We start from the raw sequence: 72,089 nt of genomic DNA on the forward strand, positions 1-72,089 counted from the left end.
AAGGAAGTGGACTAACGCACATACACCTGACTTAATTATTGGAAATCCTGATGCAGGTGTCAGAACTAGAATAGCTACATCAAATGAATGTCTCTATCATTCTTTTCTTTCTCAGACTGAACCAAAGAAAGTGGAAGAAGCTCTTCAAGATGCTGATTGGGTGCAAGCAATGCAAGAAGAGTTAAATGAATTTGAAAGAAATAAAGTCTGGACCCTAGTGCCAAGACCAAAGAACAGATCTGTTGTTGGTACAAAGTGGGTGTTCAGAAATAAAACTGATAGTGACGACATTGACAAAACTTTATTCTACCTCAACCATGGAAAGGACTTACTTTTGGTGCAGATATATATTGATGATATCATTTTTGGTTCTACAAATGACAGACTTTGTAAGAAGTTTGCCAAGCTGATGCAGTCAAGATATCAAATGAGTATGATGGGAGAACTTAACTATTTTCTGGGCCTTCAAGTTAAGGAGAATGAAGAAGGAACTTTTATTTGTCAATCTAAGTACACCAAAAATTTGTTGAAAAAGTTTGGAATGCAAGATTGTTCAAGTGCATCCACTCCTATGGCCACTGCAACAAAGTTAGATAAGGATACTGGTAAATCAGTAGATATTATTGATTACAGAGGTATGATTGGCTCATTACTTTATCTAACTGCAAGTAGACCTGATATCATGTATGCTACCTGTCTTTGTGCAAGATTTCAAGCAGATCCAAGAGAACCTCACTTAACAGCTATTAAAAGAATTTTCAAGTACCTTAAGGATACAACTGATCTGGGATTGTGGTATCTTAGAGAATCAGACTTTAAGCTAATAGGTTACTCAGATGCAGATTTTTTAGGATGCAAAATTGACAGGAAAAGCACAAGTGGAAGCTGCCAATTTCTTGGAGGCAGATTGGTTTCTTGGTTTAGCAAGAAACATAAGTCAATTTCCACATCAACTACAGAAGCATAATACATTGCTGTAGGAAGCTGTTGTGCACAGATTCTTTGGATGAAGAATCAGTTACTGGATTATGGGTTAGAATTTTCTAAAATCCCTATTTACTGTGATAATCAAAGTGCTATTGCTATGACAGGTAATCCAGTTCAACACTCAATGACAAAGCACATCAGCATTAGGTACCACTTCATAAGGGAACATGTGGATGAAGGTACAGTGGAATTTCATTTTGTTCCAACAGATCAACAACTAGCAGATATCTTCACAAAACCACTATGTGACGCTACTTTTACAAGATTGGTAAATGAAGTTGGAATTATTTCAGGTTCTTTCTCTAAATCTGCCTAGTTTATGTTCTGATACATCAGACTTTATGATCAGTATTTACAGATATTACTATCTTTGTGTATTCTGTGCTTAAATTGAAATTTGCTTAAGTGCTGATTGTTGTCTGATGTGAATTCTAAACTCCGATAGTGATATGAATATTTCTGTGACTATTCAATCCAATGAGGATAACTATGCTAGATGCTGACCCGGTAGTCTTTAATATACTAAAGATCCCGTGTATGAAGTAATTGTTTATGTGGAAATCTTTAACACAAGCAAATTATGATATTGAGCTTAGTTAAGTTTACTTTGTGTATCTTATTACCAAGTCAATAACTAGAATAGTGTTTCTTATCTATTAAGTTCTGATGTTAGTAAATCTGATGGATGTACGAAGTGTTGATAAGCCTCACTTATCAAAAGAAAAAGAAAAAGAAAAGAAATAAATTTCAGGTACTCCTTTGAGATTTAGAGTAAAAATGTGGAAGGGAAGACCCAAGTGCATTGCTGGTATTAAGTAATATGCATTAGAAAAGCAAAAACAAATTCTTGGTGACTTTTCACACTCTATGATTACTGGAAAAATACTCTGATAACAGCATAAATTCTGATAAGCAGTCGTGACTCACTTACACTGAGAAGCCACTGTAAAATGGAATTTCAAAAGATGCATAAAATGAGCACAAAACAGTTGAGGTGGACTCATGCATGAACTCATTCTACAGTAGACTTCAGAATAATGACAGATTTTAAGCAAAGTTCTTAGTTATGCCTTATTTCTAAGATGTACTGAAGTGAATCAGACTTTACTCTTTGTCTAATATTTAGCTTAATGCACACACATACACTCCATATGAATGATGAAAATTACTATGGTGATAAATGTTATTTTAGATGAACAGTATAAGTGTCAGTTGCATAAATTCTGAGGACAAGTTCTGATGGAAGTTCTGATAATTAAGTTATGATGTACTCATTTCAGTATTTGTGTGAAGAATTATAGGAATAACCATTCATTTTTTGAGTTAAGGAGCCATATTCTGATGACTTTTAAATTCTGATAATAATCAAGTTCTGATGCTGACATGGCAGTATTTATTTACTTGGTTTATTTTTGGTCATTACTTGAACGATTATATTTTTACAGAATATTGGTTTATGTGAGATAAAACAGTCATAATCATTATGGGTTAGTGGTTAGCGTGTATGTCTTGAAAAACTGCATGCGCACAGTAATAGGACTATCTTGTAATTTTTGCATGTAATTGATAAATTTCATGAAATGTACTCATCTGATATATCAATGAAATTTTCTTTAATTGCAAAATTTTTTCTTTGTTTCTCAAATTATATGGTTGTGCATGTTTAATTGTAATTTATTAATCTTTACTTCATCGATTTTTAATTTTATTTTAGGATGAATGTTTTGATTAAATTCTGTTGATTTGAGGAAACAACTGAGGAACAGGTTCCCATATCAGAACACGTTGTTGTAGAAGCTGGGAAGATCTCTTCTCAGAAAGATACTGTAACTGGGAGTTCTAGGCCCCTCAAAAGGATTAGAAAGTTAAATTCTGATGATAAAGCTCCTACAGTGTCTCCACCTTTGAAGAAATTGAAGAAACAGAGAGCTCACAGGGACATAGTTGAGTCGGATTCAAAGGATGTAATGTAAGCAGCTAAGGAAGGGGGTCAGGAATCTCTGATCTCAACAAAACCAATTGTTATTGATTCACTTCCTTCTGCACAACCAGAAACTGCTCAAGACAGAATACCTACACCTCCTATGTCACCTATAGTTGATCCAGTCCATACTGAAGAACCTGGTACAAGTGCTGAAATTGTTATTCATAACTTGATTGTGCCTGAGGTTTTGTACTTGGAAGCTCCACCAATTCAACTCACTCCACCAACAACACCAATTTTGGATGTTTATCGGAACCTGGCTGCAGATCAGAATTTAGAGGATGATGTTGAAGTCTCTATAGCCTCACATACTGCTATTTTATCAGAGGATGCTGATACTGCAGGATCTACAAGTTCTGATGCTGTCAATGAGAAAACTACTGGTGAAGCTACTACCAATCTAAATGCTGATGCAGCTGGTCCATCAGGACATGCACCTCAACAAACAGTTAATAAAACTGATCTAATCAAGAAGTTTGTTAAGGAAACACCAGTACCTTGGAGTGAAACTCCTGGAGGAAAGGAGTGGACTAAGGAATGGAACACAGTTAGTTTTGTTCCTTCTGAAAAGATTCTTGCTGAGCATCTGGCAAAAGCTAATGAAATGCTAATAAATGATGATTTTAAGGCACAGCTGAGAGTTACTGCATTGAGTACTAGGCACCTTCAAGGTCTACACTCAACAACTCATGCCAAGGTGAACAAAATTCAAGAAACCTTGATCCAGCAAGATATAAATGTGAAACTTGAAAAGAATAGATTTTTCAAGCCAGCCTTTGACAGAATTGCAAACATTGAGAAAACTCAGGAGAAGCAACAAGCTCGGATTGATGAAATTCTAAAGAATCAAGATTCTCAGCAAACTCAACTCAATAAGATCCAATCCACAGTGGAATTGCTTGTCTCTCTTCTTTTACCTGCTGATGCCAAAAAGGGGGAGAAAGTGATTAAGTCTAAATGCAAATCTATTCAGACACTGAAGGGAAAGGATGATGGAAATGATGACCAGGGAAACTCTGATAAGGGTAGATGTAATAACCCCAAAATTTTTCAACTTTTTGTAACCCTTGTGAATAGTGTTTTAGCTGAATGAGAAAACTTTTCACGCCACGCTATGTAGGGGTTCTGTTATGGATATTCTGGGATTTTATTAGTACTCTATGAAGTATATAAGTGTATGTAAATATCGTCAGAACCCAATTCCGAACACTTTGGTTTTTCCCGGAAATCCATAAGATACGGAGAGAATTGAGTATAAGGCAACAGGATAAAAAGGATTTAAATTAAAGGATTATAATAGAGGATCATAAAAAGGAATATAATGTATTGAGAAAGGTTAAGGGAACCTAAGTAATAAGATCCCGGGTATGATCCTTCAAACGATAAACGAGAACGAAAGTTAAGCGAACCGTACAACAGATCAGCGGTCATTAGGCAAACGATTAGGAAGTTAATCAAAGGGATTAATGGGAGTGATGTCATCCAACCAATAGAAAGGAGACAAGGAAGGGAGGATGACATCATAAGGGTGACATAAGCATGACATGGAAGGAAGGAGGTGTGGTTGATTTAGGACCACACAAATTCAAGGGCAAGGTGGTAATTTGCTAAATCAAAAACAAAACCAAGCCAACCAACTAGCAAATCATTTCATCAAAAATCAAAAATCAGCCAAGGCATTATTCTTCATATTAGCTCTCGGCTTTCTTCATTTTTCAAGGCCAAAATTTTCAAAAATCAAGATCAAAGCATCCTTAATTGGTAAGAAAATTCCCTAACCATCTTTATGCTTAGTTATGGCTATATCATGAGTTTAAGCCATTAATTCTTTCTCTAGCTTCTTCATTTAATCAATGAAGAAGACAATGAATAGTGTTTTCAAGTTTTTAACTTGAACTTTTTCTTGTTTTTCTTGAAGATCCAAGCTTTCCTAAGGCTTCTCCAAGCTTCTTAAGGCTTCCTAGCTCAACCCACCACTTCAAGGAAGGTATACCATTTTCAAACCCTAGGTTCATATATATTATAAGGTGATTTTGATGAGTAGGATGTTATGGTATCTTGTTGTTATGATTAGAGGTTGAGATTTGGTATGGTAGTGAAATGAGATGGTAATTTTGTGGTTTTGATTTAAAGAAACTTAAGCATGATTAAAGTTAGGTTAAGCATATGTATGAATGAGTAAAATTGAATTGGTTGGGATTGTTATGATGTGATAAGGATGGGTGTTTGTTGTGTGTTGGATTTGAGGATGGTTTGTGTTGATTGTGGGTAGTTTAAAAAATGGGAAATCGCGTAAACATAGCCGTCGTAATGTCCGATTTTCTTTGGACTGTTTTTGTGCATAGCATTAGGACCCGAGAACCCCCTGCTAGATTGTGACCACTGCCATGTTTAGATAGCTCATGTTACGAGCTTCGTTTTGATATGTAGTTCGTTCGATTCCGATTTACGGTTTAGGAGAAACGACCGTTTCAAGTAACGGCGTTTCGCGAACGAAACTTTTTCCCTCGCCTTACTTTGGAATGTAGGTTAAAGACCAAAAAGGGTTAATTAATGTATGAAACATTTATGGTAAGTGTGTTAGGCAGTTGGTAAGTCATTCGCGAAGGAATCGCATTAAAACTCGTAAAGGTCAAGTTATTAAAAATGGTGGAGCCGAGGGTACCCGAGTGACTTAAGCGAATCGGTGAGCGTAAAACTAGCATTAGAGTCTAAGTTAGTTAAAGCATAGATTTACAAGTGATTTTGGTTTAATTCCAACTTACTTGTTGTTTATAGGTTGCCAGACTCGTCCCGAGCCTTTCTCACCCCCAAGTCGCTCAGGCAAGTATTCTATCTGATACACTGTTGTTGTGATGTAAATGTATGCATATGCATTATCTTGTGATATTGCATGATTGTTATTAGCAAATTTTTGCGATATATTGTAGCATGTGATATGGTATATATGCATGCCTGTTTTATATTCTTGAAATATATATCTGTTGGTTATTTGATAATACCTATGCTAGAGGATAGTTGTATCTTGCATATACCCTTAGTATAGAGACCCAAAGGTGAAAATATTTTCTAAAACCGGGAGTCGAGGATCCCGAGAAATTTTGTGTATATATGGATATGGATATATATATATATATATATATATATATATATATATGGTTATAGTTTCCAAGCTATTAATCGAATAAGGTTTATTCGATAACTTTATTTTATTAATGAATATTATCTTGAATATTCATTCGAGGACTTATGACTCCTTTATATTATTTATTGAATATTACTTGGATATTCATTTGAGGATGTATGACTCCTTTATTTTATTTAATGAATATTATTTCGAATATTCATTTGAGGGCTTATTACTCAGCTTATTTTATTTATTGAATATTATTTTAATATTCATTTGAGGATCTATGACTCCGATTAATTGCTGAGGTATATTCCTTATTTTATTAAAGAATAAGGTGTCAATAATCCAACTTATTTTCGATTATTCAAATAAAGATAATACTTTCATATAAGTATATCTTCGGTTATTTAATGTTTATTTCAAGTATAAGTTTTAATACTTCTACTTTAATTATTTTTATAAAGATAATTCTTTATGGGAATATTATTTAAATAATAATATTCAGTCATTTTCTAAATATTCCGGGGACTGATTTACTTCATTAAATCAGTTTTACTCCAAACACTCTTTAAAGTGTTTTCGAGTCTTTAAAATGATTTTCAAAAGTTAGAGCGGATCCCAAAACTATTTTTATATTTAAAATCTTCCTTTTAAAAAGGAGATTTAAATACTCGCTCAAAACATGGGGGATCCGGCTCGGTGGTGTGTTTTATATTCGCAACAAGGTTGCTGTCTTGGTAAAAGAGTTTTTGATTACTTACCCAATATTCGGGAAGTAAAATTCTTGGAACAAGTTAATCCATTAACAGGCATCGCCTGGGAAATATCGGTGAGTTTTCCTTTCCAACTAGATACGACTTCTTGGTGGAGCCGTATCAACAAGTTTCTACTTGGGGAAAGGGGGAAACGAGCTTTACGTTTCAGAGTCATGGATTTCATCTGAACTAGGAGTGGCGTAAGTGGTCGAGTAGCGCCGGCCCAGCCTTATTATATTGGCCCAAATGGCCTGGAAGTTCCGCTAAGGCGGTCCATTCCTTAGGAGTTCAGTGTTCGGTTGACAAGTAAATCCGACAGGTTCTCCTCTACATGTAGAAAATGGTGGGGTTGTACTACTACGACTGATCATCGTAAGTGGTCTTCCTGGCGCGGTAAACTCCCGTAATGAGTTCATCATCCATTTGGATAATTCTGCAACACTACCCGTAGCATTTCGATCGAAAGGCTACTAATGGGTGGTTGCCGAAGCATTGACAGGGTCAAACATTTTTATTGGTGTATCCATTGAATGAAGTATCTCGTAACTTCATTTCTTTTCAAAATATTTCAAAGATCAAATATTTTTAAGTTTATTTGTGGTCTCATCTATGGGATGACCTCGTGAATTTTATTATACTTTGAACGGTGATAGTTCAAGTAGATTTATAAATGATATAAGTGTGGGGAAGTATTGGTAACTTCATTCCTTGTTTTTACTTATATCTAGTAAGTAATTATCTTACACACGATAAAGATTTTAGTAAGTATCCATTTAGATACTTGTATTATTGTTATCACTACATATTATCTTGCGAGCTGTAAGGCTCACTCTTGCTTTATTTCTTCATCACACAACAACAGTTAGGAGAGATGGCCAGACTCCAGCAGACCCAGCGCAAGCGCGTGGGAAGCGTCCCGCGTCTTCCCGCTGATATTGTAGCTGCTATAGCTGCAGAGGTAGATCCATTGTAGTTTAGACCATCTACTTTTGAGAATCCAATTATGTATAATTATAACTTGTGGCAGATAATGGCAATTAACTGTAAATTATCAAGTAATCATTTTGGGTTGTAATAATTTTAAATTGTGGATTCAAAGACTTGTACTTATTTCAATTTCATCTCTGAGACTATAACGAGTTGTGGTGTGTGTTAGTGTGGGGTCACAGCATGAGGGTATTTATTATTAATTAAGTAAAGTGATATTGTGGAAAGAAAGACCGTGACAACCCGGATTCCCGACCCCGGATCTGGGGGTGTTACAGAAATGGTATCAGAGCTAAGCGTTATAAACCTCAGAGATGATGCGACGATAAAATAATAAACTCACAAAGATAATAAGAACTCTTGCCAAGTTCATGGTCGGACTACTTAAAGTAGTACTGACAGCTAAAACCCTTACGGGAACCCTTATAAATATCATGATAGTAATTTAGCTCGTTTAATGTGTAGGCGCCTGAGATGGAGGACCCTGAGATGTACGAGCGTGAGCATGACGAGGCATTGCTGGATGTTGAGGATCAGGAGGAGCCTGAGATGGAGGAGGATGAGGAGGACCCCCCAGAGGAGCCTGAGACGGAGGTCATTGCTGTTTCAGATGAGGAGGACCCCTCAGAGGAGTCAGAGATAGAGGTTATTGCTATTCCAGATGAGGAGGACCCGGATGAGGTCCCAGTAGCTGAGGAGCGTGTTGGATCTATGGTAGTGTATGCTGGTATCCCTTTACCCACACTTCCGGTGGTCAGAGCCCCTACCCCTCCACCACTATCTTGGATTCCTGATGATGACAGCTCAGAGACCCATACTTCCGAGCCTAGGCAGACCGAGGAGGCACCCTCAGCGGCTCCAGATTCACCACCTCTTGACCCTGCCCAGAGGCAGTCTTCGTTAGCTCATGGATATGTTCAGGATGTTTTGAGGACCCGAGTGGCTGTTGCCGAGGCCCGACTGGATGAGGCCAGGAGGGAGTTGGATGCAGAGAGGGCGGGTAGGCGTACCCGAGCTTATGAGACCAGGGCTTCTATACCCCGATCCTTGAGGAGGGAGCTCACGGGGATAGAGCTCACGTCCCGAGCGAGACTCAGATCTCTCCAGGGGGACAGGCATGGTAGGATCTCTAGGCGGCAGGCCGACTATATCTTCCGTCGTGCGATGGAAAGGGTTTGGGAGCTGACCCGTTCCGGTGTGTGATTCAGGATTGATGATGGAATAGTCTAGTTGTCTAGTTAGCCGAGGCCTTAGTAAGAGCCAATTTTCCGGGATAGTTGACTTGTATATAGCATCCCTTTTTCTGACTAGACAGATAGACTCTTGTGTATCACTTTTGGGACAGATGACTGTAGCACTGTTGTACTTTTGACCAGATCAAACTATGTATTCTCGCATTATGTATATATTTGTTTCCTTTCGGTTCAGTTCCATAGTGACGGGATCACTGTTTTATTTTATTATTACTGCACTTCGTATTAGAACTTTCTTAAAATAATAGAATTGCGATATACGTTCTCCCCATTTTAAGAGCTGTGCAAGGCACAATATTGTATATGATTGCGACCTAACGTTAAATTTTTCCCAATAATTGTTTTTATTATTATCAGAATCATGCCGCCAAGAAAGATTGGAACTAGGGCGAACCCTGGGTCTGAGGACCAGGGAAGCCATAATCAGGACAATAGAAACCAAGACCACAGTGAAGAGGAAGATGAGGATTATGTGGAACAGGATGACTCCCTGTATGAAGAGGAAGAGGAAACATATGATGTTGAGGGATTTGAGATAGAGGCTGAAGAAGGAGAAACCGAGGTTGAGCAACCAGTACCAAACCCAGGCATGGATCCCATGGGCCAGTTTATGCAACTCCTAAGACAGAATTTGGAACGTCAACCCAACCCACCCCCTCAAGGAAGTAACAATGCTGTGGCAAACTCTTTCAGGGCTTTTAAGTCCCTTAAGCCCCCTGAGTTCCACGGATCAGCCGACCCAGTTGAGGCAAGGGCATGGTTAAAGGAGATGGAGAAATCTTTTGAGATTTTGAGTATCGATGAGGCACAGAAAACTGTATTTGCTACCTACCTTCTGAAAGGAGAAGCTAACTACTGGTGGGAGGCCAAGAAAAACATGGAGACAGATGCTATTATAACCTGGGAGAGATTTAGTCAGTTGTTTCTGGGAAAGTATTTCCCGAGGTTTATGGAAAACCAGATGGAGCTCAAGTTCTTGGAGCTAAAGCAGAATAACTTGTCTGTAGCAGAGTACGAAGCGAAATTTACTGAGTTATCAAGGTTTGTGCCGGAGTTTGTGAGCACCGAGGAAAAGAAAGCTAGGAGGTTTCAGCAGGGACTGAAACCATGGATTCAGAATAGGGTGGCAATCCTTGAGCTTACGGACTATGCCACTCTGGTGCAAAAAGCAACGATTGTAGAAGTCGGAAGTGAACAGATGCAGAAGGAAAGAGAGAAGAAAGGAATAAAGAGGAAAAGTATGAGCATGGGTGGAGGTTCCGCAGGAAGGAGCTTCCCAACTAGGTTTAATCGAGGAGCAGTGTCCCTGCCAGGAAGGAACACTGGGTTTAAGCGACCAATGAGTGTGAGTGTGAGCCAGGGCGGCCAGAAGTCAAGAATGTCCTATTCCAACCAGTCTCGACCCCCATTGCCAACCTGTAACACTTGTGGAAGGAATCACACTGGGGAGTGTAAAGGAAAGCCAGTAACCTGCTTTAAGTGTGGGCAAGTGGGCCACTATTCTCACAAATGCCCTTCGTCAGCCCCTGCCGTCATTCCAACCACCACTTGTCATCAGTGCGGACGCCCAGGTCATTGGAAGAGAGAATGCCCAATGAACAAACCAGCAGCTTCGGGAGCAAGCAGGGCTGCTTCTAATAAGCCACCTACTGCGAGGACTTTCAACATGACAGTCCAGGATGCTATGAAAGATTCAGATGTGATAGCAGGTACCCTTTCTCTAAATTCAGTCAGTGCAAATGTTTTATTTGATTCGGGAGCAACTAAATCTTTTATATCAAAGGACTTTGCGCGTAAGTTAAGACTTAAGGCTAAACCTTTGATAGAACCCTTGCAAGTAGAAATAGCCAATCATGAGATTATTCCTGTTAACCAGATTCACCCCGCCTGTGAGATAGGCATAGGGGAGCAATCTTTCAGTGTTGATCTGATTCCTTTTAAATTAGGGGAGTTTGATGTGATTTTGGGAATGGACTGGCTATCTAGCAACGATGCTCAGATAGACTGTAAAGGGAAGAAAGTTAAGTTAAATATCCCCGGGAAGAAAGAAATTATATTTAGAGGAAAGAGGCAGACGCAGAAATTTTTGACCATGGCTCAGGCCAGAAGGATGCTACGAAAAGGGAGTGAGGCTTACCTAGCCTATGTGGTGGACACGCAGAAGGAGGTGCCCAATTTACAAGATATTCCAGTAGTCAACGAATTTGAAGATGTATTCCCCCAAGACCTTCCGGGATTACCACCCGATAGAGTGATTGAATTTGCTATTGAGTTGGCCCCAGGGACGGCGCCAGTTTCAAAAGCACCTTACCGGTTAGCCCCGTTAGAAATGAAGGAATTAGCTATCCAATTGCAGGAACTCTTGGATAAGGGTATGATAAGACCCAGTGTGTCTCCGTGGGGAGCACCAGTTTTATTTGTTAAGAAGAAAGATGGGAGCATGAGGTTGTGCATAGACTATCGAGAGTTGAACAAGCTAACCATAAAGAACAGGTACCCATTACCTAGAATAGACGATCTGTTCGACCAGCTAAAGGATGCTGTTTATTTTTCCAAGATTGACCTGAGAACTGGATATCACCAACTAAAGATTAAGCCCGAAGATATTTCCAAGACAGCGTTCCGTACCAGGTATGGGCATTATGAGTTCTTGGTAATGTCCTTTGGATTAACCAACGCCCCAGCGGCCTTCATGGATTTAATGAATAGAGTATTTAAGAAGTACTTGGACAAGTGTGTGATAGTTTTTATCGATGATATTTTGATCTACTCAAGGACTGAGGCAGAACATGCAGAGCATTTGAGGATAGCTCTAGGAATACTCAGAGAGGAGCAGTTATATGCCAAATTCTCGAAGTGTGAATTCTGGCGGAATGAAGTACAGTTTTTAGGACATGTGATCAATAAAGAAGGAGTATTGGTCGACCCCTCCAAGATAGAGGCAGTCTCAAATTGGGAAAGGCCAACCACACCCACAGAGGTGAGGAGTTTCATAGGATTGGCCGGCTACTATCGTAGATTTGTGCAGGACTTTGCGAAGATCGCAGCCCCTTTGACACGACTTACTCGTAAGACAGAGAAGTTTGAATGGACGGAGAAATGCGAGAACAGTTTTCAGGAATTAAAGAAAAGGTTGATAACGGCTCCGGTATTGGCATTGCCGGATGGAAAAGGAGATTTTGTGATATATAGTGACGCGTCGCACAAAGGATTAGGATGTGTGCTTATGCAGCACGGTAAAGTTATCGCGTATGCATCGAGACAACTGAAGGAATACGAGGTTAGATATCCTACTCATGACCTTGAGCTCGCGGCAATAGTATTTGCTTTAAAAATTTGGAGGCACTACTTGTATGGAGAGAAGTGCGAGATTTTCACAGACCATAAGAGCCTCAAGTACATATTTACGCAGAAAGAGCTCAACATGCGCCAGAGGAGATGGTTAGAACTAATCAAGGACTACGATTGTGAGATTCTCTATCATCCAGGGAAAGCCAATGTGGTGGCTGATGCCCTTAGTAGAAAGGAAAGACTCAGAATGATAACGACTTCGGAAGAATTGATAAAGGATTTTGAGAAAATGGAAATAGAGGTAAAGGTAACCGGAACCGGAACTGAAAAGCTTTTTGAGATCTCAATGCAGCCAGAATTATTGGAAAAGATCAGATTGTGCCAGGAGAAAACAATGAATGAAGACAGAGAGTCAATGACTGGAGAAGAGATCCATACTGAGAAAGATGATAAAGGGATAATGAGGTACTCCTACCGAATTTGGGTTCCGAATGTTCAAGAACTTAAAGATGAGATTTTGGATGGAAGCCATAGTTCAAGGTATTCCATTCACCCAGGAAGTACCAAGATGTATAGAGATTTGAAGGAATATTACTGGTGGCCCAACATGAAGAGGGACGTAGCAGAATGGGTGAACAAGTGTTTGACTTGCCAAAGAGTAAAGGCAGAGCACCAGAGACCCAGTGGACTTTTGCGACCCCTGGAGATTCCCGAATGGAAATGGGAACAGATAGCGATGGATTTTGTTGTAGGCTTACCAAGGACGAAAGCCAATCACGACGCCATTTGGGTAATTATAGACCGACTGACAAAGTCAGCTCATTTCATTCCTATCAACGAGAGATACACAGTCAATAGACTGGTGGACATTTACCTTAAGGAAATAGTGACGCGACATGGAGTCCCAGCGTCCATTGTCTCAGACCGAGACCCAAGGTTCAACTCCAGATTTTGGAGGAGCTTTCAGGAATGTGCGGGGACCAAGTTAAATATGAGTACCGCGTACCATCCCCAGACGGATGGACAGAGTGAAAGGACCATCCAGACACTAGAGGATATGTTGAGAGTCTGTGCAATAGAACTTAAAGGAAGTTGGGATGATCACCTGCCGTTGATCGAGTTTTCTTATAACAATAGCTTTCATGCTAGCATCGGGATGCCGCCTTATGAGGCCTTGTACGGAAGAAGGTGTCGATCTCCCTTATACTGGGATGAAGTAGGAGAGCGGAAGATGCTCGGACCCGAAGTGGTCCAAAGGACCAAAGATATAGTGGATCTTATCAGAGGGCGACTTGTAGCAGCCCAAGACAGACAGAAGAAATATGCAGACCTAGCCCGAAAGGACAAGGAATATGAAGTAGGGGACTTAGTACTGTTGAAAGTATCCCCTTGGAAGGGATTAATGAGGTTCGGAAAGAAAGGAAAACTAAGCCCAAGATACATTGGACCTTTTGAGATATTAAGACGGATTGGAAAGTTAGCTTACGAGCTAGCCCTACCCCCTAATTTGCAACAAGTTCATAATGTGTTCCATGTGTCAATGCTAAGGAGGTATCATCGGGATGCCAGGCACATAGTGGAGTACGAGCAGGTGGATATGCAGCCAGATCTAACTTACGTGGAGAAGCCAGTAAGGATCATAGATAAGAAGGAGCAGGTGCTTCGGGACAAGGTGATCAAGCTAGTCAGAGTACTATGGCAGAATCATAATGTGGAAGAATCGACTTGGGAACTAGAGAGCGCAATGCTAGAAAAGTACCCCCAATTGTTTTCTGTTTGATTCCGGGACGGAATCCTTTTAAGGAGGGGAGACTGTAATAACCCCAAAATTTTTCAACTTTTTGTAACCCTTGTGAATAGTGTTTTAGCTGAATGAGAAAACTTTTCACGCCACGCTATGTAGGGGTTCTGTTATGGATATTCTGGGATTTTATTAGTACTCTATGAAGTATATAAGTGTATGTAAATATCGTCAGAACCCAATTCCGAACACTTTGGTTTTTCCCGGAAATCCATAAGATACGGAGAGAATTGAGTATAAGGCAACAGGATAAAAAGGATTTAAATTAAAGGATTATAATAGAGGATCATAAAAAGGAATATAATGTATTGAGAAAGGTTAAGGGAACCTAAGTAATAAGATCCCGGGTATGATCCTTCAAACGATAAACGAGAACGAAAGTTAAGCGAACCGTACAACAGATCAGCGGTCATTAGGCAAACGATTAGGAAGTTAATCAAAGGGATTAATGGGAGTGATGTCATCCAACCGATAGAAAGGAGACAAGGAAGGGAGGATGACATCGTAAGGGTGACATAAGCATGACATGGAAGGAAGGAGGTGTGGTTGATTTAGGACCACACAAATTCAAGGGCAAGGTGGTAATTTGCTAAATCAAAAACAAAACCAAGCCAACCAACTAGCAAATCATTTCATCAAAAATCAAAAATCAGCCAAGGCATTATTCTTCATATTAGCTCTCGGCTTTCTTCATTTTTCAAGGCCAAAATTTTCAAAAATCAAGATCAAAGCATCCTTAATTGGTAAGAAAATTCCCTAACCATCTTTATGCTTAGTTATGGCTATATCATGAGTTTAAGCCATTAATTCTTTCTCTAGCTTCTTCATTTAATCAATGAAGAAGACAATGAATAGTGTTTTCAAGTTTTTAACTTGAACTTTTTCTTGTTTTTCTTGAAGATCCAAGCTTTCCTAAGGCTTCTCCAAGCTTCTTAAGGCTTCCTAGCTCAACCCACCACTTCAAGGAAGGTATACCATTTTCAAACCCTAGGTTCATATATATTATAAGGTGATTTTGATGAGTAGGATGTTATGGTATCTTGTTGTTATGATTAGAGGTTGAGATTTGGTATGGTAGTGAAATGAGATGGTAATTTTGTGGTTTTGATTTAAAGAAACTTAAGCATGATTAAAGTTAGGTTAAGCATATGTATGAATGAGTAAAATTGAATTGGTTGGGATTGTTATGATGTGATAAGGATGGGTGTTTGTTGTGTGTTGGATTTGAGGATGGTTTGTGTTGATTGTGGGTAGTTTAAAAAATGGGAAATCGCGTAAACATAGCCGTCGTAATGTCCGATTTTCTTTGGACTGTTTTTGTGCATAGCATTAGGACCCGAGAACCCCCTGCTAGATTGTGACCACTGCCATGTTTAGATAGCTCATGTTACGAGCTTCGTTTTGATATGTAGTTCGTTCGATTCCGATTTACGGTTTAGGAGAAACGACCGTTTCAAGTAACGGCGTTTCGCGAACGAAACTTTTTCCCTCGCCTTACTTTGGAATGTAGGTTAAAGACCAAAAAGGGTTAATTAATGTATGAAACATTTATGGTAAGTGTGTTAGGCAGTTGGTAAGTCATTCGCGAAGGAATCGCGTTAAAACTCGTAAAGGTCAAGTTATTAAAAATGGTGGAGCCGAGGGTACCCGAGTGACTTAAGCGAATCGGTGAGCGTAAAACTAGCATTAGAGTCTAAGTTAGTTAAAGCATAGATTTACAAGTGATTTTGGTTTAATTCCAACTTACTTGTTGTTTATAGGTTGCCAGACTCGTCCCGAGCCTTTCTCACCCCCAAGTCGCTCAGGCAAGTATTCTATCCGATACACTGTTGTTGTGATGTAAATGTATGCATATGCATTATCTTGTGATATTGCATGATTGTTATTAGCAAATTTTTGCGATATATTGTAGCATGTGATATGGTATATATGCATGCCTGTTTTATATTCTTGAAATATATATCTGTTGGTTATTTGATAATACCTATGCTAGAGGATAGTTGTATCTTGCATATACCCTTAGTATAGAGACCCAAAGGTGAAAATATTTTCTAAAACCGGGAGTCGAGGATCCCGAGAAATTTTGTGTATATATGGATATGGACATATATATATATATATATATATATATATATATATGGTTATAGTTTCCAAGCTATTAATCGAATAAGGTTTATTCGATAACTTTATTTTATTAATAAATATTATCTTGAATATTCATTCGAGGACTTATGACTCCTTTATATTATTTATTGAATATTACTTGGATATTCATTTGAGGATGTATGACTCCTTTATTTTATTTAATGAATATTATTTCGAATATTCATTTGAGGGCTTATTACTCAGCTTATTTTATTTATTGAATATTATTTGAATATTCATTTGAGGATCTATGACTCCGATTAATTGCTGAGGTATATTCCTTATTTTATTAAAGAATAAGGTGTCAATAATCCAACTTATTTTCGATTATTCAAATAAAGATAATACTTTCATATAAGTATATCTTCGGTTATTTAATGTTTATTTCAAGTATAAGTTTTAATACTTCTACTTTAATTATTTTTATAAAGATAATTCTTTATGGGAATATTATTTAAATAATAATATTCAGTCATTTTCTAAATATTCCGGGGACTGATTTACTTCATTAAATCAGTTTTACTCCAAACACTCTTTAAAGTGTTTTCGAGTCTTTAAAATGATTTTCAAAAGTTAGAGCGGATCCCAAAACTATTTTTATATTTAAAATCTTCCTTTTAAAAAGGAGATTTAAATACTCGCTCAAAACATGGGGGATCCGGCTCGGTGGTGTGTTTTATATTCGCAACAAGGTTGCTGTCTTGGTAAAAGAGTTTTTGATTACTTACCCAATATTCGGGAAGTAAAATTCTTGGAACAAGTTAATCCATTAACAGGCATCGCCTGGGAAATATCGGTGAGTTTTCCTTTCCAACTAGATACGACTTCTTGGTGGAGCCGTATCAACAAGTTTCTACTTGGGGAAAGGGGGAAACGAGCTTTACGTTTCAGAGTCATGGATTTCATCTGAACTAGGAGTGGCGTAAGTGGTCGAGTAGCGCCGGCCCAGCCTTATTATATTGGCCCAAATGGCCTGGAAGTTCCGCTAAGGCGGTCCATTCCTTAGGAGTTCAGTGTTCGGTTGACAAGTAAATCCGACAGGTTCTCCTCTACATGTAGAAAATGGTGGGGTTGTACTACTACGACTGATCATCGTAAGTGGTCTTCCTGGCGCGGTAAACTCCCGTAATGAGTTCATCATCCATTTGGATAATTCTGCAACACTACCCGTAGCATTTCGATCGAAAGGCTACTAATGGGTGGTTGCCGAAGCATTGACAGGGTCAAACATTTTTATTGGTGTATCCATTGAATGAAGTATCTCGTAACTTCATTTCTTTTCAAAATATTTCAAAGATCAAATATTTTTAAGTTTATTTGTGGTCTCATCTATGGGATGACCTCGTGAATTTTATTATACTTTGAACGGTGATAGTTCAAGTAGATTTATAAATGATATAAGTGTGGGGAAGTATTGGTAACTTCATTCCTTGTTTTTACTTATATCTAGTAAGTAATTATCTTACACACGATAAAGATTTTAGTAAGTATCCATTTAGATACTTGTATTATTGTTATCACTACATATTATCTTGCGAGCTGTAAGGCTCACTCTTGCTTTATTTCTTCATCACACAACAACAGTTAGGAGAGATGGCCAGACTCCAGCAGACCCAGCGCAAGCGCGTGGGAAGCGTCCCGCGTCTTCCCGCTGATATTGTAGCTGCTATAGCTGCAGAGGTAGATCCATTGTAGTTTAGACCATCTACTTTTGAGAATCCAATTATGTATAATTATAACTTGTGGCAGATAATGGCAATTAACTGTAAATTATCAAGTAATCATTTTGGGTTGTAATAATTTTAAATTGTGGATTCAAAGACTTGTACTTATTTCAATTTCATCTCTGAGACTATAACGAGTTGTGGTGTGTGTTAGTGTGGGGTCACAGCATGAGGGTATTTATTATTAATTAAGTAAAGTGATATTGTGGAAAGAAAGACCGTGACAACCCGGATTCCCGACCCCGGATCTGGGGGTGTTACAGTAGAGGTCAAGGTCAAAGCAAAGGATTTTCATCAAGTAAAGCTAGAATTACAAGTCAATGAACAAGTTCTGATACTGGGAGAAGAATAAGTTCTGATACTGGTAAAAGGATAAGTTATGGTGAACATCTGGAACTTGATGAAGAAATTTCAAAGGAGTTATTTCTTAAAGAAAATCCAGGAATGGACTTTGAGAGTCTAAAGAAAGAAGAAGCTAGACTCAAAGCAGAAGGTGTCAAGATAAAATATAAAGCTTCTGTTGTTGAAAAGAAATTTCCAAAGCCTAAGGATATTATGATAAAGGAAAGAACAAATTCTGAGGCAACCAAAGCCAAATCACAAGTGGAAATTGATCCAAGGTCCAAGGGCAAAGAAAAAGTTGATGAACCTGTAAAGGTTTATATGCCAGTCATGGATGAAGAAATAACTGATGATGAAGAAGATGCTAGTCTTACTCTGATGCAAAAGAAGATTTTTCAAACAACCTCTGACATGGCTCATGTTGTTCAGAGTCAAGATGTAGTAAGTTCTGATATGACAGTGAAGCAAGCAACCTCTGACATAGCTCAAGTTGACTTGATATCAGAAGATAAGGAAAAGGAAACCTCTGACATTGCTCATGTTAAACCTTCAAAGATACTCCTACCAGGATTCACCAAAGCTAAACAGACTCAACCTTTGAAGATTGCAACAAGTGTTTTTGAAGCAAGAGTTGTTACAGGAAAGGAAGCAAGAGATAAATCTGGATTGGGTAGTTCTGATGAAAGAAGAGTACACAATGAAGGGTTTTTAGCACATAAATGCAGAGAAAATGTAAATTTAATCTTAAAAAAACTGAAACCCTCCGCAGGATCCATGCGAAAAATAATATTTAATTCGTAGTTCAGTATGTTTACCTTAAGAAACTTTACATTAATGGAAAGATGGAGGTCTTTAATAGCGATCCAAGAACGATGAATGAAGATCCTTAGCAGCTGCTCCTCAAGTGTGAAGCACTCCACCGGTATCCACCAAGAAAACGATGTAATGAAGGAGGAGATGGAGAGAATTAGGGTTTTGTAAATCTTTTTGGTTGAGACAAAAAGAGGGTTTATAATAGTATATTTATAGGCAAAATTTTCAGCTGAAAATTTTTCCATAAAATATTATTATTATTAACCCTTTATTATTCTCACTAATAATTAAAACACCTTTTAATTATTAATCCTTTTTCTAAACTCTTTAGAAATAATTCTCTCACTTGATTTAATTTCCAAAAATTAAATTCTTAATTAATAATATTAAGAACCTTTTCTTAATTAATTTATAATCAATTAAATCTCATTTAATCAATTATTAAATTTGCCAATTAATTATTTATTTCATAAATAAATAATTTTCAGCCATTATTAATTAATTCCTCCACCATTAAATCATTCTCTTTTATGGTGTGACCCTGTAGGTTCAATATTAAGCCGGTAGTAGAAATAAATAATAATAAAACTATTTTATCATTATTTATATAAATTCTCTAATTCATTAAATATGATTAATTAATTAATCATATTTATTCTACATCGTGAGGGATACTTCTCAGCATTTCGCGACTATCCGGATAATATGAATTCACTGCTTAGAATACCAAGAACCTATTCAGTGAGTAGTTACCGTACAATTAATTCCTTCTACCCTGCAATGTCACGATTAAATACAAGGCATGGAACTTGTGTCAAGCCTATCTTATTTAATCACTTGCTTTCCCATTCACTATGCTTAGTTCTATTTAATGTAAATTAGAAACTCCTTTCTAATTTCATTCACTCTGGCCAGAGATTCCTGAACTAACATAAGTGGATCAGCATTGAACATTCTCTTCCTACACTGGAAGGGGTAGATCCTTTATTGATCATACACTATCTTCGTGTACAAATTCCTATACCCAGTAGAGCCCTTATAATTGTCCCTTGAGACTAAGAACTAAACCAAAGCATAGTTCAGTGTACACAAGATGACTATGATGACCTCAAGTCTAAGGATACTTGTACAACTATCACTATATGAACAACTGCTGACACGTGAGTGAACTCCATCAGTTGTTCAGCTGTGTGAGTTATGTTCAGTGAACTTATTCTATAATAAGCACCTACATACTAGCTATAGTGTCACCACACAAATGTCTATGAGAACAGACATCCTTCATAATGAAGCACGCATAGTATGTACCGATCTTTGCGGATTATTAATTATCAGTTAGTAATCCTATGACCAGGATCTATTTAAGTTTAGAGTTATCATCTTTTAGGTCTCATTATTATGATCTCATCACAATCCATAAAAATCTTTACTCTAAACTGTGGTATATCTTATTTAAGCATTTAAATAGATAGAGCCCGCAATAAAAACAAAACAAGCCTTTTATTAATATCAATGAAATCAAAACAGATTACATAAAAGTTATTCCTAAATCCTCATACATGATTGGACTTAGGACATATCTCTTTCACACAACACTACCAATGATCCAACTTCCTTAAGTGAACCAGGTGTTGGAGCAACTCCTGAAAGATTGAATCGACCTGAATCTGTATAAATGGTTTACCATTCTGTTTTGAAAGAACATATCTTGCTATATTTTATGACAGATGGAAGGGTATTCCATATCAGGCAAAATGCTATTTTACTGAAGTATTTTGAAGAACGGGAACATGCTCTATTCCTACTTCAAGTGAGAAATAGATTAACAGATAGTGCTGCAGGTTATTTAAATTCACAAATTCAAAGACAGAAGAAGCTTTACTCTGTAAAGTCTGACATCACATATTGTCCTAAGTACAGAGATCACAAAGGTGATATTATTGAAATGAAGCCTAACAATGCTAAGATTATAACTACTTTTCTGGGTTATAAGGCTGTGGAATTCAATCTAGAGTCTGACAAGGCATATCTGATCAGACTAGATCAGGAGATAAGAAAAGCTAAGATAAATGATCTCAGAGCAGCTATTTTTCAAACTGGTGAAGATACAGCTGAATTGAAAGATGAAAAAAGGAGGATGGTTAATGAACTTGAATATGCTGAGAGAAGTCTTTTAAGTAATTATCTCATAACAAGTCCTGATATCAAAGAGATCAGAAATTGAAGCCAAGTCAAAGATCTACAACTGCTTAAATTCTGAAGTATATACAGATTGAAGCTAATATAAGATCTTAAGGATGGTAAAGCTGAAAGGACTATAAGTTGTAGTTATCTAGTCAAATTCTCATGCATTTGTACTTAATGTTTTTGACATCATCAAATATCTGTTGAACTTGTATATTATGCTAATTTACAAGTTGGGGGAGATTTTTAGATATATTTGATAATGTCATGTCTAAAGATGATTTGTGTTTAGTTTTCAGATCTTACTTAACAGGACAAATCAGTACTTAACTGGAAATCAGTACTTATACTGAAGTCAGGACTTAAGATATCAGAAGATATTTATCAGGATATAATATCAGGACTTAAGGAGACTTTCAGATAAGGCAGACGGCTGATTGAAAGGAAAAAAGATCAAGTCAAACACAAGAAGAAATATGCATGAAGAAGGAATTCTATGAAGAATAGAATACTTGGAAGAAAAGATAACTAGTTGATATATTTTAGGAAGCAGAATTATATTTCATATCAATTAGAACATTATCTTGTAACTGTGTAGTATATAAACACAGACATAGGGTTTACACTATATGTGTTATCTTAATCGAAGTTATTATTCTTTGTAACCCTGGCAGCTCTCGTGATAATTTGTTCATCACTTAGAGAGAACAGTTCTTTGTAATAAAGTTTATTGTGTTGAATAAAATCTGTGTTCTGTTACTTGAGTTCTTATATTCGATTTGATTGTAGTAAACACTGTATTCAACCCCCTTCTACAGTATGTGTGACCTGACAGAGCATTATATAATTTCTTCAATCAAGATGTCTTTTTACCAATCTCAGAAGAAATCCCAAAAGATAATTACAATAAGCATCAAGAAGAATTCATAAACAAAGTCTCTCTGGATAATTTGGGAGAAGTAAGAATCTCCTTCAAAGATGGCTTATTCAACCTGCTCAATAAAGAATTGATTGAAAATTACTCAGTGGTGGAACTTGAAAGGGTGATCAGTCTGATGAATAAGAATAATTCACACACAAAGTTGAGAAAGGTAGAACTGGATACAAGGATGAGATATAGAGATCAAAGATGGAAAAGGGGGAAGGCTGAGAGGAAAGAGAGTGTTATAAGAAAGGCTAAGGGAATGGAGTTATTTGAGAAAAGATCAAATGAGCTAAAAGTTATATGATTGAGCAGATTTTCTGAAGATGGTGTGTTTCTCAATATCAAGACTCACAGATTCTCAAGGTTCAGAGTTAAATATCTTGATAGATGCTCTTTGAATGAATGGATAAAACTTGTGGAAGCTCTTAGAGGGACTGAGATCATTGAAGAACTAGAATGCCTTGCAAGGCTTAAGGACTTGATTAGGTCTCAGTCAGGATTTGAAAATTTTAGCTAATTCTGTAAACTCAAATCTCATTGTAACTATTAAGTGACGTCTATGTATAAAAGTCTATACCTTTGTATTTCTGTTTATTTTTCAAATTTTAACTTGGGATTATTCTTGTTATCAGACATGAATTTGTGACAAGTTAACTTCTCACAAATTACAGAAGATTGTTATGCAAGACATGCCTTTACATAACAAGACTAAGTCACATTGATAATCCTAAGATTTAGTTGACTTATAATTTTATGTAATCTGGAATGATATATCTTGAGTCTATAAAATTGTTTGAATAGACTAGACTGGAGCATTTTTCAGTAAACAGCTAACAAGCTAGGAATAAATCTCTGGAAGAAGATCAAGTCTAAACATGCCTTAGAATGAAGATGAACTGCTTTGTGAAAAAAAAGCTGTAGATTGAAAAAATGTTCTAATTTAAGTGTCAAGAAGTCATAGATCAACTTTACCCAGTGCAGGCTATTGTGTGAACCCGTAGGGTTTACCCAGTGCGTACTCAAAGGGTAGCGGCTGCGGGTTAAAAAAAGTCACAGATTAAGTTATATCGAGAAGTCTATCGAGAAGTCAAATTGGCCTATAGAAAAGTCACATCACTTGTAGAAAAGTCACTTTACTCGTAGAGAAGTCAATTTGGCTTATAGAGAAGTGGAGATATTGACAAGTCAAAATACATGTAGAGAAGTGGAGATATTGACAAGTCATAATACATGTAGAAAAGTGGAGATATCTACAAGTCAAAACACATATAGAGAATTGGAGATATCGACAAGTCAAAACATATGTAGAGAAAGGGAGATATCGATAAGCCATTTTACATCTCGATATGGATATCTATGTACAATATAAAGATCTCGATAACAGCTTCAAGAATTACAAAAATCATCAACCTTGAAGATTCAAGATTATCTTTCAACAAACCATTTTGTCATTCAAATGGAAAGTCTACAAATGCAGATTGAAGAGTGAAAGATCAAGGGTTAAGATGCACTGGAAAAAGTAGGGTCACAGACCTAGAAGATTATATGCAGATTTGCTGCACTTAAAATAGAAATAGGAAAAGGGACTTTAGAAAATGTGTTAGTCTATTTTAGTGCAATCTCTCTAAACTATGCATGTTGATCTATAAAATATGTCACGGGTCTTTAGTTCAGATGTAACAAAAAATAGATTAGAAATTCGTGTATTCTTTCAAGAAGTATATGTGTTCTAAAGTATTCAATAACACATATTTATAGCACAACTAATTTGATTCTTAATAAAGATCAAGTGAGTTTTGATAATTATTTTTCTGTGTTTCCTACATTCAATTAATTATCACTACAAATTTTATATAGCCTGTTCAATTCCAAACCTTTAAAAAAATATAAAACTTGATTTTCTTAAAAGTTACTTATAAAATACAAAAAAAATCAAGAAACACACATTCACCCCCCCCCCCCACTGTGTGCATTTCATACTTAACATGTTCCATTGTGTTTTGTTGAATTTTCTAGATCAATAAACACTGGTGTGACTTCTCTTGTTGGCCAAGTCAATTATTTTATTCTAGAACTTCAGTGCAGTGTTACCTTAGAACGTCCTGTAAAATTGAGATTAAATTCACTAAATCTTATCACAATATTATCATATTTTAAAAGCGGAGCAATTAGAACTCATGCTAAGATAACTACTATAAAAGTCAATAAACAAATCGCGAGCTAACCTCATCAAACATGACATAACGAACTTAAATTAATCCAATATAATGGCTAATGAAAACATCTAAACAAATCGATTATTGTCCCCTAATAATTGTCATAACATTAAAACCTAGAAGAACAATCAATAATTTATTATTAAAATCCATTTTTGTTTTTATAAATAAGAATCTCAAATACTAAGTGACTAATAAATAAAAACATATTTTCTCAATCCAAAAATAACATAAAATTCAACACATCTCAGAACATAATAAACGTAACATAGTGAATCGAAACTGACTAAAATCCTAATCGAAGTGAATGATTGTTATCTGTAATATTTTATTTAATCCATAAATCTAACTTTAAAAAAAATCTATAATACACTTTATATATGTCAGGTCCACAAAAAAAGCTCTATTCACTAAATACACTTAAATAATCACTAAACTGTTCATCATATTAAGGAAAAATATTTGAAGAGTCACTGAATACACTTAAATAGTCAGTAAATATTTTAATAAAATTAATCAATTACATCAACATTTTATGGATATTAAAAGCAATTTATGAAATAAAATACTGTAAAACATTTTGCAACCTAATTCAACATACCTCCTCTAGTCCTAGCCATTTTTGCTTCAGTACTCAAATAAAAACACTTAATATTATATGTTCGATGGAAATTTGAAGATTCGCATGTTAGATTACAGAATAATAAGTAAAAAATCCTATAAATAACGAAAATACGAACATGCATTCATCAAATTAAGTTCATATTCACATTTATGCATATTACTGTGATGAATGTTGAGAAATATACTCGTTCGAGTTGATTTTACTCAAAAACTTTGATTGAAGTTGTTTGTTGCACCAAATCTTTCGTTTTAGTTGCAAAGTAGATCTGTTGCTATGTATACAAAGAAATTATATTGAAATTGAGTGAATAGATGTGTGAAATCATGTTTTTTGAAGGTTGAATTTATTGATTATTTCCGTTGATTTTGGTGGAGATGATAATGGAGGGGTTTGTATATATTTATGTGCGTGTGTCGTGTAAATATTTTTAATTTTAATTTTTTAGACGACCAAATATATGGGGCGTGCATATTTGAGTATGGGTTGGGCTTTTTTCTTTTTGGTTGGGCTGTTTTCTTTTAGGTTGGGCTACGCTTTTTAGTTTTTATTTTAAGGTTATTTTTATTTGAGAAGCATCTCTCTATATATATATATATATATGGGCTACTGTTGTGCAAGACATGCCTATATGTTAGATATATTTGATAATGTCATGGCTAATGTGATTTATGTTTAGTTTTCAGATCTTACTTAAACAGGATAAATCAGTACTTACTGGAAGTCAGGACTTAAGGATATAAGTACTTATATTATCAGTAGATAATCATCAGAAGATGGATATCAGAACTTAAGTACTGAAGGACGTTCAGATAAGGAAGGCAGCTGGTTAAAGGAAAGAAGATCGAGACAAACATAAGAAGAGATATGCATTAAGAAGGAATTCTATGAAGAATAGAATACTTGGAAGAAAAGATATCTGATTGATATATTTTAGGAAGCAGAATTATATTCCATATCAATTAGCGATTATCTTGTAACTGTGTAGTATATAAACACAGACATAGGGTTTACACTGTAAGTGTTATCACAATCGAGAAGATTATTTATTGTAACCCTAGCAGCTCTCGTGATATTTTGTTCATCAGTGAGAGAGAACAGTTCCATACTGTAACAGAGTTTATTGTTTCAATAAAGTTTGTTTTCTGTTACTTGAGTTATTAAAGTTCGATTTGATTGTACTATACACTGTATTCACCCCCTCTACAGTGTGTGTGTGACCTAACAAGTGGTATCAGAGCCTATCTGTTAATGCACAAAGAGTTTAAGATCCAAACACAATCATATCTGAAACAGAAACTCCAAGTAAGCCCACCAAAACTGAAGAACCTCCAAAGACACAAATTCAAAGCCGATATGAGACTATCAGAGTTCCCATATTGAGACCATCTGAATATGCCATATGGAAGGTGAGGATGACCATGTTTCTGGAAGCTACAGATCCAGAATATCTTGATAGAATCAAGGAAGGGCCTCAAAAACCAACCAAGCTCACTATCGCAGTTGCAGGTGAAGCAGCAAAGACTGTACCAAAGGAGAAGAGTGATTACACTGCTGAAGATATCGCATCAATTGCTAAGGATGCTAAGGTACAACACTTACTGCATAGTGCCATTGATAATGTAATGTCAAACAGGGTAATAAACTGCAAGACTGCAAAGGAGATATGGGATGCCCTGGAAACAAGATGTCAGGGAACTGAAATGATTAAGAAGAACAGGAAGACAATACTCACTCAAGAGTATGAACACTTTGACTCAAAGGCTAATGAGTCATTGACTGATTTATATGATAGATTTGTCAAACTCTTGAATGATTTGTCACTGGTTAATAAGGAGTATGATCTTGAAGATTCAAACCTTAAATTCCTGTTAGCTCTTCCTGAATGCTGGGATTTGAAGGCAACAACAATAAGAGACAACTATAATCTTGATGAAACAACTCTTGATGAAATTTATGGAATGCTAAAGACTCATGAACTTGAGATGGAACAAAGAAGCAAGAGGAAAGGAGGAAAGTCAAGGACAGTTGCTCTTAAGGCTGAAGAAGAATCCCCCAAAGCAGCTACCTCAAGGAAAGACAAGGGTAAAGCTCTTTTCACAAAGTCTGATATTGAGTCATCAAGTTCTAAAAGTGATGATGACTCAGAATCTGAAAGCTTGCCTGAGATAGATGCTGATGAAGAGATGATGAAGCTCTGTGCTCTTATGGTGAAAGGGATCACAAAGATTGCATACAGGAAGTTCAGGAAGGGAAAGAAGTTTTCCAGGAAAGGCGCAAGTTCTGATAAGAAGAATTTCAGAAAATCTAAGGGAAGAGGAGGAAAGTCTGACAGAGGAGATTATACAAATGTTAAATGCTACAACTGTGGTGAGAAAGGCCACATATCTCCTGATTGCAAGAAAGTGAAGAGTGACAAAGGCAAGGCTCTGGTCATAAAGAAGAAAAGCTGGACAGACACCTCAGATTCTGAAAGTGAGGAGAATTATGTCTTGATGGCAAATGCTGATAAGGCAAGTGCTGAAAGCAGTTCTGAAGCTGCTGAATCAAAGGTACCTCAAACTACTTATGCTTTTCATACTGATGATATTAATGAGTTGAGAAAATATCTTAAAACCATGTTTATTAGTTATAGAGATCAAACTTTAACATGTGAAAGATTAACTTCTGAAAACCTGGCTTTTAAGAAAAGAAATGATTTCTTAGAAAAGGAGTTAGTTATGTTCCATCAAACTCAGAAAGATAGAGATGATGCTTTTTATGTTAGGGATAAAGTGCTAAAAATGAATGAATCTCTAAAAACTGAGTTAGAAAGAGATTATCAGGACTTGGACTAACTCTGGCAGAACAACTCAGAATTTGTTAAGTAGTGAAAACTGGAAAGAGGCCTTTGGTTATGGAGAGGATAAGAATGATAAAGGAACTGTAGATATTAAGCCTGTAGTTGTTAAACAAAATCCAAAGTTAAAACCTGTTAAGTTTGTAGCTGTAAAGTCTGATAATGAGAAATCAGAAGTTAAAAAGGAATTAACTTCTGACAAACTAAAACAGGAAAAGACAACTGAAGTAAACGTAGGCTTAATGACTAAGAAGCAGCTTAAGCATAAGCTGAAAGATGTTAAGAATGCAAACAAGGTAAAATCACCTAGGAAAAATAGGAATGGAAAGGAAGGTGTGAATAAAAGCAATAATTATAAGCCTGTTCCTGAAGCTCCTAGGAAAATGTGTCATAACTGTGGAAGTTCTAACCATCTAGCTTCTTTTTGCGGGAAGAATAAGAACATAAACTCCTTACCTTCAAAGTCAGGAGTTAAGAGTCAGTCTGTTAGATATAAGCCATAAAATCCTTGTTTTCATTGTGGTAGTTTATGGCATTCCATTTATACTTGTAAGGAATATCATAGTTTGTACTATGATTATTATCAAATAAAACCTTCTTTAAAGAAAGTTACCATTGTTCCTTCTAGTGTAAGTTCTGATTCAAAGTCTGATAGTGTAAATTCTGATAAGAAAAATGTTAACATAAACTCTGATGCTAAATCCGCTGCAAATGTTAACACACTTAATAAGGCCAAAGGATCCAAGCAAGTCTGGGTCCTTAAAACTAATCATTAGTGGTCTTTGTGATTGCAGGGCAATAGGAAAAACATCCTAGTTCTGGACAGTGGATAAAGCCCTGCTATTAGACTTTGTGGAGAAGGCTGGCCCAAGTGTTTCCTATGGAGATGGCAACATTGGAAAAACATTGGGATATGGCAATATCAATCTTGGGAATGTCATCATTACGGAAGTAGCTCTGGTCTCAGGACTTAAACACAATCTGTTGAGTGTTAGTCAAATCTGTGACAGAGGTTATCATGAGGATTTCTTTGAAGAACACTGTGAAGTTGTAAGTAAATCTACATGCAAAGTTGTTCTGAAAGGATACAGGCGTGGTAACATCTATGAAGCCAAGCTTTCAACAAGTACTGATGGTTCTGCAATCTGTCTCATGAGTAGAGCATCAATTGAAGAAAGTTAGAATTGGCACAAGAAACTCTTTCATTTAAATTTCAACAATATAAATGAGTTGGTCAAGAAAGATCTTGTAAGAGGACTGCCAAAGTCAGTATTTGCTCCTGATGGTCTTTGTGATTCTTGTCAGAAGGCCAAACAAAGGAAATCTTCATTCAAGAGCAAGACTGAATCATCAATTCTTGAGCCTTATCACCTACTACATGTTGATCTATTTGGTCCAGTAAATGTCATGTCTATTGCAAAGAAGAAATATGCTATGGTCATAGTGGATGAGTTCACCAGATACACATGGGTGTATTTCTTGCACACAAAAAGTGAAACTGCATCTATCTTGATTGATCATGTTAGGCAACTGGATAAATTGGTCAAAGATTCTGTGAAAATAATAAGGAGTGATAATGGTACTGAGTTCAAGAATTTGATAATGGAAGAGTTCTGCAAAAACCATGGAATCAAGCAGGAATTTTCTGCTCCTGGAACTCCACAGCAAAATGGAGTTGTTGAAAGGAAGAATAGAACTCTCATTGAAGTTGCACGTACAATGCTTGATGAAGCAAAGCTTTCAACCTATTTTTGGGCTGAAGTTGTGCAGACTGCTTATTTTACTCAGAATGCAACACTCATCAACAAGCACGGAAAGATACCATATGATATTGTGAAGAAAAAGAAGCCAAATCTGAAGTATTTTCATGTATTTAGATGCAAGTGTTTTGTTCTTAAGACTCATCCTGAACAGCTATCCAAGTTTAATCTAAAAGCGGATGAAGGGATCTTTGTTGGATATCCACTTTCCACAAAAGCCTTCAGAGTCTATGTAATAACCCCCAAAATTTTGAACTTTTTGTAACCCTTATGAATAGTGTTTTTGCTGAATGAGAAAACTTTTCATGCCACACTAGGTAGGGGTTCTGTTATGGATATTCTGAGATTTTATTAGTACTCTATATAGTATTTAAGTGTATGTAAAGATTGTCAGAATCCAATTCCGAACACTTTGATTTTTCCCGGAAATCCACTAGATACGGAAAGAATTGAGTATAAGGTAACAGGATAAAAAGGATTTAAATAAAAGGATTATAAGAGAGGATCATAAAAGGATTAGAATGTATTGAGAAAGGTTAAGGAAACCCAAGTAATAAGATCCCGGGTATGATCCCTCAATCGATAAACGAAAATGAAAGTTAAGCGAACCGTATAACAGATCAGCGGTCATTAGGCAAACAATTAGGAAGTTAATTAAGGAGGTTAGGGATGATGAGGTCATCCAACCAATAAGGAGAGGACAAGTAAGAGTTGATGACACAATAAGGTGATGTAAGCATGACATAGGGAGGGAGGAGGTGTGGTTGGTTTATAACCACACAAAGACAAGGTTAATAAGGTAATTAACCAAAAATCCAAACAAAACTACATCCACCAAGCCAAAACAAATCATTTCATCAAAACAAAAATTTTATTTCTCTTCAGCAAGAACATTGCTCTCGGCTTTTTCCCATTTCAAAGAGAAGAATTTTCAAAATTCAAGTTCCAAGCTTCCTAAATTGGTAAGTTAATTATCTAGTACTCCTTATGCATAGATATGGCTATCCTATGAGTTTAAGCCTCCAATTCATTCTCAATCTTCTCCAAGAAATCAATGAAGAAGACAATGAATAGTGATTTCAAGGTTTTTAACTTGATTTTTCTTGTTTTTCCTTTAAGATCCAAGCATCTCTAAGACATCTCAAGGCTTCTTAAGGCTTCCGAGCTACTCACATCACTTCAAGGAAGGTATAACATCTCCAAACCCTAGCTTTACTTTGTATATTAGGATGATTTTGATAGTTATGGTAATAGAGTAGCTTAATGCTTGTTGGTTTAGAGTTTGGGTTGGAATGGTGGTGAATTGAATGTTGAAATCTTATGGTTTGGTTAAAGGACATAAGTATAGTTTAAATTCAAGTTTAAGAATAAGTATAAATTGTAATGTTGAGTTGATTGGGGCTGTTATGATGTAGTGAGGATGGATTTTGGTTGTATGAATGGATTGGGATTGATTGGTGGTTGAATTGGAATGGTATAAAATTGGGAAATCGCGTAAACATAGCCGTCGTAATGTCCGATTTACTTTAGACTGCTTTTGTTCATAACATTAGGACCCGAGAACTCCCTGCTAGGTTTAGACCATTGCCGTGTTTAGATAGTTCATGTTACGAGCTTCGTTTTGATATGTGGTTCGTTTGATTCCGATGTACGGTTTAGGAGAAACGGCCGTTTTAAGTAACGACGTTTCGCGAATAAATCGTTACCCCTCGCCTTACTTTGAAACCTATGTTAAAGACCAAAAAGGGTTAATTAGGGTATGAAACAATTATGTTAAGTGTGTTAGGCAGTTGGTAAGACACTCACGAAAGAATCGCCTTAAAACCCTTAATGGTTAATTTATTAAAAATGGTGAAGCCGAGGATACTCGAGCGACTTAAGTAAATCGTTAAGCGCGAAAGCGAACGTTAGGACTCTAAATGGTTAAAGTCTAGTTTCTTAAGCGACCGGGGTTTAATTCTGACTTATGTTGTTGTTCATAGATTATCGGACCCACTCTAAGCTTAATCCTATCCGGGAGCACTCAGGCAAGTTTTCTACCCGTATAACTGTTGTTGTGATGTATATGTGTATATGCATGATCTTGCGATAAATGCATATTTGTTATTAGCAAATTCTTGCGATATATTGTAGCATGTGATATGGTATATATGCATGCCTGTTTCATATTCTTGATTTATATATCCGTTGGTTCAAATGCTTATGGTTGCATTGTCACGCCCCCAACTTAAACACCAAATTAAATATAGCTATTACAAAATTTTAAAAGAGATAACACAACCAAATCCAAGATCTTACAGTTTAGGGTTTGGAACAGCCCAACACTACCAACTATTACATCTGATTTTGAATACCGAGTCCTCACACAAACTACTATCACTTATTCTACCTAAGCTCGAACATAAGCATCAGCATCACAGGTCTTACGGGCAGTCTGCTTGAATCTAACCATAGCTGCTAGTTGTAATATCAGGGTAAAGCAAGGAGTGAGCCAAATGCTCAACAAGTGCTAACAGTACGACACAAAACATAAATCGAGATATACATTAAAGAATGACAATGGAAAGACATAACCAATGGTAACGAGAGATAAAACTGTGTGAGATGGCATCATTTTGCTTGTATCAAAACAATTTTAAAATCATGTCTTAATCAAAATCATTTTATGACGCTACGGATTACAGCCGGTGATCAGCCGCGAAGTAATCCCGAACCTCGCTGGGTTCTAATACATTAACGGGAATCCCTAGGCAACTTTTAATCCTAATATAAGTGTGGAAAGGACTCACGTCTCAGTCCAGATCCACTATTCAAGGAAAACATTTATCCCCCTTTGGGACTGAAAACCCACATTTTATTTATTTCAAAAACTGATGCCGAAATATAACAAAATCTCTTTAACAGTAAACATTTTTATTAAGGGAATATAGATCAACTCGAAACACGGGAAATATGGTACTAATTCTCAGGGCCATGATTCACAAAACTATACACTATTAAAGTAACTGAATGGTTTTCATATCTCAAAGATTTAGACAAGGGAATTCAGTGAGGCTATTGGATATTATAAAAGGGTAATGCCAAATTGGGCTTTAAGCAATGGTTTCTCATCAAGGTTCAAGTGCTGGATCATCAAGAAGGTAGGCTTCATGAATACTAAGGGTGTTAGGGTATGCAGAAATGATCTTTAACTCGGGATATATCAGAATTGTCAAGCTTTAGGATAAGAAAGAGGGTATCAATCAATGAGGAATCACGTTGGTAAGTATCTGACTATCAGAGTTCAAGGTAAGGTTCTATAGGGGTTCAAGTTTCAAGGTGAGATATTAATACTTAGGAATCATTAGCATGTTAATCAAGAGGATCAATCAAGTATTATAACAACTCTTTATTTTATCATGGCATTCAACTATCATGAAAAGACTTTTGAACTACTTGCAATACGTACTCGAGGGTTCATGGCATCTCTATATAATTCAAAGATAAACATAAGATACGATTGATTTAATATATTAAATGACACAGGATAGTTATAGCAATGTATGAACTATTAGCAGTAAATACGAAGGTCAAGTTGAATCACTTGCCTTGAGAAAGGCTGGTCTGGTCTGACTGGTAGGAGCAACTGGAGCTTCACTCGACCTTTATGGCAAGTTTTCCCACGTCTCGAGATCCTACATAATAATAATAATTCTCATTATAATATATTCTTACCATCTTAACCTTTTTACAACTTGAAATTAAACACGGATGACACTTAGGCCTATACGCACTTAATTTTATATTCACTTTTAAATTACAAAAGTACACACATAGTCACATATTCACATATCATATATTAACACCAAATAACACCATATATACTGTGACGCCCTCCAAACCCGGGGTCTAGATTTGGGGGTCACTCGCCAATAAACTAAAATAAAATAATCACAGCGGAATAATAAAATAAATACGACCCCTTTACCTGCACTGGATCGATCACAGGTTATAGTATGGAACAGGCACTACTACAAATCAAGTGTTATTACAAACCATAGTCTAATTAGTTTTACAGATTATTCAAATTTTATTACAAACCTCTAGACTATCCAAGCGTCCCAAAACAGTCTACCTGGAATACACATCACTATTTACAAGCACTCGACCTCTGGTCAAACTTGGAACTTAAGCTTGCTCTGGCCTAACTGAAAGAATCAAGATAAGAAACAAGTATGAGCGAAAGAAATGCTCAGCAAGTAGTAAATAACTTATGATTTGGAATAACAACAGTATATCTGATGAACAAAACCAACTACAATAATTGAGCAGTATCAAAACTGATATAAATTTGATAATAAACAACATTTGCAATATATTATGTTTTGGGATTGGAATCCTCGAACGACGGTGTGTTGCCGCCGGTGATCAGCCGCGGAGCAACACCGGTATGCCGAAGCATATCCAACTAAACAAAAGGTACCCAAGGCACATATTGGCCTAGCAAGGTGTTATATCCTGTATAACACATAGCTCACACTGGACCGCCGCCACGGCCTCTTACGCAACCATCCAACCCATAAAACCATTTTCCGTCAAAGGAGTCGAATCAAATGACATCCTTAACCACATAACTCCCCATTTCTCATGGTCCGGAGTTTTCTCAATAACCAATGGCGAAATAACCAGAACAATTAGTTATTCGCTAGTCTCAATTCAAAGCTTCACTGTATAGAGTAAGTTATAGCGAGATGTAAAAATATTTAACTATTCTGAACTTAGAATAGTAGAGAAATTGAAAGAATAAAGTTCAGAGTCAATATCGATTGAATGATAAATGAAGATATAGGTACTTGCATAATATAATTCAAAATAAACGTCACTTGAACAATAAGTGAAGGGATACTTGCCTGGTATGCTCAATAATCTCTTACTTTAACTCTGTTTCTATCTGCTGGCTACTATCTCCATCTAACACTTGACTGCGCTCCTTGCTACTTGATTCTATAAACAAAAGGACTATCTTAATTGACAGATCTAAACTCAATCGACGTAACTATACGTCTTGACATCTACCCGATCGTTTATAACTAGCATGGCATTTTAAAACTGTAACAGACAGCATGTATATCACGTAACACGTAATCATGGCATTTATATAACACGTACTCACATATTTTATGTAACACATAAGTCAAATCATTAAGGGGTACGTCTCAGTGCGTTCAGAATGAAAATTAGGTCAATATTAGCATTTACCGATCAAATACCGACTTAAACTGATACACAAATCAAATGACATTGCAATACAAAAGAAATTAGGTCTCAAAAGTATTTTTATTAAAAGCGCAATATTTTTCTGAATCTGTACGCGTTCGTTTCGTATTAAACGGACAAACGGTTGATTTATTATGAATTTTTGAACATTTTTCGGAATAAAACGGGTTTCCGAATCATTTAATAATTAAATAATAAGGCTCGAACACTCAAAAATAATTTTATAAAAATTATCGAGCTTAGAAAATAATTTAAAATAATATTTTAAAGCTCGAGACTATTTTTCAGAATTTTTAAATCAATTTTAAATAATTAAATCCAATTAAATAATCAATTAAAATTAATTAATAACTAATTAAATTAATTAACCAACTAATATTTAAATTAATTGACTAATTAAATAATTAATTATCAACTAAAATTAATTAACTAAATAATTTTGATTTATTTTTGAATTAAAATAAATTTTCAGAATTAAATTAATGAATTTCAAAATAAAAATAAATTTTCAGAAATTAAAATAGGATTTTTGAATTATTTTAAAACAGAAAATTACAGAAACAGACTTATGGAAATTGGTTTGGGGAAAAATGGATTGAAATCGGGTCGGAAATTGGGTTAAAAACGGGTCGAACCGGGTCGTCAAGAAACCCAAGAACAAGCCGGAAATCCGCAGATTCCGGCGAGTCTTCCGGGTTCCGGCGAACGCCGTTCACCCTTCTGTGTCCCGATTTTGCAATTCTTTTTAATACAGAAATGATTCACAGTCGTATCAGCAACACAAACACAAGAATCATCTTCACAAACGATCCAAAGATCGACAACTCCGGCAGAAACCACCATTAACGCCGGTGGTTTCTTCGAGTTTTCCGGCAAAACTCGACTGAATCATTCCCGAATTCAAACACTACAATTTTGTACGTAATTCGACTAGAAATCATCATATAAAACTACTTATAACATCAAAACAATCAAACAATCATCAGAATTCAAAACCCCAATTTCGAATCATGAACCCTAAAACCGATTTTCAAATTTAACAACTGTTAGAACGATTTGATGATATAAAATGATAGAGAATCATCTGTGATTCATTTTGGTTATTCATACTTGTGATTTGGTGTTCAATAACACCTTCAAAATTGACTTTGATTCTTGAAATTCTCCAAGAACACCAAGAACACATATTCAAGAAATTTTCAGAAATTAAAACCTTAATTTCTATATGATATTGAACTCTATTTTTGACGTATAATATACCAAATTGACCAGAAAAACATGCTCTACAACATGGAAGCATCAAATCACATCAACAACATCAAGAACAAAATTTCATCATTTAATTATCAAATAATTCGAATATAAATAAATAAATAAGAAAATTACTGTGATTTCTGGGCAGAAACTGATGATTGATTCAGAAAGAAGATTTCGAGAGCTTCGTTTTGATATGCTGCACGCCCGAATCGGAGTTCGATAACGCCTTCGTTCGTGTGTTTGATTCTCGGGAACGTTTTGGTTTTCTCGGGTTTTTCTCTGTATTTACGGTGTTTTAACTGGTTGCAAATGAATAAACGGAATTAACGAAATAAGAAATAGGCTATTTATATTTATGGAATATTGGATCGTTCTGGATCGTTTTGGATCATTTTGGATCATTAAATTAGTTGCTTAGCCGCTAAGTAACTGCAATAACGATCCGATTCAATACCAAAATTGGATAATTATCAAAACCGGGCTTTTTATAAAACACCATATACGAACATAACGTAAAAATATCCCGTCTTCCGAAAATACGGGTTTTATTGATTACCGAAATAACTATCGTATCGAAAATATTGCGCCGGGCCGCGCACGGGTCAAATCGTAATCCGGATCGAAAAAGTCAAAACACGGAAAATGTCCGGAATTACCAGATTAGGTTAGGAAGGAGTTTTCGGAAGAGTTTCGGGTTGTAAAAACGCAAAACGGTTGAAGTTTGGAAGATTCCCGGCTTTATAAAATAATTTTATAATTATTCTGAAAATAATTAATAATTCATAAATCATTATAAAATCATATAACATTCCAAAAATTACCAGAAAAATACCACAATTATCTATATTTTATTCTGGACATATAAAAATTCAAATATTCAAATAATGTCACATATAACATTCAGATATCTATTCTACTTTTCAGATAATTCACCAAAAATTCACATAAAATCACATAAACAATTCCAAATAATAATAATAATATTTGAAAATATATGGGATATTACAATCTACCCCCCTTAACAGGATTCTGTCCTCAGAATCAGCCTAGGAAAATAAATAAGGATACTTGGATTGCATTTCGCTTTCCAACTCCCAAGTCGACTCTTCAACCTTGGGATTCCTCCACAAGACTCGCACTAAAGATACAGACTTATTCCTAAGTACTCTTTCTTTCTTATCTAAAATCTGCACTGGTTGCTCTACAAAAGATAAATCTGGTTGGATCTCGATTGGCTCGTATTCTATCACATGGTTCGAATCAGGCAAATAACGCTTCAACATTGACACGTGGAACACGTTGTGAATATGCTGCATGTGAGGTGGTAACGCTAATTCGTAAGCAACCTTTCCCACACGCTTCAAAATCTCAAAAGGGCCAACATAACGCGGACTCAGCTTTCCTTTCTTTCCAAATCTTGATAAACCTTTCCAAGGTGAGACCTTTAATAACACTGCTTCACCAACTTCAAATTCCATATCTTTTCTGGTAGGATCAGCATATTTGCGTTGACGATCTTGAGCTGCTGTTAGTCTTTTCCGAATGAGTTCTATTTTCTCCTTCGTCTGTTGGATCAATTCTGGACCCAAAATTTTTCTTTCACCAACTTCTTCCCAACATATTGGAGATCTGCATCTTCTACCGTATAAAGCTTCGTAAGGCGGCATTCCAATACTGGCATGATAGCTGTTGTTGTAGGAGAATTCAACTAATGGCAAATGCTCGTCCCAACTACCTTCAAAATCTAGTGCACATACCCTTAGCATATCTTCAATAGTCTGAATCGTTCTTTCACTTTGACCGTCTGTCTGCGGATGATACGCGGTACTCATGTTCAGCTTCGTTCCGAGACAATCTTGAAAACTTCTCCAAAATCTTGAGTTAAATCGAGGATCTCGGTCTGAAACTATGGATATTGGAACTCCGTGTCTTGTCACAATTTCTTTAAGATATAACCGTACCAATTTATCCATTGAGAATCTCTCGTTGATAGGAAGAAAATGCGCTGACTTCGTCAATCTGTCAATAATAACCCAAATAGCATCATGATTCGCCCTGGTCCTCGGTAATCCAACTACGAAATCCATCGCTATATGCTCCCATTTCCATTCTGGAATGTCCAATGGTTGTATCAGTCCACTGGGCCTTTGATGTTCCGCTTTGACTCGCTGGCAAGTGTAACATTTACTTACCCATTCTGCAATTTCCTTCTTCATGCTTGGCCACCAAAAGTTTTCTCTTAAGTCTCTATACATCTTCGTACTCCCGGGATGAATTGAATATCTAGAGTTGTGAGCGTCTCGAAGAATTTCATCTTTCAGCTCGGCTACATTGGGTATCCATATTCTGGAAGAAAATCTTAATATCCCTTTATCATCCTTTTGACTCCCTATTTCTTCTCCTGTCAAACTGTCTCGTTCATGGCTCATTACTTTTTCCTGACATCTTCTTATCTTCTCTAATAATTCTGGTTGAAAAGATATTGCACACAATACCTCTGTAGACATACTTGGAATATTAACCTCTATTTCCAGCTTCTCAAATTCCTTGATCAATTCCTCTGATGAAATTATCATGTTTAACCTTTCTTTTCTGCTCAGAGCGTCAGCCACCACATTTGCTTTGCCTGGATGATAGTTAATAGTACAGTCGTAATCCTTGATTAGTTCTAACCATCTTCTCTGCCTCATGTTCAATTCCTTCTGGGTAAAGATATACTTTAAACTCTTGTGGTCCGTGTAGATCTCGCACTTTTCCCCATAAAGATAATGCCTCCAAATCTTCAATGCAAACACTATAGCTGCCAATTCCAGATCATGCGTTGGATACTTCTCTTCGTGTGGTTTCAATTGTCTTGAAGCGTAGGCTATCACCTTGTCATGCTGCATCAAAACACATCCCAATCCTTTGTACGACGCATCACTGTAAATCACAAAATTTCCTTGTTCATCTGGCAAGACTAGCACTGGAGAAGATACTAATCTATTCTTTAATTCCTGGAAACTTTCTTCGCATTTCTCATCCCATTCAAATTTCTGATTCTTCCTGGTGAGCTTTGTCAATGGCGTAGCTATCTTCGCAAAATCTTGCACGAATCTTCTATAGTAACCTGCCAGTCCCATGAAACTTCTTACTTCCGTTGGTGTTTTTGGCCTCTCCCAGTTGATTATGGCTTCAATCTTTGCTGGATCCACTTCCACTCCTTTATTGCTAATCACGTGCCCAAGAAATCGTACTTCTTTTAACCAAAATTCACACTTGGAAAACTTTGCGTATAACTTCTCATGTCGCAGTATCTCCAGAACTATCCTCAAATGCTCTACATGCTCCTCTTCTGTTTTAGAATAGATCAAGATGTCGTCTATAAACACGATCACGAATTTATCCAAATACTTCTTAAATACTCGATTCATTAGATCCATGAAAGCTGCTGGTGCGTTGGTTAATCCAAATGCCATCACTAGAAACTCATAATGCCCATATCTGGTTTTAAATGCGGTCTTCGGAATGTCTTCAGGCTTAATCTTTAGTTGATGATATCCGGATCTTAAATCAATCTTAGAAAACCATACAGCGCCTCTCAATTGGTCAAACAAATCATCGATCCTTGGTAACGGATACTTGTTCTTAATGGTTAGCTTATTCAGTTCTCGATAGTCGATACACAGTCGCATACTCCCATCCTTCTTCTTGACAAACAGTACTGGTGCGCCCCATGGGGATACACTGGGTCTTATCACTCCTTTCTCTAAAAGATCTTGCAGCTGAGTTGCCAATTCTTTCATTTCCACTGGTGCCATCCGGTACGGAGCTTTAGAAACTGGTTCTGTTCCGGGTGCTAGATCAATTGCAAACTCAATTTCTCTGTCGGGAGGTAATCCTGGTAGATCGTCTGGAAAAACATCTGAAAATTCGTTGACAACTGGAATCGCTTCTAGTGCTGGAACTTCTTTACTGGTGTCTACCACATGGGCCAAATATGCTTCACAATTCTGACGCAATAACTTTTTCACTTGAGCGATCGCTAAGAACTTCTTTTCTTGCCTATTTCCTCGAAATATTATCTTCTTCTTACTATCCAAAGTCTGAAGTCTCACTTTCCTATTCTTACAATCAATCTGAGCGTTATTTTCTGACAACCAATCCATTCCTAAAATAACATCAAATTCTCCCAACTTAAAAGGTATTAAGTCAGCATAGAAATGATGTCCTCCTATCTCAACATCGCACCTCGGGCACACTCGATCGACAAAAACTTGGTCCTTATTAGCTAACTCTATCGTTAACGCTGGTTCTAACAATTTAACTTCACAATGCAGTTTATCGACAAAACTTTGAGAAATAAATGATCTTGTAGCTCCAGAATCAAATAAAACTTTAGCATCTATGGAATTGACTGGAAGCGTACCTGCCACCACGTCTGAACTCTGAACAGCATCCTTCATAGTCATATTGAATGTCCTAGCCTTTGGCTGGTCCTTTGTTGGTGGTCCTTCAATCCTTGGCGCATTAGCAGTTGGTTCAATTGTCTGGCAGTCCCTGGCAATATGCCCCATCTTTCCACATTTAAAGCACACTGTCCCTGATCTCTGAGCTGTAATCTGACTTCGACACTCATTAGCATAGTGTCCCTTCTGATTGCACTTATAACACAACACATTAGCCTTACAAATCCCAAAATGCCTTCTACCACAAAATTTGCACTCTGATGCAGGTGGACGATTGGGTCTCTGTTGATTTGAATTCTGAAAACGGTTGCCTTGTCCTCCATTTCCTGATTGTGGTCTCTTGAATCCCACATTCCTATTACCCTGAAATCCTGGCCTTTTGTTGAAATGGCCCTGAAAATTACTTGACTGCTGACCTCCCTCTGAGGTTTCCATTTTCCTTTTCTTTCCATCATTTCCTTTCTGAGACATATCACTCCTACTCTCAATCACCATTGCCTTCTGAACCATTGCCACATATGAAGTCAACTCAAACATGGCCACTCTGTTCTGAATCCAAAACTTCAATCCCTGTTCAAATCTTCTGGCTTTCTTTTCATCTGTATCAACCTGGTCTGGCACGAACCTTGCTAACTCAGTAAACTTAGCCTCGTACTCAGCCACAGTACGATCACCCTGGGTCAGGTTCAAGAACTTAATCTCCATTTGATTCTTCATATACCTCGGGAAATATTTCTCCAGGAACAACTCTGTGAATCTCTCCCAAGTTATAAACTCACCTCCTTCCAATGCTCGCATGGATTCCCACCAATAGTTCGCCTCGCCCTTCAAAAAGTAACTTGCAAACTTGGTCTTCTGCTCAGCTCCTGCTCCGACCAATTCAAAAGCCTTTTCCATTTCCTTGAGCCATGCATTGGCTTCCACAGGATCAGCACTTCCCTTGAACTCAGGTGGCTTCACTGCTTGAAACTGCTTAAAAGTCACTACAGATGGTGCTGCTGCTTGCTGCTGTTGTTGCTGCTGCGTAAGATGTAACATCTGCTGCTGCATCAGCCCCAACATCTGGATAATCGCTGGATCTGTACGGCTCTCGGTACTACCCTCTCCTGAATTATTCCTTCTCTTTGGAGCCATTATTCTGGTGAGAAACAAGCAACATATATAATAATCTGTCAAGCATTGTGTCAAATATGTAGCAATTCCTTAACATATTAAAGTTCGCAAACACTATCTCTTCTCCAAAATATCATAAACTTGCTACCATATTAACACAAGCGACATGATTATCACATAATCCTGCTTATTATCTCGAGAATAATAACATAAAGAAAATTTACTCCGAATTATCCAAACCTTATAAATCCTTACTTAAAATCTCAACTAAACCAAAATAACAGGGCAATGACACAAGGCCTGAGGCTAAACACAAAACAGGAAACCTAAACAACTTAACTATAACCCAGCCCAACATCCTAAATTTAATCCTATAAAAGCTAAATTACACGCGCCTATCTTAAGTGATCTTCCTATGACTCATCTATGATAATCCTACGCCTGTTTCAGTGACCATAACCTGTAGCTCTGATACCAACCTGTGACGCCCTCCAAACCCGGGGTCTAGATTTGGGGGTCACTCGCCAATAAACTAAAATAAAATAATCACAGCGGAATAATAAAATAAATACGACCCCTTTACCTGCACTGGATCGATCACAGGTTATAGTATGGAACAGGCACTACTACAAATCAAGTGTTATTACAAACCATAGTCTAATTAGTTTTACAGATTATTCAAATTTTATTACAAACCTCTAGACTATCCAAGCGTCCCAAAACAGTCTACCTGGAATACACATCACTATTTACAAGCACTCGACCTCTGGTCAAACTTGGAACTTAAGCTTGCTCTGGCCTAACTGAAAGAATCAAGATAAGAAACAAGTATGAGCGAAAGAAATGCTCAGCAAGTAGTAAATAACTTATGATTTGGAATAACAACAGTATATCTGATGAACAAAACCAACTACAATAATTGAGCAGTATCAAAACTGATATAAATTTGATAATAAACAACATTTGCAATATATTATGTTTTGGGATTGGAATCCTCGAACGACGGTGTGTTGCCGCCGGTGATCAGCCGCGGAGCAACACCGGTATGCCGAAGCATATCCAACTAAACAAAAGGTACCCAAGGCACATATTGGCCTAGCAAGGTGTTATATCCTGTATAACACATAGCTCACACTGGACCGCCGCCACGGCCTCTTACGCAACCATCCAACCCATAAAACCATTTTCCGTCAAAGGAGTCGAATCAAATGACATCCTTAACCACATAACTCCCCATTTCTCATGGTCCGGAGTTTTCTCAATAACCAATGGCGAAATAACCAGAACAATTAGTTATTCGCTAGTCTCAATTCAAAGCTTCACTGTATAGAGTAAGTTATAGCGAGATGTAAAAATATTTAACTATTCTGAACTTAGAATAGTAGAGAAATTGAAAGAATAAAGTTCAGAGTCAATATCGATTGAATGATAAATGAAGATATAGGTACTTGCATAATATAATTCAAAATAAACGTCACTTGAACAATAAGTGAAGGGATACTTGCCTGGTATGCTCAATAATCTCTTACTTTAACTCTGTTTCTATCTGCTGGCTACTATCTCCATCTAACACTTGACTGCGCTCCTTGCTACTTGATTCTATAAACAAAAGGACTATCTTAATTGACAGATCTAAACTCAATCGACGTAACTATACGTCTTGACATCTACCCGATCGTTTATAACTAGCATGGCATTTTAAAACTGTAACAGACAGCATGTATATCACGTAACACGTAATCATGGCATTTATATAACACGTACTCACATATTTTATGTAACACATAAGTCAAATCATTAAGGGGTACGTCTCAGTGCGTTCAGAATGAAAATTAGGTCAATATTAGCATTTACCGATCAAATACCGACTTAAACTGATACACAAATCAAATGACATTGCAATACAAAAGAAATTAGGTCTCAAAAGTATTTTTATTAAAAGCGCAATATTTTTCTGAATCTGTACGCGTTCGTTTCGTATTAAACGGACAAACGGTTGATTTATTATGAATTTTTGAACATTTTTCGGAATAAAACGGGTTTCCGAATCATTTAATAATTAAATAATAAGGCTCGAACACTCAAAAATAATTTTATAAAAATTATCGAGCTTAGAAAATAATTTAAAATAATATTTTAAAGCTCGAGACTATTTTTCAGAATTTTTAAATCAATTTTAAATAATTAAATCCAATTAAATAATCAATTAAAATTAATTAATAACTAATTAAATTAATTAACCAACTAATATTTAAATTAATTGACTAATTAAATAATTAATTATCAACTAAAATTAATTAACTAAATAATTTTGATTTATTTTTGAATTAAAATAAATTTTCAGAATTAAATTAATGAATTTCAAAATAAAAATAAATTTTCAGAAATTAAAATAGGATTTTTGAATTATTTTAAAACAGAAAATTACAGAAACAGACTTATGGAAATTGGTTTGGGGAAAAATGGATTGAAATCGGGTCGGAAATTGGGTTAAAAACGGGTCGAACCGGGTCGTCAAGAAACCCAAGAACAAGCCGGAAATCCGCAGATTCCGGCGAGTCTTCCGGGTTCCGGCGAACGCCGTTCACCCTTCTGTGTCCCGATTTTGCAATTCTTTTCAATACAGAAATGATTCACAGTCGTATCAGCAACACAAACACAAGAATCATCTTCACAAACGATCCAAAGATCGACAACTCCGGCAGAAACCACCATTAACGCCGGTGGTTTCTTCGAGTTTTCCGGCAAAACTCGACTGAATCATTCCCGAATTCAAACACTACAATTTTGTACGTAATTCGACTAGAAATCATCATATAAAACTACTTATAACATCAAAACAATCAAACAATCATCAGAATTCAAAACCCCAATTTCGAATCATGAACCCTAAAACCGATTTTCAAATTTAACAACTGTTAGAACGATTTGATGATATAAAATGATAGAGAATCATCTGTGATTCATTTTGGTTATTCATACTTGTGATTTGGTGTTCAATAACACCTTCAAAATTGACTTTGATTCTTGAAATTCTCCAAGAACACCAAGAACACATATTCAAGAAATTTTCAGAAATTAAAACCTTAATTTCTATATGATATTGAACTCTATTTTTGACGTATAATATACCAAATTGACCAGAAAAACATGCTCTACAACATGGAAGCATCAAATCACATCAACAACATCAAGAACAAAATTTCATCATTTAATTATCAAATAATTCGAATATAAATAAATAAATAAGAAAATTACTGTGATTTCTGGGCAGAAACTGATGATTGATTCAGAAAGAAGATTTCGAGAGCTTCGTTTTGATATGCTGCACGCCCGAATCGGAGTTCGATAACGCCTTCGTTCGTGTGTTTGATTCTCGGGAACGTTTTGGTTTTCTCGGGTTTTTCTCTGTATTTACGGTGTTTTAACTGGTTGCAAATGAATAAACGGAATTAACGAAATAAGAAATAGGCTATTTATATTTATGGAATATTGGATCGTTCTGGATCGTTTTGGATCATTTTGGATCATTAAATTAGTTGCTTAGCCGCTAAGTAACTGCAATAACGATCCGATTCAATACCAAAATTGGATAATTATCAAAACCGGGCTTTTTATAAAACACCATATACGAACATAACGTAAAAATATCCCGTCTTCCGAAAATACGGGTTTTATTGATTACCGAAATAACTATCGTATCGAAAATATTGCGCCGGGCCGCGCACGGGTCAAATCGTAATCCGGATCGAAAAAGTCAAAACACGGAAAATGTCCGGAATTACCAGATTAGGTTAGGAAGGAGTTTTCGGAAGAGTTTCGGGTTGTAAAAACGCAAAACGGTTGAAGTTTGGAAGATTCCCGGCTTTATAAAATAATTTTATAATTATTCTGAAAATAATTAATAATTCATAAATCATTATAAAATCATATAACATTCCAAAAATTACCAGAAAAATACCACAATTATCTATATTTTATTCTGGACATATAAAAATTCAAATATTCAAATAATGTCACATATAACATTCAGATATCTATTCTACTTTTCAGATAATTCACCAAAAATTCACATAAAATCACATAAACAATTCCAAATAATAATAATAATATTTGAAAATATATGGGATATTACATATACCATAATGCAACACTAGGCTTGGATGATCTCGACTCACCACTTAAGTCACTTGGTCGTTAAACTAGACAAGGTCTTCTAATTTTGGCTTCCTAACTCGATGTGCCTTTCCTAAATTATCCAAAACCTATTGACCCTCACTTGTGCCTTTAGCTCTACTGACCTTATACCATCTTACAACTATGGTGGTCGACCTAATACTCACTTCTAAGTGTTCTAAAACTATGTGATAAGTGAAAGCGCTCACTGGTGCAAATTTCAGAATGATAACTATAGTTTCTTGAGTGCATTAGGCACTCTTAAACTACAAATTTTCCTTCAAAACTTTTACACAAGACTCTCCTGACCTAAGGGCATCTCAAAAACTTGGAGTGGATCAAGGGCCTGGCTTGGGCCTTCTTGGGCCTAAGCTAAAAGTCCAAGGTTCCCCTGTTTTTCTGGGCAGAAAATGCCCTTACTTGAATTAACTTGTGACACATGGTTCTAACTCATATCCTATGAACTATGGTTGGAAAAACTTCTCTGACACTCCCTCTAACTAAGGCCCAATAGGGCCTGCCCATGACATGGTCAAATCTTCCTATTTCTAAGTTGCAACAAAACTGTCCCCTGCTGGACAGATTTTGTTATTCTACTTGTGCACTAACCAAAAGACATGCAAACCTCCAACCAACTCCTAAAACCTTTTATATACTCCCAATACTAACTTCTGGTAGCTTGGGCCTCAAAGTGCACATCAATGACATGGTCAAAACTCACTCTAAACCTCAGGGTACTAAACTGATTTTCTGCAGAAACTATAACTCTCATTTCTCCAAGGTTTTGACTTGACAAACTCAACTAACAACAACTCAATACTTAAACCAAGACTTATACATGGTATTCTACTGAATTAACTCCCTTATTCTCAAATTAACCTTGGGTGAGATCATCCTTACCGAAGGTACAATTATGACAAAACAAAAGAGATCACATTTCTCAACTCACCAATCATTAAGTTTTTGAAACCACAAGATATGCATTTTATAAAAGATAACCACGAATTATTACCATGAAACAAGAAGCATAAATCAATATTAACACATTATTCCTACTGAAATTAAGGCTCACTAACAAAATCTTTCCAAATGATCAAAATCTTATAACATTCTAAGAGAAATCCACATGCATGCATGTCCTCGGGTTTTGCAAACCAAAACAACACATTTTCTACATATGTTCTATCATAAAATTGACATGCAAGCCTATCATAAGCTATACCTAGATGATCACTTAGCATGCAAGGAGTTTTATCAAATTTTCACCACAAAATTCAAGTCATTATCACATAAACATGTAAAATTTGAGCAAAACAACAAGAATGATCTCAAGGACCATTCATTCGGCTCCCATATGGTCATGGCCGAATGAAATGGATGGGAATGGCCATTTAATCATCAAGATTTTCCTTCTCAAGACTTGGCACTTATCCATTCCTTTTAGTCCTCTCAAAAACAACCCTAAACTCACAAGAATCAAGGTTGTATTTTGAGTTTCACTAAAACTTTTACATGCAACCTTTAAACTTAAACTTTCTACTCAAAACTTTTTGAAATATGAGTGATCATGGTATGGGAAGTAACATTTACTTGTGTAAAGAGTGGAAGCTTGGTTGAGGATTGAAGAAAAAAAATGGGGAGGGGGTTTCGGCTTTTAGCCGAGAGTGAGAGGGGAGAGCCGAGAGGAGGGAGAAGGGAGGGAGGAGATAGTGAGGTGTGGGTGGAGTATGAGAATGATCATGACATTTGCCTGTTTTTATGGTATTTGATTTGACAAAATTTGAGTGGAAAGGAGAATTGACAAGTCTATCCCTCCACTTATACTTGGTGCATTTTGCATGCAAGGGTAAAGAAGGAAATTGGCTAGAGAAATAAGAGTTAGTGGGGTTGGAATTATCCTCTTTGTCCTTGAAAAGAATGAGAGGGTGGTTTGCATGCAAGGGCTTTCTTGTAATTTGCTAAATATGACAACTAAAATTTATAATGATTTATTTTTATAAAATAAAATACAAGTTCAAAAATTATAAAATTTATACCATAAAATAACTTGGATTTTTAGAGACTTTATAAAATCATTTTCAAAATTTGTGAACAAAATACCTTTTAAAAGAAAATTTTTCCAAGGCTTAGAATATTCCTTATAAATCAAAAATAAAGAAATTAAATAAACTCTTGCTTTGAAAAATCATATACTGCATAAAGCAAATTTATAATGCAGAAATTTTCACTCACACAAACGTACAATCATTGAATATATTTTCATTCGGCTTTAATATTATACCAAATCCACAAATAATATTACACGAAGATACCGGTCGTAACATGCATAATACCTATGCTAGAGATAAGCCGTATTTGAGTTTACCCTTAGTATAGGGGACCCAAAGGTGAACATATTTCTAAACCGGGAGTCGATGTTCCCGAGTATATTATATATATATATATATATATATTTATATATATATGGATATAGTTTTCAAAACTATTGATCGAATAAGGTTTATTCGATAACTTTATTTTATTTAATGAATATTATTTGAATATTCATTCGAGGACTTATGACTCTGTTTATTCTATTTAATGATTATTATTTGAATATTCATTTGAGGATGTATGACTCCGTTTATTTTATTTAATGAATATTAATTATAATATTCATTCGAGGTATTATGACTCCGCTTATTATTTAATAATATTCTTTATTTTATTAAAGAATAATGTTTCGATAATCAAACTTATTTTCGATTATTCAAATAAAGATAGTACTTTCGTATAAGTATATCTTTGGTTATTTAATATCCATTTCAAGTATGAGTTTTAGAAACTTCTACTTCGAATATTTTTATAAGGATTATCTTTATGAGAATATTATTTAAATAATAATATTCAGATTTTCTAATATATTGGGACTGATTTATTTCATTAAATCAGCATTACTCCAAACATTCTTAAAAATGTTTTCGTGTCTTCAAAATGATTTTAAAAGTTAGAGCGGATCCCAAAACTCATTTTTATATTTAAGATCTTCCTTTTACAGGGGATTTAAATACTCGCTCAAAACCTGAGGGATCCGGCTCTGTGGTGTATTTTATATTCGCAACGAGGTTGCTGTTTTGATAAATGAATTGATTACTTGCCCAACGTTCGGGAAGTAAGCCCATCTAATTGAGTCGGCATAAGCGACAGGCCGGGGTACGGTCTATCAAAGTGTAAGTGGCTGGGTGGCAGTCCATCAACGCGTAAGAGGCCGGGTGGCGGTCCAGCACAAGGTCCTAATACGACCAGGATGATGACCGGTGGGGGATTCATCCATCTACTAGTAGAAAAGGTTACTTATTGGTATCTTTGCCTGATCAGCAAGATATCGGGTTTATGCCAAAATTCTTTTCCTTTCCAAAATTTATTGGATGTTACAAATTATGTTCATACTTTACATGACAGAGGCTTTCCGGAAATGTATAAAGAAGATGTATATGTGGATATATATATATCGGGACTTAATGAAGTATATCATAACTTTATTTCCTTCAATAATACTTCAAAGATTAATCTATTCAAATCTTGCCTTGTAGTCTCATCTATGTGATGAACTATTGAAAGCTCATTATAACTTGAACGGTGGTAGTTCAAGTTATGACGCCCTCAATCTCGGGGTTAGGAAATGAGGACTCACACACCTCTATTCTAGTAATTAAATATACATAAACCCCGATTAACTACTAACAGGATCAACAGGATAAAGTATGAGACAAGATTACAACTACCAATCATAAAATATAACTTACAAACCCAAAATATTATTAAATAATCAATATCGATTCCGGCTGGGAACCGACAGATAACCCATTGTATCTTTAAACACCTCTTACTAGGCGCGAGCTCACTCATAACCTGTACTACCTGCTCTGGCAACTGGAAGCCCTCAACACGGTAGGGACCACCAGGTACGCTCTTACAAGCAGTGCGCCTAAGCCTGGCCATCTTCTTGCTTAACTGCCATGGTTAGATTAAGACAAAACAAGTGAGTAGAGAACTCAGCAAGTAACTATACAGCAGTTCTACAATATCAATTCTCAATATACTTTGAACAAACTAGGGCATTCTACTTTAGCTAATCTAGGTGGCAGATTTCCATATATTTATTTTTGCTTTCTTTGAGATAAGGAAAGGGTATCCGAAGAATAGTTGGGCTTTCAAGAAATAAGGCTCGTAACAGAACAAAAGCCGATATTCATCACAATTCATTATAGGATCAAAATAGATCTTTCGATAGAGGAAAGCAACAGTATTTCAAGATATAGAATCATTCGTATGATCAACAATTTCAGGAATCAGGGTTCTGAGCTTTAAGCTCCACATTAACATAATCAACTCTTTTCAAAACAGTATAAACCATTTTCATTTCCAAAAATCAATTTACTGAATAAAAGTTTTAGTTCCCTTTGTAAATAATCATTTAGAACCCTTGATTGGATCACTTATCTTTCCATTTCATTATATACGGGTGATCAGCCCGTATCGACCTCCATTCCGGTCTTTAAGGTACCATTCGACATAATTTCAGCCTTAAATTGGACTAGTCCCACTAGCCTCTTACCATGACTGGACTAGTCCCACTAGCCTCTTACGTCTCAATCCAATCCATCAGGAATTCATTTGGAAAACCTTGAGTTGGAAAACAATAGGTTTTCTAAAATTCATTTTATCATTACCAGGCCTTTGAAATCATTCAGACTCTTTCAAGTCGAAACTCATTCTTAATTCAGATTTTAAAGAAACAAAGTTCAGGGAGTGAATCAAAGATACGCAAGGAACAATTCTCAAGAATTCTGTATCAAGGATAACAAGGCACCAAATTAGAAGGATAAACATTGATTTAGGGATCAATAGGGTGATCAAGAGAAACAGAATATCATTAACAAGGTTAATCAAGATAATCAATAGGTTCAATATGATTCATGGCATTATAGGTAACTTGAACAGAAAGGTTAGGTTATCAATGAGTGAAATCAATAGGCTTATCAATAACAGGTTATCAAGAACAAAGGGTACTTCAAATCAATATCAGGGTTTCATAAAGCAAGGGTTTCATACTTTAACAGTTCAATACTCTACATGGTATGAACAACATTTCCTTTACAATCATTTATACAAGTAATCAGAGTTACTTGCCTGAAATTGCTTTCCTGAGGGTTGAACTACTGCCACCTAGAATACTTTTCCCTTTCCTAGCCCGAATGCCCTCACGCTCCGAATCTACAATAAAAACCAGAAATCTTAATTAGATTCCCAACTCTCGTTCCCGGAACGATCTCTCTATACGATAACTCGATTATATCTTTGACTCGAACTATACGAGTATAGCTTATACAAATAAGCACACAGCACATAGCACATAGCACAATTCTTTCTTGAAGTTTTTATATCCTTATATACCTAGCAATCAAAGCGTACTCGCTTGACCTAGGCTATTTCTCAAATCACACTAACATGACTCTTTTATGAGTACTAGACTCATTTACAACCAAACATTTACGTGCATACTATCACTTATATCAATCGACTTCGTTCCCTTTTCTTTTATTCCTTAATTCGAACCACATAACACAATCAACTAAACAATCCATAGACATTCACATATACGCATCCAATCATTGAATTTTTGATTATCAAAAACCAAGTTTTGACCTTAAGTTCATATGGCCTATTCGGCCTTATTGCAAATACCCACCATAAAATCAATCAAATACTCACTTTAATTCACATAAACACGTAACATTCAACAACCTTTAAGGAACCACTCTCCTTTCTTTTAATCATAAAAATCTGAACCATAATTATACATATACAATCAAATTTCTCAAAAATCACACCATACAACTTTAGTTCTAGCATGATCCAACATTTAAACTAGCACCATTTTCTTTATTAACAAATTTCGAACATAAACACCACTCAATCATGGTCATGCAAGCAAGTTCTCATTAGTCACTAAGATTTTTAGCAAAAATCAACTCAATTCTCTTTTTAAGCCTAAGACCCATTCGGGTTTATCAAGAAAACACACATGCAAAGATCAATCTTGACATGCAAAGTCTTATATCACATTTTCGACTTATTTTAAACCTTAACTTAGTCATTTAACTCATTCTCATCAAGATTTCCGAAGCACAAAGCCAAACATCACCTAATGACTCAACTTTAATCAAATTATTCAATCATCATGCATGCATTCACTTAATCACAAATTAATCTCTTCTAAACCCATTTTCTATTCGGCAAAAATTCAAAATTCACAATCCAAGAACCAAACAAGGACATGCACATCTTGATCCTTTTTAAGACTAACATGCAATCACTTTTAGGCTATTCATACTTAGTGTTTACCAAGATTATCTCACAAAAAAAATCAATTTCCTTTCTTATTAACATAAAAATTCGAACCTAACTTAGCATGCATCAATAATTTCATTCCTTTTCAAGCTAATAACAATCCATTATTACTTTAAACAAGTTTACTCAAATCAAACAACTTTAAAGATTAAGTCCATTCGGCCTTTTTCAAAAACAAAACATGCAACTTGATATTCTTACTCCTTGAATCACAAATCATCCTATTTCTTAACATCAAATCATTTAATCATGCAATTAACCACAATCAACTTGATTTCTTTAAAATTATAATGGCCATTCGGCCTTTTTCAATCAAAACACCACATGCAAACATAAAGAATTGATCTTAAGGTTCTAGAGCTCAGTTTTTAACATCATAGCTCACCACCGGTTCACCGGAGTTCATCACCGGTGGCGGTGGCATCTCGGTGGTGCCCTCATTCGAGGGTGTCCAACCATGAGCCCCCGATTTCTTAACCAAAACCAATGCAACAACACCACATGCAATCTAATTTCAGCACGTTAATCACAGAACATGAACTAATCAAGCAAGCCCTCGGTTCTTGGCTTGAAACCGAACCCAAAACACACACACTTCGGCATGCAAGCACCAATACACATATGCACATACTTCTACCTACACATAAGTGTTTATCATGAAGAATTAAGGAAGATTGATGAGTTTGATCAAGGAAAATGGAAGGATACCGAGAGAAATTGATGAGAGAACCGAGAGAGAGTTGTTCGAGTGAGAGAGAGAGAGTGAAAGAAAAAGAGGAGAGAAAAGAGTGAGTGCACGGCAAGAAGAAGAAAATGGGGGGGGAAGGAGTGTTTTATACTCCACCAAATAAGGGTAAAATAGTAATCTACTAACCCCCTTTTTAATTTACATTTTGTTTCTCTTTTTACTCAAATGTAACAAAATTCAAAATAAAAATATTTCTCTCTCGGAAAGTCAAGAATTATTGAAAATGACATTTTTAATACGTAGGCCTCGAAATTAGCTTTTTATCCATTACTCATAATAAGAATTTGAGCGAGCGGTTGATTTTATATGAATTTCGCAAACTCGCTTTAATAAATACCTTTTCCACATAAAATCGATTTAAAAATACAAAGATCAACAATTAAATTCACATATCATTTTTAAAAAGTCTCTAAGACCTCTACGAAGATAACAGAACAAATCTCATATTTTTATCCGTCTCAGATGATTTTATAAAAATGCACGAAGGATAATTAAACCTTTACTTAAATCACATAATTCCTTTAAAATTCACAAAAATCGACACAGAACATATAGTCATGCACACAGTCAAGCAATCACACGCATATAGTCACATAACGACTCAGGTCTGATCATAGAATATATCACTCTTAAATCTTTATCCTCTTTTACGCGTACCGGGTCACGTTCAGCCTGACGGCCCGACGCTCAGCGTTTCGATTACGCTTCTCATTATCTTTGCCAATCAACACGTCTCTTAAGACAAAATACTTTATTCATTCACTTCTCATATAATTCACATTTTATATTATTTAATTTTCATACTAGGACGGGTTCCGTTCTACCTGACGGCCCGAAACCACAGCTCGACTTCTAAGCTGATTCTTTTAATTGGAACGTTTTTATCCACGCTCCTTAACTCTAGTATACAGATAAGACAAATAATCACCACTTAATCACATAATCTCATCACATAACACATATTTTACTTTCTTAATTACGACGCAAAATTCTCGGTCGTTACACAAGTAGTATTTGGAAAGGATATATATATATTGGAGTATCTTGTAACTTCATCTTTTAAACTTATATCTAGTAAATGATTATCTTATGCATGTCAAAGATTTTCAGAAAAACGTTGAGACAAGGTTAGATATATGAGATCACCTTGCAACGATAGTTTTATACAGTTATATACTGGAACTCTGTGTATATTATGCATGGAAAAGGACTTCCAAGATTTTGAAAAGTATATATGTATATATACTGAATATTTTACGACTTCATCGCATTAAGATATCAAACTTGGTTCATTTCTTTTGACCAAGACTTTCATGAGTACTATGAGAATGCTCATATATATTGTAAATCATTATACATATTATTTTGGTGGGCTTGTTGCTCACCCTTGCTTTTTTATTTCATCACACAACAACAGATAGAAAAGATGAACAGGACCAAGCTCCCAATTCGCGAGCGGATAGGAAACGTTCCGCAGTTTCCTATAAGCGTTGATGTCGCTGTAGCTGAGGTAGGAACTACCAATAGGCTAGGCTTCAACTTTTGATGTACCAGATTTATGTATATTTATGAATTGTAATAATGGCAAAGAAATGTAAATTTATTCAGAAACCCTTTTAAGGTGTAGTGGCAGATAATTGTGGAATAAAATGACTTGTGATTATTTTTGGATATTCATCTCTGAGACTATAACTTGTGGTGTGTGTGTTTATTGAGGGGTCACAGTACAGAGTAGTTGATTATTTATTAAGATTGGGTGTTATTAAGGGAAATGGAACTCGTGACAACCCGGATCCCCGGCCCCGGATTTGGGGGTGTTACAGTCTATAACTTGAGAACAAGAGTGGTCACGGAATCTATCAATGTCTCTTTTGATGATAAGAAGATTACTGGACTTGAAGATTTTATTGATCATGATCAGCTGAGATTTGAAAATGAAGACTCAAATTCTGATACTGAAAATCCTGACAATCTAAATCCTGATACTGCAAACTCTGATAGATCAAACTCTGATGTTATTGAAACGGTGGTAACTACGCCAAAGGAAGATGCACCTATGCAGGGGGAGCATACTCAACATCTTACCACATCTCAAGAAGCATCAGAACATACATCTGGCTCTTCAAGTTCTGATTCGTCAAGTTCTGATAAGCCAAGTTCTGATAGTTCTGAAAATCTAAATTCTAAAGAATCCAACTCAGAGAGCATAGTTTCAGGGGGAGCATCAGAAAATGAAAATGAAGACATCATGGATCACGGGGGAGCATCCAGTTCTAGAGAAAACCTTCCATCTGCAAGGAAGTGGACTAAATCACATACACCTGATTTGATAATTGGAAATCCTGATGCAGGTGTAAGAACTAGAACAGTTACTTCAAGTGAATGTCTTTACAATTCTTTTCTTTCTCAAACTGAGCCAAAGAAAGTGGAAGAAGCTCTTCAAGATGCTGATTGGGTGCAAGCAATGTAGGAAGAGTTAAATAAATTTGAAAGAAACAAAGTCTGGACCCTAGTCCCAAGACCAAAGAACAGATCTGTTGTTGGTACAAAATGGGTATTCAGAAACAAAACTGATAGTGATGGCATAATTACAAGGAATAAGGCAAGGCTGGTTGCAAAAGGATATTCTCAACAGGAGGGAATTGATTATGATGAAACATTTGCACCAGTTGCTAGATTGGAAGCCATAAGGATATTTTTGGCTTATGCTGCTCACAAAAAGTTTACTGTCTTTCAAATGGATGTGAAAAGTGCTTTTCTCAATGGAGAATTGGAGGAAGAAGTATATGTTGAACAACATCCAGGCTTTGTAGATTCCAAATATCCAGATTATGTCTACAGGCTTGATAAAGCACTTTATGGACTTAAGCAAGCTCCAAGAGCATGGTATGAGACTTTAGCTCAGTTTCTTCTGGAAAGTGGATTTAACAAAGGAACTATAGACAAAACACTGTTCTACTTCAACCATGGAAAGGACTTACTTCTAGTCCAGATTTATGTTGATGATATCATTTTTGGTTCTACAAATGACAGACTTTGCAAGAAGTTTGCCAAACTGATGCAGTCAAGATATCAAATGAGTATGATGGGGGAACTTAGCTATTTTCTGGACCTTCAAGTCAAGCAGAATGAAGAAGTTACTTTTATTTGTCAACAAAACTGGACAAGGATACTGGTAAATCAGTAGATATTACTGATTACAGAGGTATGATTGGCTCACTACTCTATCTAACTGCTAGTAGACCTGATATCATGTATGCTACCTGTCTTTGTGCAAGATTTCAAGCAGATCCAAGAGAACCTCACTTAACAGCTATGAAAAGAATTTTTAAGTATCTTAAAGGAACAGCTGATCTGGGATTGTGGTATCCCAGAGAATCAGATTTTAAACTAATAGGTTACTCAGATGCAGATTTTGCAGGTTGCAAAATTGACAGGAAAAACACAAGTGGAAGCTGCCAATTTCTTGGAGGCAGATTGGTTTCTTGGTTTAGAAAGAAACAAAAGTCAATTTCCACATCAACTGCAGAAGCAGAGTACATTTCTGCAGGAAGCTGTTGTGCACAGATTCTTTGGATAAAGAATCAGTTACTGGATTATGGGTTAACATATTTCAAAATCCCTATTTACTGTGATAATTAAAGTGCTATTGCTATGACAGGTAATCCAGTTCAACACTCAATAACAAAGCACATCAACATCAAGTACCACTTCATAAGGGAACATGTGGATGAAGGTACAGTGGAATTGCACTTTGTTTCAACAGATCAACAACTAGCAGATATCTTCACAAAACCACTGTGTGAAGCTACTTTTAAAAGATTAGTAAATGAACTTGGAATGGTTTCAGGTTTTTTCTCTAAATCTACTTAGTTTTGTTCTGATGCATCAGACTATATGATCAGTATTTATAGAAATTACTCTCTTTGTGTATTCTGTGCTTAATTGAAAATTGCTTAAGTACTGACTGGTGTCTGATGTGACTTTCTAAACTCTGATAGTGGTATATCTGTTTAAGTAACTATTCTATCCTATGAAAATACCAGTGCTAGATGTTGACCTAGTAGTCTTCAATAAACTAGAGATCCCATGTTAGAAGTAATTATTTATGTGGAAATCTATTGACACGAGCAAATTCTGATATTGAGCTTAGTTGAGTTTACTTTGTCTATCTTATTACTAAGTCACAAACTAGAATAATGCTTCTCATCTGTTAAGTTCTGATGCTAGTAAATCTGTTGAATGTACTAAGTGCTGATAAACCCCACTTATCAAAAGAAAAAGAAAAAGAATCAAGGAATTAAAATCAGGTACTCCTTTGAGATCTAGAGTAAAAATGTGGAAGGGACGACCGAAGTGCATTGCTGGTATTAAGTAATATGCATCAGAAAAGCAAAATATTTTCTTGGTGACTTTTCACACTCTATGATTACTGGAGAAATACTCTGATAATAGCATAAATTCTGATAAGCAGTCGTGACTCACTTACACTTAGAAGCCACTGTAAAATGGAATTTAAAAAGATGCACAAAATTAGCACAAAACAGTTGAGGTGGACTCAAGCATGAACTCATTCAATAGTAGGCTTCAGAATAATGACAGATTTTTAGTAAAGTTTTAGTTATGCCTTTATTTCTAAGATGTACTGAAGTGAATCAAACTTTACTCTTTGTATGATATTTAGCTTAATGCACACACTAAACACTCCATCTGAATGATGAAAATTACTGTGGTGATCTATGTTATTTTAGATGAACAGTTTATGTGTCACATTGCATAAATTCTGAGGACAAGTTCTGTTGAACGTTCTGATGATTAAGTTCTGAAGAATCAATATCAGAATTTGTGTGGAGAATTACAAAGATAAGCATTCATTTTTCGAGTTAAGAAATCATGTTCTGATAATTGTTAAGTTCTGATATAAGTCTAAGTTCTGGTATTAAATTCTGATCCTTTACTTGACTTATTTGTGGATAAAATCTAAAAACAGTCTCATTTTAAATCAGAATATGTTGGGGCGGAATACTAACAGTCAATATAATTAGGGATAGTGGTACACGTACATGCACAGTAATTTTTACTTGTTTCTTATGCGCATTAAACCTTGTTTTACACTTCCAATGACTGTTTTTCTTCTTCCAAGTCTAGGGAGACGAGGTAGAATTAATTCTACCTGTCAGCATTAAATTTCCTTGCGTCTCCAGGCATTCTCTTGGCTATATAAACAAACACTTCACAACAACCTACACATCAATTCTTTTCTCACAAACTCACCTTCATTTTCTTCATACCAACAAAACCATGGTCAACTACAACATGTTTTTGAACTATGAAACATTCAACATGGAGCTGAGCTGTGAAGCCTGGCAGCAGGAATGGCACGTCACTGCCATTCCTGATGAGAATTGGGACTTGGTTCCCCAGGAGGTTCTCACCCACCTCCTGTTCTTTTACCTAGACTACCATCGCCATCTGGAGCGATTGGAGGAGCAAAGGCTGGAAGCTCTCCGCCAGCAAGAGCGAATCATCAGACTCGCTATTCTTTTTGCCGAGAGTAGGAAGAAGAAATATCTTATTTTCTTCTTCCTGTTTTTCTTCATCGTCAGCCTTGCCCTACTTCTTGAGCTAGGACTAAGGCTGGTGATGTTAGGTTTAGAAGCTTAGGACAATCTTGTAAAGTTCTAATGTAATTTAAATTTCATGAATGTATTCTCTTAATATATTTATGGAATTTCTATTTTTTGCAAGTTTTTGTCTCTGAGATGTTTGTAATTTAAATGCACTGATAAATCCTTATATATCCATATTCTAATGACCATTTCCATTTTGATTTAAATTAAGTTCTGATCTTACAATATCAGTACTTATTTACTTGATTTAATTTTGGTCATTCTCATACTTGAATTTCTTCTCAGAATATTGGTGTTGTAGTGAAAAATAATTGAATAAGTGGGAACAGTTTCAATTTTGAATTAAAACTGATTTACCTCGATTAATGGAATTGCTGGGTAAGTGGAACGGTTTTTCCTTGAAAAACTGCAAGTGGGTAAGTAATGATTACTGTTTTCCCGTGCCCATTAACTATTCATTATTACTGCATGTCTGACAGGTGTCCAACGGTTATATTTTTTTTCCAAGTATAAGTAAGACAGAGAGAAGATTTTCCAATCTTTTATTTACTTTTACACTTTATCTCTCTTTCTTTGCTTTTACTCTCTTTCATCTCCTGACGTTGGTTTTTCATACAGACATTTTCTCAAACACCTAACAGGCAACTCTTAATTTTCGATTTTTCTCATGGCACCAAAGGATTTGATCATTGATGGAGCTAAGTTTGTTCCAAATAACTATGCTGCAATTCTCGATCATGCTGAAGCTCCGTCTGAGTTATATTTTGTGCAAGATCTTCTTGCACACAGTGAAATTGGGTATGCATTGACCCAGCCTTCAGTCTTTTCAAGCCAACAAGTTCTGACGTTTTGGCGGACTGGGCACTTTGATAATGGTGGTACAAATGGTACTCCCAGTATTGTTTTCGAAGTGGATGATTCTACACATGTGGTAACTCCTGGTACAATGCGCAAGGCCCTACATTTACCAGAAGAATGTACTTTTTCAACCCCGGAGGAATCAGCTCTTCAAGAGTTAATGGCCAGTTTGGGGTATGAGCAGAGTTTGGCTAAGCTTGGGCAGTTGAAACGGGCTCATATCAGAAAGGAATGGAGCTTCTTCTTCGACTACAGCACTAAAGCTTTTGGGAATAAGTGTTCCAACTTTGATGTCATTCCTATAATGAGTCAGCACATCGGGTATGCTATCATTAACCAAACTCATTTTGATTTTGCCAGTACTGTGATAGGTTTCATAGGGGATAGGATGACAGAAGATAGAAATGTAGTTTATTTTGCTAGATTCTGTCAGCTTATATATAACTTTTGCTGTACTGATCCTCCTCAACTAGCCAGTACCTTAACTCCACCATTCAAAATTGCAAAACGAGCCTTTAATGACCTGGTAAATGCTAACACTAAGAAAAAGGTGGTTAGACCTTTACAGATTCCTCAGTCTATAAAACAGATCTTGGTAAATGCTAATCCTCAAACCTATAGATCTGTTTATCCTGATGTCCAACCTACCACCACCTCCCAAACACCACAGCAACCATCAGAACATACCACTCATCCATCTATACCTCAACCATCCCTCAGAACATATCTCAAATCATATCTCTCAACTTCACCGACAGCTCAACCTTCATCCTCAGCACCTACTGTGAAGCCTTCATCTTCCAAGCCTAAGAGGACAAAGGTTGTTCCTCATACACCTCAGAAGAGAAGGAGGATTGTTCTGAGAGATGAGTCTGATAGTGAGGAACAGGTTTCTTTATCAGAATCTGTTGTTAAAGAAGTTGAGAAAGTTCCTTCTCAGAAGGATTCTGGAATTGGGGGATCTAAGCTTCTCAAAAGGCTTAGAAGAATGACTTCTGCTGAACCTCCCAAGGAATCCCCACCTTCAAAGAGATACAAGAAATAGAGAGCTAAAAGGCCAGTTGCAGATGATGAGGAAGCAGCAGCTAAGGAAGGAGATCAGGAATCTCTGATCTCACAAGAACCAGAATCTGCTCAAGCCACTGCTTCTCCATTGACTCCAACTCATGAATCTGCTACAGAAAAGACCAACACACCATCCGTGTGTCCTATTCATAAGACTGTATCTTCTGTTGATCCAGGCACAAGTGCTGAAATTAATATTCGAAACCTGGTTATGCCTGAGGTACTTTACTTAGAAGCTCCAACAGCAATTAATCCATCAACAACACCTGTTACTGATGCTACTCAAACTCCAGAATTATCTACTACACCTTCTCTGCATCTAGATGTTGATGATCAGAATATAGGTGAGCATCAGGATATGGTTGTTGATCAGAACTTGGAACCAGATCAGCACTTAGAGGATGATGCTGAAGCCTCAATTGCTTCTCATACTGTTGTTTTATCAGAAGATGATGATTCTGTAAGTTCTGATGCTGCAAATACTGATAATACTGGTGATGCTGCTCTAACTGCAGATGCTGATGAAGCAGGTCCTTCAGGACATGCATCTCAACAAATTGTTCCTAAATCTGAACTAGTTAAGAAGTTTGTTACAAGAGAAGCACCAGTGCCTTGGAGTGAAACTCCTACAGGACATGAGTGGACTAAGGAATGGAACTCAGTTACCTGTGTTCCATCTGAATAGAATCTTGCTGAGCACTTGACAAAAGCTGATGAGATGTTAATTACTGATAATTTCAAAACATAGCTTCGAGTCACTGCATTGAGTACTAAACATATACAAGGTCTCCATTCCACTACTCATGCAGAGTTACATAAAATTCAGGAAGAATTAATCAAGCAAGAACAAGTTCAGAAACTTAAAATTCTTCCAACCTACCTTTGACAGAGTTGCTTATATTGAGAAGACTCAAGAGAAACAACAATCTCAGATTGATGATATTTTGAAAAATCAAGCTTCTCAGCAATCTCAACTTGATGAAATCCAAGCCTCAGTGGAATTGCTTGTCTCTCTTATGTTACCTGCTGATGCCAAAAAGGGGGAGAAAGTAATTAAGTCCAAATGCAAAACTGATAAGACACTGAAGGGGAAGGACGATGAAAAAGATGACCAAGGAAACTCTGGAATGGGTGGAGGTCATAGTCAAGGTAGAGGTTTCTCATCAAGAAAAGCTGAAATCACAAGTCACAGGACAAGTTCTGATGCTGGAAAATGAATTACTTCCGCTACTGGTAAAAGGATAAGTTCTGATGAACTTTTGGATCTTGATGAAGAAATGTCAAGACAGTTATTTCTTAAGGAAAATCCAGGAATGGACTTGGAGAGTCTAATGGAAGAAGAAGCCAGACTTAAATCAGAAAAAGTCAAATCTAAATCTGAAGCTTCTTAATAAAAAGATACTTCCAAAACTCAAAGGCATTGTGATAAAAGAAAGGACAAATCCTGAAGCAACCGAGGCTAAATCACAACTGCAGATAGATCCAAGGTCCAAGGGCAAAGAGAAAGTTGGTGAACCTATTAAGGTTTATGTGCCTCCTGTGAATGAAGAAATTACTGATGAAGATGATGATCTTGCTCTGACTTCAAGAAAAGTTTCTAAGACAACTTCTGACATGTCTCAAGTTGTTCAGAGTCAAGAGATAGTTAGTTCTGATATCTCAAAGAAGCAAGTAACCTCTGACATAGCTCAAGTTAACTTGATATCAGAAGATATATCAAAGGAAACCTCTGACATTGCTCATGTTAAACCTTCAAAGAAACTCCTACCAGGATTCACTAAAGCCAAACAGACTCGACCTTTGAAGACTGCTGCAAGTGGTTTTGAAGCAAGAGTAGTTACTGGAAAGGAAGCAAGAGATAAAACTGGATTGGGAAGTGCTGATGAAAGAAGAATACAGAACACAACCAATGATCCAACTTCCTTAAGTGAACCAGGTATTGGAGCAACTCCTGAGAGATTGAATCAACTAGAATCTATATAAATGGTGTACCATACCTACTTGAAAGAACACATCTTGTTGTACTTCATGACAGATGGTAGGGTTTATCATATAAGGGAAAATGCCATTCCACTGAAGTATTTTGAAGAGCTGGAACATGTATTATTCTTACTTCAAGTGAATGACAAAATAACAGAAAGTGCTGCAAACTATATGAAGAATAAGATTCAGAGACAGAAAAGGCTTTATTCTGTTAAGTCTGACAGCACATATCTTCCAAAGTACAGAGATCACAAGGGTGATATTATTGGGATGAAGCCCAACACTGCTAAGATTATAACTACCTTTCTGGGTTACAGGGCTGTGGAATTCAATCTTGAGTCTGATAAGGCATATTTGATCAGACTGGATCAGGACATAAGAAAAGCTAGAATTAATGATCTCAGGGCTGCAATCTTTTAAATTGGTGAAGATACTGCAGAACTTAAAGATAATAAAAGGAGGATGATTGATGAACTCAGATATGCTGAGAGATGTTTGTTGAAGAACTATCTCAAAACAACTCCTGACATCAGAGAGATCAGAAGATGAAGCCAAGTCAAGATCTACAACTGCTTAAATTCTGATATGAATACAGACTGAAGTTGTTATCAGAAGTTAAAGATTGGTAAAGCTTTAAGGACTGTAAGTTGTAGTTATCTAGTCTAATTCTCATGTATTTGTACTTAATGTTTTTGACATCATCAAATATCTGTTAAACTTGTATATTATGCTAATTTACAAGTTGGGTGAGATTGTTAGATATATTTGATAATGTCATGGCTAATGTGATTTATGTTTAGTTTTCAGATCTTACTTAAACAGGATAAATCAGTACTTACTGGAAGTCAGGACTTAAGGATATCAGTACTTATATTATCAGTAGATAATTATCAGAAGATGGATATCAGAACTTAAGTACTGAAGGACGTTCAGATAAGGAAGGCAGCTGGTTAAAGGAAAGAAGATCGAGACAAACATAAGAAGAGATATGCATGAAGAAGGAATTCTATGAAGAATAGAATACTTGAAAGAAAAGATATTCGATTGATATATTTTAGGAAGCAGAATTATATTCCATATCAATTAGCGATTATCTTGTAACTGTGTAGTATATAAACACAGACATAGGGTTTACACTATAAGTGTTATCACAATCGAGAATATTATTTATTGTAACCCTAGCAGCTCTCGTGATATTTTGTTCATCACTGAGAGAGAACAGTTCCATACTGTAACAGAGTTTATTGTTTCAATAAAGTTTGTTTTCTGTTACTTGAGTTATTAAAGTTCGATTTGATTGTATTATACACTGTATTCACCCCCTCTACAGTGTGTGTGTGACCTAACACTATACTTTAACAAGACTAAGTTAAATTGACAACCCTAAGTAAGTTGTATTGTAATCTTAGTTTGCATATTGTATTGTAACATTTAAAGTCTGTAAAAATGTCAAAGAGAAGACTGGAGTCTTTTTCTTTAAACAGTATCAAGCTTAAGAATTCTATATGGAAGAAAATCAAGAAGATCATGCCTCAGAAGAATTATGAAGAAGCTTGGAGTTGAATAAATCTGTTTTGGGAAAAATATTCTAAGTCAAGATCTCTACAAGTCACAGATTTAATGTTATAGAGAAGTCATTCGAGAACTCATAGATATCGACAAGGCAAATTAAAGACATAAAGATTGGAGATATCGACAAGTTATTTCTTCACTAGAGAACTCAGAGTTATCGACAAGTCAAAATTCACTAGAGAACTCTGAGTTATCGACAAGTCAAATTTCACTAGAGAACTCAGAGATATCGACGAGTCAAATTTCACAAGAGAACTCAGAGATATCGACAAGTCAAAATTCACTAGAGAACTCTGAGTTATCGACAAGTCAAATTTGACTAGAGAACTCTGAGTTATCAATTAGTCAACAAGTTACTAGAGAACTCAGAGATATCAATAAGCCAAAGTGAAGATATGAAGATGAGAGATCTCGACAAGCTAAATTCTCTTATAGAGAACTCAAAGACCTCTACAAGTCAAATCAACTATAGAGTATTAGAGATCTCGATAAGCCAATATACTTATCGAGATGCCAATTTCTCTATATGCCTAACTGGAGATCTCGAGGTAAAATCTCAAAGTACAAACTGCAAACCAGTTCAATATCCAAGATTAACAATCAACAAATAATCCAACCAGTTGGATTGACAAGTCTACAAAAAGCAGCTTGAAGAGTGTGCAAGATTAAGGGTGAAGATTAACTGACAAAAGGAAGATCAAAGTTAATACAATATGCAAAGATATGCTAAGCCAGAAATGGAAGTTATACTTTTCCTAAAATGGAATGATAAGTGACAGTTTACTAAAGTGAATAGCATCTCTTATTGTACACTATGTAAACCAGTAGTTAACTATCATATAAAGTTAACACTGGTCCTTTGTTAGTTGTAACAATTTATATAAGAAAAATCTTGTATTCTCTCAAGGAAGAAGCTAAGCCTTTTAGCAACAAAGAACCTAGAAATTTTGTAGCAAAATATTCTTAATATTAATATAAAATTAAGTGAGTTTTGAAAGATTTGTGTTCACTGTTTTTGCTTGTTTAATTTCAGTATTAACACATCTCACTACAAGATTTAATTTACTTTGTTCACAACCATAAAAGATTCAAGAAAAGCATAAAAATACTAAAACACATTTACCCCCCTGTGTGTTATTCATTACCTAACAGCTACTCTAATAAAAACCAATTTTAAAATATAAACTAGAAACTAATTCGATCGTTGAGAGATGAAGAAAAATACAGTGAAATCTGATTTAAAAAAAACTTACCGTTTGACGGAAAAAATCAAATTAAAAATAAAGGGGAAAAGCTGAGAATGGGTGTGGGAATGTGCAGATTAGTTGAGTGAGGTGCTTTAAGAGGGGGGCCATTAGATTAGATTGATCTAATGGCTTAGATTAGTTTTTAGTTTCTATTTTAATTTTAGTTTTTTTTGGCCTATATATATATGTGTGTGTGTGTGTATATATATATATATAATTACCCTGAGGATGACCTAGGGGAGTTACCCGAGGTTAAGGTTTTATCATTTTTAAAACAAAATTAGAATGAAAAATATGTGAATTTTAGTTCCACGTTCTTCATTTTACATAAATACCTTTATATTTGCATTAGATTTATTTTAACCTCGGGTTACTACCTAAGGTTTACCTCAGGCCCATCAACATATATATATATATATGTATGTATATATATCGGGAATTTGAAGGTTTTTCCCGCGTGTATCACATGAATACCATACTCGCCCCATACATATGCTGGGATAATATTTAGTCCCCACTCACTACCTAATTCCCCCTTTTGTCGGGGCGAATTTTCCCGATTGAGGGCGGTTCAGTGAGTATCCTTATTCCCTATCCCATTTTAAAGCCTAACATTAAAGTAACAACTCTAAATTTATAATATTATAATTGATTTTTTTTTGCCACATATTATAGCTATTTTAGTGATTAGATTTTAGAGCAATTATATGTTGTTTACTTGTAATACAATATATATGTATGTGTGTATTATGCTAACTATCAAATGTGAATAACCTATTTATATAACTTATATAAATAATAAATATATTATTTAATTTTCTAGTTCATTTTCTAATAATTTATTTTTTTCGTATATAATTCAATTATTTTCGTGTATTAAATGGGTAAACACAAATTTATACTCTTTATTAATAAATGAAATCATGTTTTACTGCAGCACAAAAGTACTGAAGTGCCGAAGTACTAAATTTTGGTACTCAGTTAACACAAATTGACTCTTATTCTGTCTAAACTTTATTTTCTATAATTTCGGTACTCACCTAACACAAATTTACTTATATTATCTCTAAACTTTATTTTCTATTATTTAGTGTTCATAAAAGCATCTATTTACTTTTATAAATAATAAAACAAATTCAGCAATTTTATGAATTATATTAAGATTATATTAACTTACGTTAAATTAGGTAAATTAACATATATTTACTTTTAATTTTAAAAACTACTAACACCAATTGACTTTTATTCTTTGTAGACTCTATTTACTATTAATTAGTGTTTATCCTAGTGTCAATTTATTTTTAAATTGAAAAAAGTTATTTTAAAAATAATTAAGTAATTATAAATAATTTTAGTGACATTTATTAATTTTTAAACTGAAAATCATTAATTTAACGATTGTATTTGTCATTGTCCATCACATTGTTTATTTGCTTTCAAATTAAAAAAAAATTAACAATAACAAATTTATGAGTTGTATTTAGAGTATATTAAGTATAATTACATCTATTTACTTTTAATTTGAATTTTTTAATCAATAACTAAATAATATTAAATAAACTATATTGAAAAAGTTAATTATAAGATGATTATCAAATAATATTAAATAATATTAAATTACCTAAATTAACAAATATTTGGTTCATAATTATACAATCCGTTTCAAAAAACAATACAATTATGTTATATTACTATAACAAATAAAACAATGCATAACTAGGATTTTACCGGAAAATTTCATGTCTTGATTCCTTTTAACTATAATTCTTTACAAGTAACAATTTAATATTTAATATTAATATATTAATTTCGATCCCTGTTTCCCACGGATTATGACTTCAATTCTCTAAAAATACTAATATAATATTTTTAATATGCTTCACACGGGTTATCAACAATTTATACAATTATATTAAAAATGAAACAATGAAAGTTTGGTTGGTAGTCGGTAGATAAATATTCATAACAGAATTATAATATGTCTAATGGTTTTTGTTAAAACAAAAATAATATATAAAATTCACTCCGCCGACCTAAAAAAAATTATACTATTGATCCATTTAAAATAAAAAAAAAAAAGCTATATATAGTTAGTTGGATTTGAAGAATTTGGCTAAAATAAAATAATAAATATTATTGATCCTGTTAAAAATATTATATTATTGGACCGGACTATAAGAAAATAATCTTTCGTAAACACACCTATAAATATCAATAAAAATATAAAATTTCAATCATCACATTATTTTTAAAATTATAGTATCACTAACTTATACACGTATGTGTATTAATAAGTACTAGTTTAAAACCTGTGCGATGCACGGATCGTACAGATTTTTCTTACTATTATATTTTTTTTTTTAAAGTATATTGAATTTAATTCTTAATTTTGTTCATTTAAAACTTTAAATGATATGACTTCATGATAATTATATTAGTAGACGTATATGTTCATAACTTGTTAGAACATTTAAAATTATTTAAAGTGATAGCATTGGTAAATGGAGGAAATATTATTATAATGAAATTATTATTTTATTGAGAGTAAAAATATAATGTCTCCATTATGTTGGGACCTTAAAAAAAATATTACTTTAGCATGGTGATTACTTAATCGACTAACTGTAACTCTATAAAAGATATTTAAAAAAAGACAATATTGCCGATTGAATGATATAGTTTTATGGATAATTCTATGTGTATTTTAAAAATATTATATTTATGTTTTAATTAAAATTTGATTTTTTTAGTTAATATCAATAGGATACGAATTATACTTAGTGTAATATTAATTTAATTTATCTCAGATAAGTGGTTTACATTTTCTTTTTAGCCCAATGCCCAATACACCGACCAAATCAGACTAATTATTTTTAGTTTAGTTTTAATTTTTTTTTAAAGTTTGGATCAATAAGAATTTTTTTTTAGATTGATTAATTAGTATATATGATTTTATTTTTGTTGGTCGAATTTTATTTTTATTTTAGTTTTGTGTTAGTCTGAATCAATTGTATAATGTAATTTTTTATCCTGCATAAGTAAAATATATTATTTTGTTTATCCAAGTTCATTAGTATAATTTTTTTAGGAGATTGATAGTATTATTATTTTATCTTAAACCGAGTCACATTGTATATCAACTAAATCTTAAAAATTGTATTTAGTCTGCTTAAATTTAATTTAGCCCGAAGTAATAAATTAGAATAACTAGCATTTTACCCATGCTACGCACCGAAAATATATACGCTTAATATTTTAAGTGATTATATTAATTTTTATATATATAGTATGATATTTGAATTTCATATTTTTTTGACGCGTTTTTTCTAACTATAACAAAAGGTTAAGTTTTAAATTTAATCTATCGCAACAAATATAGATATGATCCAACTGAATGAATATAAATTTAATATTTGCAATGATGCCAGCCAAAGGAAAAGCAAAAATTGTTTGAACGTAACATCGAAGTTTGAAAAATAAAAATTACACGGTCACACTATTTTAGATTTATTCTTCTTATTAGCCGCATTATCATTTACTAGCATGATAACCCGTGCAAAGCACGGGTCACATTAAATTTTATTTTTTATTTTTTCAAATATGGTGATAAAGTCGGTTCATTTTTCGTAACAATCCACTTCACATGTCTTAGTTCAGTCATTGGTAGTAGTTAATCGGCATTTCTCGACCTTAAACAATGGATTATTCAATAAGTAATATATATTAGTAATTCTAAAATAATTATCGAGTATTTTTATTTTTATATATAAAAGGTTGTAAATTCTTATAATCACCCATGTATATATATAATAAGAAGTTGTCGATATTATCATTACAGGGTAATAAAATGTATTTTAAATATTATTATACGAGCATTGCTGATTAAGTGTACATCTCATCAACTAAGTCTACATGAAATTATTCATTAATTTTATTTTGTAATTTTAGTCACACCCCTACAATATATGAAAAAATTATTAGATCATTATAATATTTTTGAATCATTATATTTTTGTATTTAGTTGATTAAAATTTGATTTAGTCTAAATGTTTCCCTCTAAGTTAGATTTTTAAAATAACAATTTTATACCTAGTTGAGTGAAAATTTGAGATTATAAATTTCATAATGAAACCTCTTCATGACAATCCCATATAACTTTTTAGTAGGTCAAAAGAAGTTTTTTTATGTGTTAACCATGCTGAAAGTACAACAACAATATTTTTCGTAAGTCTCACATTTTTAACTACTTTAAAATCTTAATTACGATATTTTCAATAGATCTATTATCACTTTTATCGATATTTCGACCTTATATACTCCAACTTATTTCAAAGGTCTCCCACCTCCTCATTTCGGTCACTCTTGATCTACATACTACCACCTTATTATATTTTAAATTCGCTCATAATCATATATGTACATTATATTTCTTCTGACCGCCTCTATTTCAACTTTGTTAACTTTAAAGTTGCTTATCATTCCTCACTCATACCATATCTCATTCATATATGATAATATTTCACTAAACTTCTCATGTTAAAAATATGGATAATAATTAAAAATATGATATTTTTATAAATTATTCTTCATATAATTTGAATTTTAATCATTACATATTCATACTGTTTATATATAATATATATATATATATATTAAATTATCGAAATGAAAGTGTTTTAAAGTTAATATAATAGATGAGATATTTAGAAAAGTATGTAATAAATGTATCAAATATTGTGTTGGTACAATGGTTGTAGATGTGACATTAAGTCATTCACTCCATGAGTTCATGGGTTCAACTCCAATTCAATGCATTTTTTGACATTAATATGATTAAAGGGCATATAAGTAATTTACTAAATAGACTCAAAACCCATGTTATAATTTATGTAAAATAAAATATGGATAATAATTAAAAATATGATATTTGTAAAAATTATTCTTCATATAATTTGAATTTTAATCATTACATATTCATATTGTTTACATAATATATATATATTAAATTATCAAAATGAAAGTGTTTTAAAGTTAATATAATGGGTGAGCTATCTAAAAAAGTAGTTAATGACTTTGAGAAATTTATCAAATGTTATGTTGGTACAATGGTTGTAGATGTGACATTAAGTCATTCACTCCATGAGGTCATGGTTCAACACCAATTCAATGTATTTTTTAACATTAATATGATTAAAGGGCATATAAGTAATTTACTAAATAGGCTCAAAACCCATGTTCCCATATAATAAATATAATAGATGCGGATGCGTTTATGTGTGCCACGTTTTATCTCCATGATGTTATCCTTGTCATTCTTGGTAGAATCAGATGCCTGTTTAAATAAAAAATAAACAAAATATTTAAAATGTAATTAGCATGGAAGTTTTATTTTGTGTGAATGAAATAACATAATCAATTGTTTAATTTAAAAGTAATTGATTACCACAACAGATTGAACACCATTTGACGTGATCTTGGATATTTGTGATGTCGTTGAATCTTCTTCAACCACATCTGAAGCAAAATAGACGCTACTGCCATGGACAAAGTTTTTGCAAGTTAATGATAGTGTGAGCGCCAAATGTTTTCCAGCGATCTCTTTCAATTTATCAGGATACTAGTCACGTTTCCCTTCCTGTAGTGTAGTGGGTATTATTATTTGTTAGAATAAATCATAATCTTATAATTGATATACAATATTTTAAGTAATTTCTAGTTACTATTAGTTATAATTTTAATCATTACCTTTATATTTTGACCAATGAGGTTGTTTACATTTGTCGATATTAAACTTCTCACTTCGCAATCGAACAGAAATACTTGAATCGTTTCGCTTGGATCGATTACATAGATCGATACCTTAAATCTGCATATATATATATATATAAACACACAAACACATTAATATATAATTATTGTGTAAGAATATATGGATTTCATATGTTAGAAATTTTTAATTCATTGAGCATGATACCTCTTATCTGGATATGAGCCGATTTTTCCACAATCGCATTTGTAGGTATCGGCGATGGCACCAAACTTTCGATACTGTGATGATTCTAACAACTTAGCCGAAAACAAAATGGGCCTCCTCCATTCTTGTTCATAAGTTTATCCACGGTACCTCCCAATGATGTATATGAAAACATGGAATTATACACTTTGCTCGAATCGCGAAAATGCCTTGACTGTCCCAACAGTAATTCTGCTAGATATGGAGGAGGTTGTTTGATCTTTGGCAACTTAATTTGCCCGCCACCATAACATATTGAGAATGTTGGGTCAGACATGGATTTGTTATTCCTCGCCTCTATCCATATTATAGCCTGACAAATTTTGAACTTGTACTTGGGCATATCTAAGCTAAGATACCGACTCCCGACATCTAACAATGATTATCATTTTAATAGCAGTTGAATTAGGTGTCCATAAAATAAATAAAATTGTGGCAACAAACTATATTTATAATTGTTATCAAACGACAAATAAAATATTTGTTTACTTATTAATTTAAAAGCATTACCTTGATCTGCTACACACATGCCTACATCATTCTTAACAACATCATTATTAAAATCCTCACC

This window comes from Apium graveolens, chromosome 7 (assembly GCF_009905375.1).
Source record: "Apium graveolens cultivar Ventura chromosome 7, ASM990537v1, whole genome shotgun sequence".
Classification (NCBI taxonomy): domain Eukaryota; kingdom Viridiplantae; phylum Streptophyta; class Magnoliopsida; order Apiales; family Apiaceae; genus Apium; species Apium graveolens.